Source organism: Eulemur rufifrons, chromosome 8, assembly GCF_041146395.1.
Source record: "Eulemur rufifrons isolate Redbay chromosome 8, OSU_ERuf_1, whole genome shotgun sequence".
Taxonomy (NCBI): Eukaryota; Metazoa; Chordata; class Mammalia; order Primates; family Lemuridae; genus Eulemur; species Eulemur rufifrons.
Genome location: NC_090990.1, coordinates 66,436,558 through 66,508,646, shown reverse-complemented (window position 1 = coordinate 66,508,646; position 72,089 = coordinate 66,436,558). Strand labels below are relative to the sequence as shown.

Below are 72,089 nucleotides of genomic sequence, written 5' to 3'. Positions count from 1 at the left end.
GCCCTTTGCACTGAGATCTGAACTTCCTTTTCCAGTTACTGTAAGGGCAGGAAGTAGGTCTTTCTCCTTAGTTCTCTTTGATGCTCTGTTTAACTATAGGGTATCCCCAGGCAAATCGCTTCTCCTCACTGGGCTTCATTTTCTTAATCCTTAAGATTTCTTTTACTTCTTAAATGCTCCGATGCTTTATTAGAACTTGAACTTTAAAGCATAATGAAAATAATAGCTCCCGTTTCTTAAGCACTATTTGGAATTAAGTACTACACTGAAACCGTTACATGAATTCTTGCTAACTGGATGCCACCTTGCAATACTAACTTAATTTTAAGCAGCTCTCCCAAAGTCTAGGCCTTCCTTTGTCTCTCTTGAATTAGCCTCCTAATCAGTCTCCTTGGTTCCCCTTTGGCATCATGACTTCTACTAGCCATACAACATTCAGAGTAATCTTGTTAAAAATTTTATCAGATACCTGCCCTCATGGTTTCCCATCCCACTTAGCTGACTAAAGCTCAAACTCCCCACTACCTTCCTCCTTCATACTCTGTGGTGGTCAGAGCAATAGCCCCCTGTCCCCTGCAAATGCCCACGTTCTAATCCCTGGAACTTGAAAAATTGTTACTCACATGGAAAAAGGGATGGATTTGATTAAGTTAAGGAACTTGAGGTGGGAAAATGATCCTGGATTATCTGGGTGGTCCCAATGTAGTCACAGGGGTCCTTATAAGGAAAAGAAGGAGGCAGAGGAGAGGGGTCATAGAGACTTGAAGATGCTACTCTGCTGGCTTTGAAGATGGAAGGGGCCAAAGCCAAGGAATGTAGGTGGCTTCTAGAAACTGGAAAAGGACAGGAAACTGATTCTCCCTAGAGCCTCTGGAGGAAGCATGGCCCTGCTAACACCCTGAAGTCAGCCCAGTAAAACCCATTTTGGACTTCTGACTTCCAGAACTGTGAGATAAGAATGTGTGGTATCAGTGGGCACTAAGTTTATGATAATTTGTTACAACAGCAATGGGAAACTCACACATACTGCCTCACTGATCTTCTCATGCTGCAAACATACCAAGTTTGTTCTGGCCCCTGGGCCTTTGCACTTAATGATCCCTCTGCCTGCAGTGCTTTGCCCAGAGCTTTTAGAGTGACCCTGCTCCGGAGGTATCCCACATGCCCATCACTCTTTGTCACACACCTTATTTTATTTTCTTCATATGATTATCACCATCTGAAGTTACTCTGTTGATTGATTTGTTTGTTTTCTCTTTGTCTCACCCAACAGGAAGTATAAACTTCATGAGAGAAGGACTTTATCTGTTTGTTGTTGTTGTTGTTGTTGTTGTTGTTGCTGCTATATCCCCAATGTCTAGGGTACTATCTGTCACACAATGTCCTCTATGTCAATGTAGGTGGATAGTAAGTGATTTGGGAGGAAGGTAGGAGTGGCAGTAGCAAAACACATACACGAACTCATGTCAGTCTACTCCTAAGCATGTATAAGATGGGCCTATCACTAAGCCACTTCCCCTCAGATGTAGATGGTTTCTTCTGGAACCATGCCAGATTTGGAAATGAAGGAGAAGTGAAATACATTCAGAGGCATCACCATGCTTTTCTCCTCACTGTTGGCTTCATCAGTCAGCATGGAAGACTTCCAGGAACAGAGGAAAATGGATTCATTTCAAAGGTCCAAAGGTGGTAGTTGTTGACTACAACACTCTGAGATAATATATGGGACTTCTTTACTGTATACAGTATATATATTTATATTCTATTTTTGTAATGGGAAAACTTGAATGTCCATTTAGCTCCTTTTCAAGAGGATAAAGAAAATTCGAGTGATTCCTTACAAATGGGTATCTCTTTTTCCCCCTTGTGTGAGTATTAGCAGTAACATTAATGTCATGAATTTACATATAGTAATATGGTTTTGCTGTGACATGTCTTCTGGGATTTGCCTGGAAAACATGGAATTGAGTGCTTTGTAGGTTTCATTGAATCATCCTGGTGTGTCTCAGTGAGCTAGAAAATGTCAACGGGGAGCTGTGTTGGTTGGCTCTGCAGGCCGAGGCAGGAGCCTACACAGGAGTTCCCCAGTCCCAGGACCACAGTTTTTGGTCTAAGTGAGTGGGTGGGGAAAACAGGGAATGGCCTCAGGCAAACCAGGCTCATATCAATTTCACTGCTAGCTTTCCAGGGGAAGGAGTTGTCTCTTTTTCAGTCCCTCCATCGATAATCCCACAACTGGATTGCATTGGGTTATATGTCTGTCCATTAACCAACTAGAGAGGCCAGGAGGATACAGTACTCTGATTGGTCAAGACTGGGTCTTGTGCCCACTTCAAAATTTAGGGTCAGAATCAACTATACTTAATTGCTTCAAGAAGCGCTAGGAACAGGTTTTTTCTTAAGGAAAATCAAGGCCTATTACTAGGAAAAGGAATAGATGCTGGGCAGGCAAAAGCAGCATATGTCCTCTGCCTTCTCTAGTTGCTTAAGGTGGAGTTTCAGGCACCAAGACTCTTGAATAAGAGAGATATTTTTAAAGGTTTTTTTTTTTTTTTTTTTGCATCCTTAGATAACATCATGTTATCACCAGCCTACTTCCCTTGCATTAAAGAGCCATCTGGTTTGGTTTGACTATTCATGTTGCTTGCAGTTCTAGCTTAAATCTCTTGGCTTGTAAAGTCAGGTAGCAGCATTTAAATATGCTGAATTTGGAAAATGTTGGAATTATAAATAGTTCATCATATTTTAGAAATGCAAACAGCAATTCTGAAAACCTTGGCCTCTCAAAACCTCCAGCAGGGTTTGTGGGGTTTTCTGTTTATTCATTTTGTTTGTTTTGCTTTGTTTTTTTGTGTGTAGTTAAAAAAGAAGACATTTTATTATCAACAATTAGTTTTGCACTAAATAAATGATACAGCAAAACTTTCTGTACAGATAAAAACTTCAAATACTTATTTTTGTTTCTTAAGGCCGTGTTTGTTTGAATAATTTTGAATGTATTTGTGTGTTTAATTTCCAGTATTAGGTTTGAAGGAAAGCGTGAAAGTGAATTTAAAGGTTTATTTCTTATGAAAATGAAAAGTGAAGGGTACTACTCATATTGTTCTGATTTGAGTATGTATCTCATGTGCAGCCAGTTTGGAACACAAAAATTAGACTCCTTTTACCTTTTCCTAAGTTTTACTTTATAGGGCATTTATTTAGTATTATTTTATGAACTCTATAGATGACAACAAAGCATTTAAATTTATTTCACCAATTCCACCTTGGTTAAGAAATAAATTATAGGCTAAATATAGTATAATCATGTCTTCTGGAATTTGTCTGCCACCCACTTTTCCAGATTCCTATTCCACCTTAGGAACTTTGGCAGGTGCATCCGTTGTCTTCATTTATCCTGCCTCTTTTTTCCTTTGGCAACAGCACAGGTCCCTCAACTGCTTCTCCTTGACTCCATGTGGCCCTGATGGGACCACCAATCATGTTAACACTGCCTCTGACAAAGGATTTTAGTAGGTAATTCACACTAGGGTGGTCATTGATGACACAGTGATGGATTCAAGGAGTGGGCACATCACCCACACTGAAACAATCAGAGTGTCTTCCCAGAATTTTCTGGAATAGATGTAATTTTCATCTCTCTTTGGTGACAAGCAATAAGATGTAACCCAAGAGCTATGTGCATCCATGTTTCCTACCTCATGGAGAAATCTCATCTGCAATAGGACAGAAGGAGGCCAAATGTACCAAAGGAGGCAAAGGTACGAGATGGAGACAGAGAGTGCAGGCAAATAATTTCTGCAGGTCCCCTGTCTATATAAACAATTTGATCCAAAAATACAAAATTTATTGCTGAAGATTTAGAATTCTGGATAGAGAAGAGGTATTTTCATAGTTGTTTATTGTCCAATCAGTTTACATAAAGAGTCTTTATAATGTCCAGACACCATCTTTTCATCTTCTTCACTGTCAAATGCACTGTTCCTCATTAATATCTTTTCTTCTTTCATGAGAAAAAAAGTAGCAATGCTCTTGCTACTTACACTGCCATAGCTCTTTAGTACCTCATTTATATTGAAAGAATATAGACCTTCTGCAAGTTCCTAATACCATTTACTTAATACTGGTTATACCATTACTCACAAGTCTGCATCGTCCATGGTGCCACTCATAAATACTGGCTTCCAGTGACTCTCAGAAGTGGTTTCTGTGCTTCATTGATGAAGAACACAAAAACAAGCCTTATCTATAGTATGCAGCCACCATAACTTCCTCTTGACAACTGAAAAGTGGTGCTCAGACATTGGAAAGCTGAGTTCAGTCAATTACACCACAGCAACTACTTCACAATATCCACCAACCAGAGACTCAGCACTGTGATCTTCAAGCCATGTTTGCTTGTAGAAAACAGTGACAGCAGCAAGAGCATTACCTGTGCCACTTTTTTCCTTCCAGATCTCATATAGTGTATTTAATTGATAGATCCTAGTTTGCATCCAGGTTTTATCTGCAAGAGAAGATTCTTAAGCTCTCTAGCTGCTGCAGTAAGGAACCTCCCTAGAATAAGGTAGGAATAAAAGATGGGAGTCATTTGACAATCTCACATTCAAAAGAAAAACTCCTGGGGACTAAACACTGTATTTGTTTTCTACAGCTGCAATAATAAATTACCACAAACTTAGAGGCTTAAAACAACACACTTCATGACCTCACATTTTCCATGGGACAGGAGTCCAGGCGTGGCTTAGTTGAGTCATCAGGTTGCAATCTGGGTGCAGCAGGCTGCATTCTCAGCAGGAGCTCACCTGGGGAAAAATCTGCTTCCAAACTTCCTTGGCTTATTGGCATAATTTATTTCTGTGAAAGGCATGATGGTTTGCTTGTTTAAGGTCAGCAGGAAAGAGAGTCTCTGACCTGAGGGAGGGCCACAGGCCCTCTACTAACAGCTTTCATCTGATTAAGTCAGGCCCCAGTCAGGATAATCTCCCTTTTAATCAACTCAAACTCAACTGATTTGGGACCTTAATTATATCTGCGAAGTGCCTTCGTTGTTGCCATATTGTATTGGCTAGAAACAAGACGTAGGTTTCGCCCATGCTCAAGAAGAGTGCATTATACAAGGCATGACTTGCTGAGGGTCACCTTACAGTGCATCTACCACATATTCCAAAATTGAGAGGTCAAAATAAGAAGGATGAGCAAGTGAAACTGAGAAGAATGGTTAGTGAGGAAAGGGGGAAAGCAAGAGATTGCTGGAGTATGGAAATCAAGTGAAGAAATTGTTCCAACTGTGTCATATGCTGTCCAGAGGTGAAGATGAGAAGATGAGAACCAACAAATGACCATTGGCTTGGCAAAATGACCTTGACAAAAGAGTCTTCCATGGTGGAATGTAAGCCCAGTGAGTAAAAAAGCAAAGACACTGAGTATAGGCAATTCTTTTAAGGAGTTTTTCTGTAAAGAGAAGCAGAAAAAGCAGGTGGTAGTTGGAGGAGATATGGAGCCAAGGGAGGATTTTTTAAAAAAATGATGTTTGTTTGCTAGTAAGAAAGATTCAATGGAGAGAGAAAAATTGAACATACAAAAAAGCAACAGGTAACTGTGGGAGTGGGAGACACAGGTGGAGTCCAGTGCACAGGTAAGGAGAAGCCAAGTATTTAACCAGGAAGGGATGCAGGAGGGGGTAGATATGATGGTGAGAATCTCCTCTGTTGCTTATATTTTTCCAAGAGAAATAGGAATCCTGATCAATGAAGTTGGTGGAGGATGATGGAGTTTTGAGGAGGAGCAAAATAGTCTGGGAAAGTCAAAGAACAAATTGAGTAGGAAAATGCAGAAGGATTGTGGAGCAGCACTGAGGGCTCACTTAATGTTGGAGGGCAGCGTAACCATGTTGTTCTTGAGACACATTTAGATTCTCAAGGACAGGAACAGAGGTGAACAGGGGACTATTACCAGAGTTGGGATGTTTTTCAGGATTATATAATGGAGAGGCCAGGAAAGGTAAGAGCTTATGTGAAGGAGTAATTATAAGGAAGGACCATGGAATCTAAGCCAGGCGAGGAAGGAATGGAACCTGAAGGATGGAGATAAACAGTGAAGAGGCAGTGGCCTCAAATGAACAAAGAACCTAATGGAGTAGAAGGATTTTTGAGTACTAGGGTGAGTGAGATGCTTGAAACTAAAATAACTGAGGGGATGCGGTTGCTGTAAATGACAAGGTCTTCAGATAACCACGGAGAATAGTGGCTGAAAAGGAATAGTAGGAGACCAGATCTCTGGGAACAAAGAGGTTGTGAAACGGAGAGGTGGGATTGATATTGAAATGCATGTAGATATTGAACTCACTAGGAATAATGACAAAGGAACACAGGAGAGAAAAACAGTAAACCTTGTGTTGACATCTCCAAGAAACATGTGGTAGTGACCAGGAGGACGGATAAGGACCACAGCGAAGAGGCCTGGAGGAGGATGTGCAGTCTGATGGCATGAGCTTCCAAGCAACCAGTGCGGACAGCAAGGAAGGGAGGGTGGTTTGGAAGTGACGGCAAGGGGCAAGGAGGACATCTGCATCTGGCCCAGTGGGACATGGTATGTGAGGGAAAACTGGCTACCACTCATGAGAGCCGCAGGGAATTCAGCATGCACAGGGGAAAGCCAGCTTGCCCCTAGAGCTGGGGGGTGAAGGGATTGTTCAGAGAGGAGTGGGGCTGGAGGGAATCTTTCTAATGACAGAGGGGCATGAGGATTGAGAGTAAGAAAATTTAACCTGGGAGGCTTGGATGTCTTCAGGTCAGTGAGATAAATATTTAAGACAAGATGAGGTACCCTGGTGGCTGCTTAATGGGAAGGGGTACTTAATTCTGATTATCCTTGGAACTTGATTGTTAGGCAATTCTTAGGTAAGGAGAGAACAGGAATTAAATTCATTGGAATCCAATTAATCCAATGATGCTGCTCATCCTTCTTCCTTAACAACTGAAATCCCCTCTTCCAATCGACACCGATTCTATCTTGATTGAGGTCCTCCCTAGTTCTTCCTGGGACTATTACAACTGCCTCCTAACTGGTCTCTTGCTGACCTCACCTTTCTCCAATCCATCCTCCACATTTCTGCCAGAGTGTTCTTTGTAAATTATTAATTAAATACAGCACTTCTCTGCTCTCCCTCCACTGATGGCTTTCCTAATGCTTCAAGATGAGACCCAAACTCCGTAGCAGGGGAAGGGCCCTCTGGGAGAGGACCCTTGTCCTGCTTGTGGCCTCATGGGCCTGGCTTCCCCCACAAGCTCATGCTGTTCTCTTTGTCTGCAAGGTTCAACTCCTTCTTTCTCAATTATCTTGTATTTATTCTTTTAAGATATAATTCACATCTCTGAAGGAGTATACAAGAAACTGGTGGTCCTGATGGTTCCTGAGAAGGGAAACTGGGCAGCTTGGTGGGGGCAGAAGGGAAACTTCTCACAGTGTGCGCTTTTGTACACTTGGAATTTTATGTTATATTAATGTATCCCTCATTTTCAAAAATAATGGAATTTAAAAAAATTTAGAGCATCAGATGGACCAAAAAAAAAAGATAGAGGCAAACATTTCCTTCTCTTTGCCTCCCCTGAGCCCTCACTGTGCCTCCCACATTCCTCTGCCAGTTTGATCTATCACCTTATATTGTAATAATCTGTAAATGAGCAAACAGTCTCAGCATCCTCACAGCCTAGAAGCTCCTTGAGGGAAGGGGCTTTGTCTCATTCACTTTTGAATCTCCAGCACCTTGTCCAGCCCTGGTATACAGGAGGTGCTTGTAAATATTTGTTGGATTCACAGATGAATAGAACTTCTGTGCAGAAGGGAAGCAAAAGATATGGAAGCATTCCCTTTTATGTCACAGATAAAGAAAATGAGGACCAGGGAAGTTATGTATTAAGGCTTTCATGACTAGTAGCAGTGTCAAATGAGAACCTAAACTTTCCAGAGTCCATTTTTGACATAGTGTAAGTTACAAGACTTTCACTGTAAGATAGCAGACATTCTATCCATAAGTGGATTATATCTACTTATTTTGACCTGAGGTCTTGAATTTTTCAAGAAATTTCTGATTCCAGTAAACTGCTGGTTTAACCTCCAAAGAACACTTTCAGGTATCAGGTCACAGGTTCTAAATTTGGGTTTGGAAAACATATATTCTCAGTAGCTTGTAGGCCAGGCTTATACTGACCGAGAACTCACAGGGAAATCTTGTGGCAGTTTTCTTCATCTTAAAAGCTGTGTTTGTGTTATTGTTTTCCTGAAACACATACAATGTGGTAGACGTAGCTACACATGGTGCCTTTAGAGATAAAAGGATAGCAGAGGATAAAGTGCTTACCACGACTCCCAAGCTCAGTTCTCATTTGTAAGCATTTGCTGAATGCCTGAGGTATTCAACACAGTGACCAATGGCATTTTATTTTACATAGGACCTGTGTTTCTCTATGCAAAATATTTGTGTTAATGATTATCTGCACCAGATTTTAAGCACCCTGGGGAGATCTTCTGTAGTCTTCAAGATCAGTGGTCTTCAAACATTTTTACCTACATACCCCTCTGAAAAAACTTAGAAAACCTTGTATCCATTCCACATTTTTATGTTGCCACCTACAGTATAATTTTTCATCACAAGTTTGCAAAGGGTGTAATTTCCAGTGCATGGCAATTCATGGTATTTTAAAATAAAGCTGTTAACTCACTCTTTTAAATTTATCCCAAAGAATCTAAATCCCACAGTGATTTGTTACCTAACATTATTCATTTTAAATACACATGAACCAGCTCTTCTCTAACAGTCAGGAAATTTGCACTGTTCCTTTTTCTTCCTGAAAATGCATATTTTCACTGCATTTTCCTGTAGAATGTTATCGTCTTACATATTTTCATGCTTGAAAAATCTTTATTGATCATTATATCACTTTTTACAACAGATACTGTAACTACATATTTATATAATTTCACTTGCCTGTGACTCTAGAGTTTGAGATGTTAAAAATGTCTCTGGGTGGGGGTATCACTATAATTATTAGTAGCACACAATTGATCAAACAGTAGCAATATTACAAATTGATAAATGTTTTTAAACATAAAAAAATTTATTGAAAATGTATCTGTTAATTATATGGAAGGGTCTTTTTCTTTTCCAGCGTATTGGTGGATGAATATTATTTCTAGCTAGAAGGAGACAGAGTTCGCCCCGATTGTCTTCATGCGTTTGATACTGTCTTTATAGACAGAAATGCTGAAGTACTTTATTCACAGAAATGAGTAGGTGGGAACAGGAGGAATTTGCTGCAGCAGTGTTTTGCAATTCCGTGAACTCCTTTCAATTATATGCCAAATATCATGCAATGATCTATGATTTAAATTATTTTTAATGCTCTGTTAGGTGACAATTTTGTTCCCCAGTCATTACCGTCATTCCCTTTCTCAACACCAGCAGGGGCTTCCAATTTTCCTGTGTTTTGTGCACCTGGGACAATGCGCCATAGCAAGATGTGGGGTCTGGGAGAAGGATGACTTTTTGTCAAGTGAGGAAACGGCAGTTGTGAAAGGGAGATGGAAAAGAGGCCACAAGCACATTCTCAGGCAGATGGATTTTAGGAAAGTGTAGAAAGGAAAGTCGAGCATGTGGAATTGATTCCCTTAAAACTATCCATGCTCTGCACCACTCAGAGGAGAGCCTTCGTGTACCTTGGGGTGGGGTGGAGGGGTTAGGGAAGGGTTGGGGAGGTTAAGGAAGAGTTAGGGGGTCTAGGGAAGGGTTGGAGGAGTGGACAATGGGGGGAGCATTTTACCCAGTTTGAAGATTTCCATTTCTTAATCATCAGTCTTTTGAACAGAAACGCCTGGAGAGCAACAGAGATTAAAGCAGTCCTACCCAGATTGGTAACGACGTGGTGGCTAAGAGGAAAGCTCTGTGAGCCCCATCTCTGACATTGACTCACTGTGTATATAATCTTGTGCAGATTATTTAACCACTTTATGTTGAATTCCTCATCTAGAAATAAAGGTAATAATGATACCTACTTCATAGGGTTGTTGATATGTAAAGCACTTAGAACAGTGCTTAACAAGTGGTAATTACTCACTGAAACACTAATATTACTACTAGGAAATGATTGTAAATGACATAAAAATTGGTAAAATAACCCCCCAAATAATTTAATGTTTGATCTGTACTTTTCCAGTACCTAAGCTAACTAGTTTAATTTATAAACTAGACAAGGAAAGTGTAAGTTTCCACAGCAAGCATGTGGCAGAGCCAAGATTCTTAGCCAGATTTTCTACTCTCAACAACTGTGCTATGCTGCCTCTTGAAAAACACATGAAACAAAAATAAATGAAATAGGAGGTATATGAGCTGTAAAATTATTCTTTCTAGATCAAAGTAGCATATGTTAAGCAAAGTTTATAATATGCTTATTTCCAGAGTGGCAAGAAGTGCTCAATGTGTTCTTTCCTCACCTTCTGTAACCAGAGCAATTCCCCCATTTCCATTTAGGATACTTTCCCCCACCCCCGCCCTCACACACACTTATTACTAAATATATCATCCAAATTTGGTGCTAGAGGTTCAGGGGCTTTGCCTTGCTACAGTCACTGGGGCTTCAGGCAGATCATGTTCAACAGCTTTATCTATGTTAAATGAAAATCAGAGTTTTCTTCCCCAATATTATTTTATTTCTCCAGCATTTCTAATGGTCCCCACCCCCACCTCATTCTAAATTTGGGCCTTATGTTTGATAGCATATACAATAAGCTGAAAAACACAACAAAGAGCTTGAAAACCCTCATCTGAATATCATCGACTTCAGGAACAGCTGCTAAGATAAAATAAATCCAAGAGAGTCCGCAACCAGAAGGCAATTGCTTTTCTTCTTAAAGGGACAGGCAAGCAGATTCACATATGATTTTGTCTTAAGCTGTTACTTTAAATCAGTATGATATTTTAATTGATATTAAAGTTTTTCAAACCTGAAATTTTATGTGAGTGTTTTAGAGAATTTTATTTCACCATACTTCAATTCGAGCAATTATTTGGTGACATCATTGATAGAGATTTACAAAGGAGAAAATAAAATCCACCAGGAACTAAGCCTCCAGATTTCTTCTTCACCAAGAATGCACTTTGACCAGTGAAATATAGATAATAAAATCAAATGGAAACTTATAAACAAGATAAAATTGAATTGTCAATTGCAGTATAAAAAGATACGAACTGTTTGATTGCGCCATCTTAGCCTTCTGTAGTGCGATTCACTCTACAGAAAACTCTTCATTAAAATCATGCAGTGCATGCTAACTGGGGGATGGGCACACTTGTCCGGTGGTGCAAAGGCAATTTATGTAACCATAGTGTTTGTACCCCCATAGTACTCTGAAATTAAAAAAAATTTTTTTTAATTGTTGCAAAAAAGTTTGGTTTTAAATGATGATAGGTATAACTCTTTTACAGAAATCTAGCATATTAAAATATGATCTTATAGAATAGATAAATGATAAAGAGATTATTTGTTCTATAAGGGCATCATCATACAAAAAGATTTATCATAATTTCCTTTTAAACATCTAGTTTCACTAGTACCTTTAGAATATGATTTGACTTATAAATACATTATTTACACATTACATTTTCTGGAACATATCTATTACATAAAGCAAGTACTGGTAAGAAAACATAGGGCTGTGGCTTGAAAATTTCAGAACAGCAATAAGTCATTTTGTGAAAAATTATTTTTACCAATATGCTTTAAGTTTTTCCTGGCCTAATTAAATTAGTAAAGAAAGAAAATATTATTTAGAAAAATGTTCATGTCTTATACATATATATATATATATATGTATAACACAAAGCATGAACAGTTCCACATTTTTCCTAGTTCTTATTTATTCCATTCAATCAGTGCTCTGTAAATACATTCTATACTTCATTTCTCACTGACTATTTTTGTTCACTGGACTGTTTCCACTTGTGATACTTAAGCATATTTGTACCAATAAAATGAAATATCATACTTTCAGGTCACTTCATGAGAGTCCTTTTCTTGGTGTACTATTAGACAGGATGCTTTAGGCTGCAAGTAACAGATGACCTAACTAATAGTGGCTTAGAACATAAAGCATTTATTGTTTACTAAACAGACTACCCAGAAGAAGGTGGTCTCAGGTTGGTTTGGGAGCTCAGAGATGTCAACATGGACCCAGGTGGCTGAGCCAAGATTTCAGGCCAGGTAATCTGACTCAAGTACCTATGATACACTCTACTTCTCTCCTATAGTACTTACACTGTCACTATTCATTCTGTCTTCCTAGGAGACTCTGAGTTCCTGTTGTGGGAAAAGAGCTTCTCTTATCTTATATTCCTCAATGTTTGGCACACAGTAATCATTCAGTAAATATTCATTAAATCATTGAGGTCAGTTTCAAACAGGAGGAGGGAAACTGGGACTAAATGAAATAGAAGAGTACTTAGGTACAGAATTAAATCAATTCAAACTATTCAAGTTAACACTGGATCTTTGTGCTCTCTGGTTTTTAAACAGATTTTAGTATGATTGGAAAACACTTTGGGTCAATTATAGTCCCCCACTTCATTGGAGCATCCTTTGTTGGCTGAGCAAGGCTCTGGGTTTAAATTTGCAAGTTTAGAAGAGTAGACTGAGCTAAATAGCTCTGTATGAGAAAGGTTTAGAGGCTGACTTTGGAGTCAGCAAGGTTAGCTTTGTGTCTGTGTGTGTGTCTGTGTGTGTGTGTATGTGTATGTGTACTAGAAGGGAAGAGGGGATTGAGCAAAAACAAGGTGGCTGGAGGAGAGACCTGAGAGGAAATATGTTTGGTGGTAATTTTTTTAAATGTTATAGGCTGTTTGATGCGACGTCCCACAAATTTTTAATAAAACTGTAATAGTTATATTAAACTTGGTATGGTTGGATACTGGAGAAGACGAGTTTGTGTCAAGAACTTGTATTAACATGGTTGAAGTGTTATATCAGAATTTAGGATAGTCCTCCTGAATGTTCAAAATGATTATCTATCGTGCGTGTGTGTGTGTGTGTGTGTGTGTGTGTGTATGCATACACAAAAACCCATATTTTCCACGTGGGCACACTGCATTTACTAAAGTTGGTATTCTTCTCTCTTGGAAACACAGTTTGAAAACTACTCTGGTTGGTACCTAACCACGTTTCTATGATAGTACCTTATCAACTGCTTTAGTGATTTATGAATAATCAAGTTTTGCATGGTATATTTTAAAATTAATAAATCATGTTTAGTACAAATGAAGAGTTGGGAACCAAAGTGTTAGTGCTTGATAAATTCATCAGGTGTTCTTACTCAGAGTCTTTTCAAAAGAACTCGTAGGGCAAAACACTCAGCAGATCAGACAAAAATCTAAAGCACTAAGAATGAAACACCAGGAGAACAGAACACCCAGTCATTTGTCCACTGATCTGTGTGTTTGTGAGTGACAGGGTGGGGTGGGGTAGGGTACAGGGAAATGGCAGGAGGGAGGAGAGACAATTTGCTTTTCTGAGGATTTTCACCTGGGTGGAGGTGGGAGGAACAGTGAACAGCAGTGGTCTGTTTTTCCTGCAGACTTAGCCAGCACTTTGTAAGTGACATGCACTATCATTTCAACTACTACTACTGGCCTAAATCCACAGGGATTGGCTAGAAATGAATCATCTTTGGAAATACAGCATGATGCAGAGATTCACTCAGATGGCCAGAGGAGCTAAGCCCAGCTAAGTTTAAGGCCATGTTTTCGAAGTCAGAAAGCAGAGCCGGTGGTCTGGACTCTGTGCTTTTTTAACTTGTAGGACTACTTCCAGGTTTGCAGAGTAAATATTGCCCCAAGGCCCTAGTCCACTTTCTTTTCTTCCATGAAGTTCTCCCTGATAATTCTAGCCCACTGGGAGGACTCTGAAGTCTCCTGGTCCCTGGACTCTGTCCCATACTGTTTGGCAGTTAATTACAAACAGCCTTAAATTGATCTTGCAAATAAAATGAGGCCGCGGATATGAAATGCCTCACGCGGTATCCAGCAAGACTGCGATTATCCATCCTGTCATCTCTGGAAAGGTAGTCCTGGCCAGAACACAGGATTAATGAAAGCTGGGGTGACTCAGCCCATATTCTCGTCTGTTACAGCACACAGGCCCTAACAAGAAATGTTCTCTCCCAGATCCAGAAATTGTTGGTGTTGTTGAAATAACCCAGATGGTATGCATTACAGAAGAAAGCCATTATAAATTGGTCCTTTATTATCCAAATTTGAATTTGCACGTGAATATAGCTGTGTGGCCTGAGTGCTTGCTGGGGTTTTTGAAACACTTGTTTCTGAGGAACACATATGAGTAGAATAAGGGGTAGGTTATTAACTTAATACATACTAAAATCAGAACCTATTTATTTCAGCAGAATTAAAATATTTTAAAGTCACAATAATACATATTCGTAAAAATTCATATATAACAGAAGTTAATAAAATGTAAAGCAAATGTTCCTTTCCTCCTGTCTGCCTCCCTCCCAGTCTCACTAACCACAGTTTGGTTATCAATCCTCCAATGCAGGCACAGAGGGGCTGGGGCTGCAGAAGTGAACGTAACTAACAGGGTCCCTGCCTTCACAGGGCTTATGTTTTAATGGGAGGAGAAAGCCAACGAGCAAGGAAACAAGTAAAAGAAATAAAACCAATCCTGGGAAGGTTGCTTTATGTATGGAGGTGGGATCTGAATGATGAAAAAGAATCAGAGTCTTGTGCCTTTAAGGGAAGAGCCTTCCAGGCAGACTGACTGACAAGTACAAAGGGCCAAGGAACCAGAAAGGGGGCCTCCATGGCTGGCACTTTGTGTGCCATAAGTGAGAGTTCTGGGAGGGGCCAGATCACACCAGGCAGGACTGAGTGGAAAGTTCAATTTCATACTAAATACAATGAGAGGCCATCGGAGGTTCTTAAAATTGGCGGTGGGAGTGGGGTGTCAGAATCTGATTTTCATTTTTGAAAGACGACTCTGTGTAGTGGAAGTCTTTAGAGAGGTTGGAAGAAATTCATTCACACATATACACAGATATAGAAATAAATAAATATATATATATTTTTAACATAAAATAGTGATATATAGTGCTTATCCTGCAACTTGTTATTGGTGTACATTTTTAGAACTCCTCTTTGAAATTGTGTTCAGAATCAAGTCTGTTGTCTATCTTAGAAAATCAAACACATCTTTTGGACGTTTCCCTACCTACCCAAATGCAGTTAACTCAGTAGGAAAATACAGGTTTGGCATTTTAACATATTTCTTTAGAATGTGTTCATCAGATTAGGCTCTGAATGACTTTTGGATTTACCCCAAAATCATATTTATTCTCAAAGAAAAAATTATTTTCAACAAATTCAGTGCCTACCTTTTGATGTGATACCTTTTGAGCAACATCATTGGAATATGTGTACAGCCTGCTAAAGTGCTTACTTTGAAATGGAAAACACTTACTGGAATTTAGAAATTTATTTAGTCACCAAATACTTATTGATCACCAACCACAAAGTACCAGGCACTGCCTCAGGCACTGGGGATACCTTAAAGAACAAAGCAGACAAAATCTCTTTTCTTGTTGAGCTTACATTCTAGTGGAGGGAGACAGACCAAACAAGCAATCAAAATAGGTAAATTATATATTACGGTTGAAGACTGTGTAAGAGCAAGATAAGAGAGATTTGGAAAGCTGGAAGGGGATTCCAATTTTAAGTAATGTTGTCATACTAGGCCTCACAAAGATGGTGACATTTGAGCAGAATTGAAAGGGGAGATGTAAGTAATATAGACACTAAGGGGAAGAACATTCAAACAGAGGGAACAGCCAGTGCAAAGGTCCTGAGGCACAAGAATGTGCCTGGCAAGGTAGAAGAATAGGGAGGTGGCCAGTGGTTAACTGAGTGGTTAGTTTACAGGATTGCAGGACGCGAGGTCAGAGAGGAAAGGAGGTGGAGGGCAGGTCATAAGAACCTTGTAGCCATGGTAAGAATTTTGGCTTGAACACTGAGTGAGGGGAGCCAAAGCAGAGGAATGACATGATCTGACTTATGTTTTAAAAGAATTTGTCTGACCACTATGATATAAATAGACTATAGAGGAGCAGAGGTGGAAGTTTTGATGTGTTTTAGGAAACTACAGCAGCAGCATCAGCAGCAGCACTTTGTAGTCACCTCCCCTTAATTTTGAACAAGAAGGAAGAGCAGCCAAAGAGTAAAGCATTTTTTTAAAAAAGACATTCCAAATCACATCTTTCCTCTTTATCTTTCCTTACCATGCAAAGTTCTATTAAATCCAATTTCTTTTCATTCTGGGATAAAAAATGTCCTGAGACTATTTCAGGCTGAAGCCAAATTGTTTATTTGTCCTGTATATCAGTCAGGATCTTCTTGGTTGCAAGTAACTGAATACTTGGCCCAAAATGGCTTAAGCAATAGGCTATTTTCTCTCTCATGTGATGAGCAGTCTAGAGAGATACAGGGCCAGGGGAGGTTAATTTAGCCACTCAGTGACATCTGGGTTCTGGGTGGCCTTTTCTCTATAGCCATACCTTGGAGAAATTGCAGGTTTGGTTCCAGATCACTCCAATAAAGCAAATATTGCAATAAAGTGAGTCACATAAAATTTTTTCCCAGTACGTATCAAAGTTATGTTTACACTATACTGTAGTCTATTAGTGTGCAATAACATTATGTCTAAAAACTGTACATACTTTAATTAAAAAATACCTTATTACTAAAAAATGCTAATGATCATGGTATCCTTCAGTGAGTTATATTATTTTTCCCGGTAGAGAGTCTTGTCCTGATGTTGATGGCTGCTAACTGGTCAGGCTGCTGAAAGTTGGGGTGACTGTGACAACTTCTTAAAATAAAACAACAATGAAGTTTGTTGCATTGATTGACTCTTCCTTTCACAAAAGATACTTCTGCTGATGTGATAGTTTGATAGCCTTTTATCCACAGAACTTTTTTCAAAATTGGAGTCAATCCTCTCGAACACTTGCTGCTGCTTTATCAACTAAGTTTATGGAATATCCTAAATCCTTTGTTGAACAATGTTCACAGGACCTTCACCAGGAGTAGATTCTATCTCAAGACACCCACTTTCTTTGCTCATCCATAAGAAGCAACTCCTCATCTGTTCAACGTTTATCATGAGATTGCTGTAATTCACTCACAGCTTCAGACTTTACCTCTAATTCTAGTTCTCTTGCTATTTCTACCACCTCTGCAGAGACTTCCTCCATAGAAGGCTTGAACCCCTCAAAGTCATCCATGAGGTATGGAATCAATCTCTTCTAAACTCCTGTTAATGTTGATATTTTAACCTCTCCCAAATCATGCATGTTCTTAATGGCATCTAGAATAGTGAATTATCTTCAGAAGGTTCTCAATTTACTTTGCTCAGATCTATCAGAGGAATCAATCTATGGAAGATACAGCCTTCTGAAATGTATTTCTCTACCTTCTGAACCTGTTTCAAAAAAAAAAAAAATTGGGGGGGAAAGGCGGTACATGGGCAACATATGTAACCTGCAATTGTGTATCCCCCATAACAATAAGATGAAATAAAAAAAAAAAAAAGACATCACTAAAAAAAAAAAAAAAGAAAATACTGGAAGCTAAATATGAATAAAAAATACAAAGTTTGCCAAAAAAAAAGAAAGAAAGAAAAGAAATGCATTTTTCAAATATTAAGACTTGAAACTCAAAATTACTCCCTGACCCATTAGCTGCAGAATGGATGTTGTGGTAGCAGGCATGGAAACAACATTAATTTCCTTGTACACCTCCATCAGTAAGAACCCTTGGGTGACCAGGTACATTGTCAGTAGGCAGTAACATTTTTAAAGGAATCTCTTTTTCTGAGCAGCAGGTCTCAACAGTGGGCTTAAAATATTCAGTAAACCGTGATGTAAACAGATACGCTGTCATCTAGGCTTTGTTGTTCCATTTACAGAGCAAAGGCAGAGTCAATCTGGCATAATTTTTAGAGGCCCTAGTTTTTTTTGAATGGTAAATGAGCATTGTCTCTAACTTAAAGTCACCAGCAGCATTATCCCCTAACAGGAGAGTCAGCCTGTCCTTTGAAGCATTGAAGCCTGACATTGACTTCTCTCTAGCTACAAAAGTCCTAGATGGCATCTTCTTCCAACAGAAGAAGACAATGCCATTGTCTACATTGAAACTGTTTTGTGTAGCCAGCTTCATTAATCATCTTCGCAAGATTTTCTGAATAACTTGCTGCAGCTTCTACGTTGGCACTTGGTGCTTCACCTGACACTTTTATGTTATGCAGATGACTTCTTTCCTTAAACCTCTTAAACCAACCTCTGCTAGCTTCCAGCTTTTCTTCTGCAGCTTCCTCACCTCTCTTAGCCTTCACAGAACTGCAGAGTTAGGGCCATGCTCTGGATAGGCTTTGGTTTTAGGGAATGTTTTGGCTTGTTTGATCGTGTATCCAGACCAGTGAAACCTTCTCCGTATCAGCAATAAGACTGTTTTGCTTTTTTGTCACTCATCTGTTCAAGGGAGTAGCATTTTTAATTTCCTTCAGAAACTTTTCCTTTGCATTCATAACTTGGCTAACTGTTTGGCATCAGAAGCTTACCTTTTGACCTATCTTGGGTTTGGATGTGCCTTCCTCACTAAGCTTAATCATTTCTAGTTTTTGATTTAGAGTGAGAGATATGTGACTCTTTCCTTCCCTTAAACCATTAAGGGCCACTGTAGGCCTATTAATTGACCTGATTTCAATATAATTGTGTCTTAGAGAATAGGGAGGCCTGAGAAGAGGGAGACAGAGGACTGGCCAGTCAGTGGAGTAGTCAGGACACACACAACATTTATTAAGATCTCTGTCTTATCAGGGTACGGTTTGTGGTATCCCAAAACAATTACAATAGTAACATCAAAGATCACTGATTACAGGACACTATAACAGATATAACAAAAATGAAAAAGTTTAAAATATTGCAAGAATTACCAAAATGTGACACAGAGACACAAAGTGGGCACGTGCTGTCGGAAAAATGGTTTGGATAGACTTACTTGATGCAAGGTTGCCACAAACCTTGAATTTGTAAAAAATCCAGTATCAGTGAAGTGCAATAAAGCAAACCATAATAAAACAGGTAGGCCTGTATTTTTCTTGCTTTCCTCTCATGGTTTTAGGATATGACACCATAGCTCCAAACATGTCTGGCTCACTGGAAGATGGACAAGGCAAGAAGGAAAAGACTTCTCACTATGGACTCTCACGGTAAAACCCTTTCTCTGAAGCTCCCCACTCCCCACTTCACATTATGTACTGACCAGAATTAGGTCACATGGTCAGCCTCTCAACGAGCCACTGACAAAGAGGGACAGAGTACCAAGGCAGATTTAGACCAGTGTTTCTCAAAATATAATCTGCAGAACCTGGGGGGTGGTGGGTGGTGTCCCCAAGACCCTTTCAGGGACTCTGCAAGATCAAAACTATTTTTTATTATACTACTGGGATGTCATTTGCCTTTTTCACTCTGTCTCTCATGAGTGTACAGTGTAGTTTTGCAGAGGCTACTGAAATAGTGCAACAGATTGAATGCAGAAGCAGATATGAAAGTCTGAATTCCTTCTATGAAGCTAGACATTAAAGATATGTGCAAAATTTTACAGTAATACCATTCTTTCTACTAATTTCTTGTTAATATAAAATGTTATTTGTGATACGTAATTTTTATTTATGATTATATTTTTAAAAATAATATTTTAAAATTTCTCAGTATTAATTTCTAGCCTAATAAATATCAATAGATATAACCCATATAAACATAAGCTCTTCAGGGCCCTCAATAATTTTATGAGCAGAAAGAGATCCTGAGACCAAAAGATTGAGAACCACTGGTTTTTTCAGACAGATCTGATTCATCCCTGAGGCTGCTGGGGATGGGACTAAACTTTCCAGAGCTCTCCTCAGCTTGACCCAAACCTAAAAATATGATAGTGGTAAGGTCACAACAGGATGGGCCAGATGTTGCTATTGAATTAATTGATCTTAACTCTTCCAGCTAATCAAAGACTGAGCTCTCCCTTTTTGACTCTTGGGAGGTGAAATGGTCAAAATGAAGCCTTAAGTGGTATTTCAAAGAAACATTGTCATATTATTTATTTTCGAGATAGGAAGAGGTGTGATATTTTGGCGGGTGGACAATTGAAATTTCAAAACTCCTCTTGGGAGCAGGGACAACCCCCGATTCCCCCGATAGTAGTCTGAGTTAGGGAGCAAGCTAAGCATCGGCAGTAACCAGTTTCTCCCTAGCCACTAACCCGGCGCCAAAAGCTAAAAGCGTCCTTACGATGATGGGCCCTAACTGGGCTGTTTGGCTGTTAGTCACCCATGCTCAGCAGCATTCAATCAGGTCTCTGATCACTTAGGTCCAAGTCAAAGAGGAGGATTTCCTTGGGCCTGGAAGTTGTCACCAAGGCGTGCCCATTTTCCAGGATTGGGGATACGTGCGCGTAAATCAACAGAAGTGCATTCCTCCCTCTTTTCTTGTTAACATTTCTTGTTCTCCTCTCATACTGTTTTGGTTTCAAAGTGCTCCCAGGAATCTCCTAAAAATGCCAGATCTGTTTTTCTCCTTTAGAAAATCCCTCGGGGAGAAACCTTCAAAGTACACCTTTGTGTTTATAACCCAACTCATATGCCTGTGATCTCTCCATCTGATCTCTTTCCTTTCTCTGGCCTCTTTCTTTCCCTGGAGAATTTTAGGCTGACAGGGAACGGGGGAGGAGCCGGCCTGACCCTGGCCACAGTGCAGCAGGCATACATTTTCTTTGCACATATTTTGCTGAGTGGGTGTGGGACATTTTTGCATAAACTTCTAGTTCACGAGTGCCATTTCTAACCATTTTTCCTTTGCCTGCTGTCTTCTGCCAAGTCCATTTCTTTGCCCTAATTCTACATGTAACTTTCTCTGGCATGGGTCCTTTGCATCCCCGATTTCTGACGCTAGAACCTCCCTTCCGTTGGGCCTGACCTAATTCTGGGTGCTGGCTGTTTGGCTTATTCCTCTACTTTGGCAAACGCACGTAGCTCCTCTGGGAGCTTCAGTTTTGCTCCCAGAATAGGTGTTGGGGTTCAGGGGGGCTCAGAGAACGTACTTTAAAACAGCAACGCCCCCACCCCGCCCCCGCAGAGTCCTGGGCCCCGAACACTGCAGGCGTCAGGAGGGGGCGGGCAGCAGGCACGGCCGGGTGAATCACAGGGCGTAACAGGTGCTGCAGCCGCAGCTGCGCCCGCAGCGCACTCGGACTCCAGGGATAAGGTTTTCCTTTTCTCCGGGTTTTTTTGGAGGTGAGGAGGAGACTCCGCAGGCCCCCACCCGACCAATGCAGGCCGCGGTTGTTCATCGCCTAGCAACTAGCGGAGCCAATGGGAGGCGGCTGGGCCTGCGGCGCCTGCGCGCGGGGGCGGGGTGGGAACCTGCCGAGGCCGGGAGGCGGCCGGGAGGGGCGGGGCGGAGCCGGGCCGGGGGCGGGGAAGGCGGGAGCCCGCGGCGGAGGAGGGGCCGCCGGCGCGAGGCGCTGCGTCCCGCCGCGCCTGTGCGGGCCCTCGGGGCTGCGGGAGCCGGACTAGGACGCCCAGCGGTGACTCCCCGCCGCTCCCGGGGGCCGTGACGGTGAGCAGTTTCGCTCCGCGGCGGGGATTGTGACGCGCCCGGCCGGGAAGGGGCGAGCGGGGCCGGCGGGCGGGGGGTGGGCGCCGGCGGGGGGCGGGCGCTGAGGTGAGCGCCGGCACCTGGCTCGGCGCCCCGCTTCTCGGCGGGAGGCTCTGCACGCCGTTGGGGCCGTTGGCGCTGCGGGCGTGCGTTGACCCGGGCCGCGCCTGCAGCAGGAGGTGGGAGGTAGGTGCCAGCTCGCGGAGGGCTCCCGCTGGTGTTCGTGGCGCTGCGCCCACGGGAGGGCTCCGGCCCAGGGAGCCCCAGACCCTCTCCGGGATAGAGCGAGGGTGACGCCTGGCGTGGGATGACGAGGGACGCGGAGACATGGGGGAGGCGGGCATGGCCAGTGTGGGTCTGCAGTGCCTCTTTAGCAAAGGCTGTTGGGGCATGCGGTGTTGGGCGATTTGTTAGTGCCAGTGGCAAGAGGCAGTCGTTAGAATGAGTTACTGAGCGGCCCTTGACCGCTGCAGGGGAAGAGGACCCCGATGGTGGTCTAGTTAAAAGTCTAGGAGAAGAATTTACATCATCCAAGAGGCAGGCATGTGTGAAAATACTTTGGATTAGAATTGTGTAGTCAACTACAGTAAGCCAGATTGTGAGCTCCCTGCACCCCTTTTGAGCCTGTGCTAAACGCCCAATTAGGCAGATCACTTGGGCCTAAAGAAATCTGCTAAATAATTTGCTTTCAGCACGTACAATACGGGAATCTTTAGATTATGGGCCATTTCAGGTCCATAGTTGCGAATGCCAAACTGTCATCACCAGGAACGCTGATAAAGTTCTTGTTGAATCTGAGAGAATTGAGATTTCCTTTTTCTGGACCCTGTAATAAGTTAAGGATTAGAAGAGGCACTTCTGAGAGGATGGTTCAGAGTGTAAGGGTGGGGGCTTCTTGAACTTTGAAATTGCTGGACTCCCCTAGCGATTCAAATTAGAGTCCGGGTCTAGAGTTGGCTGTGAATGATGGATGCCATGGAACCCTTCATGGCTCGGGAGGGATTGGCTGACTGACTGTGGGGTAGAAGAAAATTCTGGCAGCCTTATAATTTGATCTGGAACTGGAAAAGTCTGTATGACTTGACACATTTAGGAGACTGAATAAAATTTGCAAAGAATTAGAGATCTGGAAAGAAAAGACATGCCTTTAAAGTTTAGGTCAAGCTATCTTGAAATTTAGAAGTTAGAGGTAGAGTTATGAACTTGGATCCAGTTGGCACAACTTACTCTAGTAAATCTTTTATCCGACCCTATCCTATAGGTGTAGGAAATTTAGGCTATTTATGCAAACTAAACAAGAAAGAAAAGCTAATAGCTAATTTGACATTCTGTTCTGCCTGCTGTCAATGAAAGTTTCTCAAACAAAATGGTTCCTTGAGAAGAGTAGTAGGCACTGATAGTTAAAATGAAGGCTCTTTTAGTGCCTGGCTGGGCCTTTTCAGCCAAGTCATTTTATACCCTTTCTTCCCTTCTCTTTCCCCATCTGTACAGTGAAGATAAAAAGCCTTTAGATTAAGTAACATGGGTGAAGAAGCTTGAAGATAATTGCAAAGACTTAGTTATTCTAGGATGAAATGTGAAGATCTCCTCATAACACATTGTGCCTTGTGACAAGACTTGTTAAAGCACATTATGTTCTAAGCAGGCTGAGGCAGATATATGAGAAAACTGAAATGTTACTATTCACATTGTTTGCCAAAGGCTTTAAGTTCATCACAACATGAAGTTCTATACTTGGGATCTATCTCCTAAAACCTGACATAGTCTACTCTTTTGCCAAAGCTAGCTATGGTACAGGTTTTATAAAAGTAGACATTTGAGTGCCTTGTGTGTAGTATGCACCTAGAGATAAGATGAAAAGACACTGCCCCAGAATTGTGTTTTTAATTCATTTCACATGTTTAAATTGGAACAATTTCAAAGCTTTTAAAGTTTTTTCATATCTTTCACAGTAACTATGAACATGCCTGATTGATTTCATGATTTTCTCATGACACAAAGAGGTTTTGATAGTATGTGGGTTTGTTTTGTGTCTTTGGCAATGATATGATCAGCTGGTAATGAAGGTACAAGTTATCTTGAATTCTTGAGTTCATGGGATGAGCTAGAGAAGTGCACCATTCATTATTGGTAATGGGAAACAACCTAGAATTGTGCCTTTTGATGGTGGGTCAATGTTATTTTATATAGTACCAACAGATTTACTGAATTATGCTTTAATAATTTATTCTTTTAATAAACGTTTATTAAACACTTAGTAAGCTGCTGCTTGCTAGACCTGAGGATAAAAGGATGAGTATTGGCTTGAGAAATTTGTATTTAGGAAATTTACAGTGTAGTAAGGGAGAGAGCCAAAAAAAAAAAAAAGGAAAATAAGGGAAGGCTTTAGAAAAGAGGATTTCAGCTGTGTCTTGACAGAGGAGCAGTTCACCAGGCAGCTGGTGCATTCTGCAGAACATTCAGTTGAGAGGAATTAGGAATTACAGGTGGTTTCATAGAGTTGGACCTGGGTGGGTTACATTAGTGATAAAATTGGAGGGTGGTGCTATGAACGTTGACCAGCAGATGGTAGGAACTTTTAAAAGGTTTTATTTAGGGGAAATATATAGGATATCCACCGAAATCAGTAATTTGAGTGATCCAAAAGTGCCCTGAACGTAAACAACCCAAGTAATATCTGAAAGACAGCAGCCCTACACAGCAGTTAGACTTGAAAAATATTTGAATGAAGCCCCCAGAAACTTTAGAAAAGCTGAAATAATTATTCATACAACAAACCCTGGTTGAATATCTTCTACTTTAAAGACTAGAGGACTAGAGATGCAAAGATAAATAAGGTACAGCCCCATTTTCAAGCAATCCGCAATTCAGTAGGAGAAATAACACAATTATAATGCAGTGTAGAATCTGAGTGTCATAATAGGTATAAAAATGTCAGGTTCTAACAATGTAGGATTCTGAGATGAGAGAAGACAAATTGTCTTTCAAATTAAGAAAAATAAATTCTTAAATAGAAATTAAACTGCAACCAGTTAAACAATCAGAACAATCTTAACTATCCACAGTTCTCAACTGTTAACTTCTGTCACACACGTTTCCTTCCTTCCCTCATATTTCCTTGAGTCAGATTTTCAGTTTGACCTACCACACTACTAACTATGTGACCTTGTACCTTAGTTCTCTCACTTGTGAGGGATGGTAATAATACCTGCTTCACAGTGTGATGTTTAGATAAATATTAATGTTTTAGTATCCAGGACAATTCTGGACAAATAGCTTGTACTTGAGTACTTAATATTTCTATTTGGTATAAAAATGCTGTAATTGAGTAAGAACAGACTTAAAGACCAGACTTTTTTTTGAGTCAGTGGTGGATCTATCCCTGAGCATCCAATAAAGCTTCTTCTATATCCAGAGAAGCAAACACATTCTGTTAAATTAGGCTTCTTGAACAAATAATCTTTGTTATTTCCTTTTCTTATTTGTTGATCACCTTTCTGGAATCTGATTTCCATTTTTACCCCTCAGCTTTGTCCTAAAGTCACTAATTGCCAATTTCAACACATTTTTGTATTCAAAACCTATCCATTCTGTGGCATTTGCTGCTGTTTGTCACCCTCTCTTACTCAAAACTCTCTTTTCCCTTGGCTTTCCTGAAGCCCATTTCCCCGTTCTGTTTTTATCCCCTCTGTCTCAGTCTCTTCCACTCACTAATGTTGATCTTCGGGGTTCTTTCTGCTGCCCTTTTTTCTTTATGGATTCAACTACCACATAGATGCTGATGACTCCTAAATCTACTCTGGTGCCTTTTTGTCTCCAGGCCCTGTTTGAATGTCTCATGAGGGCACCTCTAAACCCAGTAAGTTCTACACTGAACTCATCACCTCCACACGTTTACTCAAACCCAGTTTTGTTAACCTTACTTCTCTGTTCTGTTTGTCTAAATGACACTATTATCTGTCTAGTACTAAAGGCAGGTTATTACATGAGAGAATAAATGCCTCTTTTATATACTTGTCACCCTGTTCTGTCGGTCCATCTTCTGAAGTATATATCTCTTCTTCACCATCCTCCTTGTCACGCTGAATTGGCTAGCCAACCCCAGTCCAGTAATTGACCAGTTTGCAATAATATCTCTTTAAATATTTTTTCATATTATAAAAGTAGTGGATGCTTTTGGTAAAAAAGAAATTAGGGATGAAAAGCAAAAAGGTGTTTTAAAAATTACTTATCATATAGTTCTTGGCATACAGTGAGTGCTGAAAAAATATTTTTATGCCAGGGTGCTACAAATGGAATTTATTTTGGAAACATCAAGTTTGAAGGAGTTTGGTAGAAAAAGAATTGTAGAACTTGTTCTAAAAGATTGCTCTAAATTGTTCTAAAAGAATTGTAGAACTATATATGATTTTGAAATCATATACAGAGTCTAATGAGTGACCAGTAGATACTTATAATTCAAGATGGGTACTAGCCATTGCATATACTTTTTGTCTGTCTTGAGTTTGTCTTTTGCTAGTTAATTGTAATCTGGTTATGCTTTCCTGTCTAAAAAATGGCACTTTCAATATTATTCTTTCTATTCTATATCCAAATTTTAGGAATATTCCTCTACATATGATCTAAAGTATAAAAGCAAGACAGTATCTTAGAAATCATCTGTAACTACAGGCCGTCTTCAGCCATGCTACTTTTTTTTTTTTTTTTTTTTTTTTGAGGTGGAGTCTCATTCTGTTGCCTTGGCTAGAGTGCCATGGCATCAGCCTAGCTCACAGCAACCTCAAACTCCTGGGCTCAAGTGATCCTCCTGCCTCAGCCTCCCGTGTAGCTGAGACTACAGGCATGTGCCACCATGCCTGGCTAATTTTTTTTTCTATATGTGTTTTTAGTTGTCCAGCTAATTTCTTTCTATTTTTAGTAGAGATGGGGTCCTATTCTTGCTCAGGCTGGTCTCGAACTCCTGACCTTGAGGGACCCTCCCGCCTCGGCCTTCCAGAGTGCTAGGATTACAGGCGTGAGCCACCACGCCCGGCCAGCCATGCTATTTTATAATCAGATAAGCTTAGAGAGTTTATATCATTTGTTCAGGATAGTTATTGAGGAAGCCAGGGTCTGTGAAGTGTTGGAATCATAAATAGCTAGTTTTTAGTCTTACCTTCCAAGTTAAATAGCTGCGTTTTTACTCCTACCTTCCAGGTTTGTAACTGTGAGTAAGTTACCTAATCTCTCACCTGAGTTTCTTCCACCAGTGAAATAGTGTTGTGTCTTCTCCTTCCTAGGGCCATTGTAAGGATTAAATGACATAGCTGATGCGCCACATGTGGCATGCAGCAGGGCCTCAGAGTTCATCGTCTTCTTTCCTACAGTTTCACACAATGAGCTAGTATATGAATTCTTAACTCCGAGTCCATGGATCCTTTGCAAATGGATGACTTCATAGATCCTCTGAAATTATAGCCCAAACTGCCTGTGTTGGTACTTCTAAGGGGAGAGGGTAATTGGCTTTGGTTTTGTGACCCAAAACATTTTAACCCCTGAGATGAAAGTAAGGCTGAGGACCCAGGGCTCCTGGTGCCTCAACAGCCAAACTGGGTAGAATTTAGAATTGTTTGAAATATTAGAAGAATGGTATATATTTTTAAAATTTTTTTTAAAGGAACTTAAAATGCAAAGAATTAAATTAGTTTATATTTCTTGGCTCATAAAACTTTTAATTGGTTAACCATTTATTTAGTTTTAGTAATGTAACATGCACCATCAAACATAAAGCTAGGACCTTGTCGACCTCTTTGGAACCATATGGGCTCCTTCATCCCTTTTTCCTACTTTCCTCCCTGAGGCAACTGTTTACTGAATCCTATATTCATCATTCCCTCGGTATCTTTTAAAATATAGTTTTATTGCATCTATAAGTTTTCAACATGCACAATTAAAACTATTTGTGTTACATGCCCTATCTTCTGAAACTTTTTTCTCTTTATAATACTGAAATTCATCTATATTATGTGTCACTGAAGTTTTCTGATTGTTGCATAATATGTCATTTTGTGAATATGCCACACTTTATCCATTATCCCGTTGGTGAGCATTTATTTGAGTTGTTTCCAGGGTTATGCTCTGGTGCTACTCTGCTACTGTGAAGAATGCTGCAGTTTATATACACTCCTCCTGACATACATATGCAAAAATTTCTCTTGGGTTTTACCTAGGCGTGGACTTGCTGGGTTGTAGAGTAGATGAACAGGGTATTTCAATGTTCAAGTGATACACTGTTTTTCAAAAGTTCCCCCAGCCCTCTGAGGTTTAATAAGCTTGCTTAGCCAGGCGTTCCCTTGGACTTTTATTAATGTTTTCAACCTTCATTTAGTACTTTAGAACACTTTTACATTATCCCTGGAATCCATTTTGTAGGACTCTTAGGTAAGAATTCCTTTTTGGTATTCTGTAATCTAAACTGCATAAATAGAATACTAATTTATACTGAGCCACATTCTATAGAATACAGTAGTGATTCTCAAACTTTGTGTCAGAATCACATGGAGGTTCTGTCAAAACACTGATGTTTCCATCCTCAGAGTTTCTGAATCTGTAGGTCTAGAGTAGAATTTAAGAATTTGCATTTTTAACAAGTTCCCAGGTGATGTTGATGCTGCCAGTCCAGGGACCACATGTTGAGAACTATACCCAATGATTGAATTTGGGCTAAATCATTGAAAAAACTATTAGCAGATTCATGAATTATGTTTGGTTTGTTATTTACAGTGTCTTCAGTAAATATTGTTACCACTTCATTATTTGAGGAAGGAAATATCAATAAATAGGAATTTTGAAGTTGATTTGGCCTTCTTAGCTGACTTTTAACCTTAAAAGGTAAGATAGACTTTTAAATAGTGCTTCTTTTTTTTTCTTTTTTTAATTTAATAACTCTCATAAGAATATGATTGCTGCTATTCCTACGTGTGCACTGGAAATCACGGAGTAGTGGCTTGGCTCCTGAAATAATTAATGAAGTGCTAACAATGTTTACTGAAGGCACTGGAAATAACACAGTTCACAACAGTTGGGGGAAAGTCCGGCTTCTGTGTTTCTGTTCCCTGTCTCCCCGATGGGCCAGATTCCCCCAGATGTCCCTGTAGACATTCCCTGATGTAGCAGGGCATCACTGTGAAGATGGCATTACCCTTGTTCAAGAGTATGCATGCGTATGTGGAGTGAAGTGTGGAGTTTGTCATTTGTCTGAGCTGAGATTTCCACTCAAGGGCACGGGTGCGATTCTCTAGGATTAAACTAAATTATCTCATTTAACTGCTTAAATGCCCTGCCTCTAAAAATTTTTACAGACTAATACATGCTCCTAAAACATTCAGGTTATATAAAGGTGTCCTATGGAAGAAGTAAAAGTCTTGGTCTTCCACCCCTCCCTACACCCAATCATCCCATCCCCAGGAATGTCATTTGTAACGATGTATAACTTTTCTAGACCTTTCTCCTAAATGTATAGAGATAATTTGATTTAACAGAAAATGGTGGTCATACTATTCTTATTAACCTGTAGCTTCTTTTTTCATGCTATATGTGCATGGAATCTTTCATAATCCCAGAGAAGCCCTTCTTCTGGCAGTACTATATGTATTGATTTTTATCTGTTTGTGATGGATAGTAAGATTATCTCTAGTTTCTTGTCTTTACAAATAATGCTACAGTCAACAATGTTGTATGTTATGCTTGCTTTCTTGTATTCCTAGAAGTATAATTGATTAGTGGAAAGATTTACATTTCAAATTTTTGTACACTGCTCTAATTGCCCTGTAAAACTGTTAACTTCTGACCTCTGGTAAAGTTCTTGTTCCCCTTACATAATTGATCATCTGAATAACTCTAGGACATTTGTGTAATTTTCTAACCAGGTTTTGCCTAGCAGGGCTGCTTGCCTTTTGTGTTAAGATACTGTGGATTAATTGATTAATCGAGAAATATTTAAATATTTTTTTATCACTCATGCCATTCTACCATTAGTTTTTGGTGGGAAAAGAGGGCACTGTTCATCTCCATTGTCTCTGCCTGTCATCACTGTGGTTGCTTTTTGTTTTCTTTTAGTATATTATGGGAGTACAAATGTTTAGGTTATGTATATTGCCCTTGCCCCATCCGAGTCAGAGCTTCAAGCGTGTCCATCCCCCAGACGGTGCGCACTGCACTCGTGTGTGTATATACCCATCCCCTCCCCGCTCCCATCTGCCCAACACCCGATTAATGTTATTACTATATGTGCACTTAAGTGTTGATCAGTTAAAACCAATTTGATGGTGAGTACATGGGGTGCTTGTTTTTCCATTCTTTGGATACTGTGATTGCTTTTTAAAACATGATTTTTTTCCCCTCTATATGAAAACACATTCACTTATAGAAAATTTGGAAGACACAAAAAAGTAAAAATTACTCATAATACCCCTTTTGTGTGCAAAAGTACAAAAGAAGGGAAGGGAAGTCCTGCCCTTGCATTTCCCCTTTCTACTTCTAGGTTGGTCTTTCCTTCCAGTTTTCTCTATTCTTACACAAACTTATCTTTATAGAGCAGGATTTATATCTATACATATATCCTCACATTTAGTTTTTTTAAAAGACCAAATAATATCATGTTAGATACTGTTTTGCAACTTTATTATTTAACAAAATATGGAAACCTTTTCAAGAGTAAAATAGTTAATAATTACCATTTGTCAAGCACTTACCGTGTGCCCAAGACCTTATTTTAGCCCTTTACATGCATAAGCTCATTTAATAAAATTATTAAATAAATGTAATAACTAAGCTTGCTGTTTAACTACATAATAGGTTTTTGAGGTAAAGACTTTTTACTCTCCTTTTACAGATGAGGAAAATGAGGCCCAGAGATTTATGTTCAAGATCACTTAGTGTGTACGTGGGGGAACCGGGGTTTGAAACCAGATGGTCTGACTTTAGATCCTGTGCTTTTACCTATTATACCATACTGTTTCTCGTACTGCAGCAATACTAGGTTCAAGGGTATATAATGAATTTAAAGTACAGCATATAGCTCCCTAAGCTGAGAGAGTAGCTTTCTAATGGCAAGTTTTGACTAAGAGCTTCATTAAGATTATATCCCTCAAAGCAAAGCATTACATATGAAATATTTTACCATAATTTGTATGGTCACACTATTTTATACAATCTTTGCCCAATAGGGAGACATGATTTAGAGTCCCAGCTTTTCCTGTCTTTAAAGGAGGATTAGGAGGAGGTACTGCTTCCTGAGCCCCTCACCCACTGAAGCAGCAATGCATTAGTCCTGTCTGGGTCAGGGTGGTGGTGGGGCGTTGGAATCCTGGCTCTGCCACTGGCTAGCTCTCTGACCTTGGGCAAATTACCTAACCTCTCTACCTCAATTTCCTTATCTGTAAAAGAAAAAAAAAAAACCTAATATGATAACACATAGGGTTGTTATAAGGACTGACTTTGTGATATATGTAAAGCATTTAGAACAGTGCCTAGCATATGTGTTTAAATACCCACAACAACCCCAAGGAGTAGATCTCATTTTACAGGTGAGGAAACCAACTCTAAGAGATGGTCTTGCAATAGGTGACTTAGGCTATGACCCCATAGCCTCTGTGTTATTTGCACCATCTCCCCAGCTATAAATCCTTCTACTGGCTACACATTCCACAAGAAGGCACATTGTTACTACCAAGCTTTGAGTTTCAGCCATTCATATATAAAAATTTAATTTATGAGGAACAGTTTATTTCTGTGGAAAACATATTATTAAATTACACCACTCAGATGAAATAATTTAAATTTTAAATTTGTGAAAAGTAGATCTTCTAAGAGGTTGAATTTAGTGTATTTCTGTACTGATATGCACACCTGAATGATTTTGTTTAAGGTAGCAAAGGTATTTGTAATGGAATTAAAAGCCGTAGTTTCCCTTGGAAAAAAATTATAGTAGAAGGTGGTATTACTGTTTTAATAAGTCATAATATATTTAGTTTTTGAGAGTAATATTATAACATCTGTTTAAAGTAGAATGGTTTTATGACTGAATTTATAAAATAGGACTAATGTTTAAAGACTTTTATTTAATAACAATTTTCTCAACTCAACAATTTGGTAACTCTAACTTTGTGAGATTTTAGCAAAGAATTTAGTTAGCTATTTGTGAAAAATTCTGTGCCACATTTAGAAGCCCAGATGGTATAAAGTTACTATGTTGCTGTATAATGGAAAGCTATTATTTTCTAACACTTGACTGAAATTTGTTTTGGAATTCTGATTAGTAGACAGTTGCACCTTCACAAGTTGGGAATTTCAAGTGGACTTGAAAAGAACAATTAAAATAGTGTACTGCGTGAAGGAAATCTTGCAAACAAAATACTGTGTTTCTGCTAAGCACTCTTTCAGTCTGTGGATGTACAGAGACTTGGCGGTGAAGAGGACAAGAGAAATAGCAATCAAGACTAATAGTTTTCTCTGAAGTATTGACTCATCTTTTGCACCTTTTTTCCATTGCTGTTTTCCGTTATCCACTTTCACCTGCTAAAATGAACATGCTAATTTGTTTTCAATTATTGACTTCAATATTCATTGATTATTCCATCTGTTAAGATTAGTGGGAGGGGATACAGAAATGTAAAAGGCGCGGTACTTAAAGAGTGTTGCTGGAGGAGATGAAACAGACCAGTTAAGTGTCTGGAGGGCTTAGAGAATAGAATTTTTGTGGGTTGGAGTAGTTGGAGAAGGCTCCGTGGAGAGGATGGTGGGGGCAGAGCTCTGCTAGTGGCATAGGTGCAGGAAGAAAGCACAGGTGCAGGCACAGAGGCTGAAGTGAGCGTGCCATATGTGGGACTCAGTTCATTTTATAAACATTTACTGAGCACCTGCTATATTTCAGGAACTGTTGGCTACAGTGATGAATATATTCCCTGCCCCTCTAGAAATGCATAAACTAGTGGAGGAGGCATCTAACCATAATAATATGGAATGATTGATTGTAATACTGGATAATATCATTGTAAGAAACCTGATCAATTGCGTTTCTAGTGTGTATGGTATCGTTTTTAGTTACGTTTCAGTAAATTATGAAGTCATTAAGTTTTAGAAAGGACTCAATTTTTTATATATATATGTTTTAAACTTGTATTATCTATTGTTGCTTAACAAAGTACTCCAAAATCTAGCAGCTTAAAACAACTAGCATTTATTATCTTATAATATCTGTGAGTCAGGAATCTGGGCACAGCTTATCTGGGTGCCTCTGGCTCAAGGTCTGTCACTAGGCTGCCATCGGGGTGTGGGCCAGGGCTGCAGTCGTCTCAAGGTTTGACTAAGGTAAGATCTACTTCCAAACTCACTTATATTGCTCTTGGCAGGCCTCAGGTCCTGTTGGCCACAGATGGACATCCTTGCCACATTGGCCTCTCTTGGGTCTACTTACCACATGATAGTTTGCCTTCCCCCAGGAAGAGGTAGCTGAGAGACAGCAAGTGAAGGATGTCCCTAAATGGAAGCCACTGCTGTTAGAAGCTAGTCACTAAACCTAGCCCATACTCAAGGAACAGAATGACCCAAGGGTGTGTGTACCAGGAGACAGGAATAACTAGGAGCCATCTTAGAGGTTGCCTAACCCAAGGGTCTGCAAGTTACTGGTGTGTGCTGAATACGTCTGAGTCTTTGGGGTAGAAGCCAAGGAACTTTTCTGATGGAAAAAAACAGGTATAATTAACCAGAACCAAAAATGTTTTTGGTAAAGGTCTATACACTTAGTTTCAATGTTGAATTAATATTTACTCTAGGGTAGAAAATTATTTATAAATGAGAACAAAGCTATTGTTTGTGCCAAGCAGAGATAAATTTTACAGTTTTGCTTCCATTTAATTAGTACGTAAGTTCCAGTAAGAATTGTATGCTGTAAATTGAATCATTTAAACTGGATTACGGAAACTCAATCTTTTAAAGAAACTTGATAGAAATCTTTTTGATTATATTCTACTTTCAATTGCAATCTCTCTCTCTGTCTATAGATAGATAGATAGATAGATATATGGAGAGAGATTGATCTATTTACATGTACGGTGTTGAAAGGTTGAGTGGTGATAGAATGAAAAGAACACAGAGTTTTGAAAACTGAGATTTGTGTTCTGGCTTCACAGCCAATTAGAAATGTGACCTTGGGTAATCCTGTTGACCTTTCAGATCTCTAGTTTCCTGTCTGTAATACAGAAAAACCTTGACGTGAGAAATGATAGATTTATGAAATTTAATATCTTCATTTTCTTTCAGAAAGGATATAATTCTATTAAGGTCAAATGTCTCAGTACTTAACAGTATTCTGTCTGGATTCTAACCTTGAAAATGCTACTAGATAATCTTGAACTCTATATTATCATTTTACCCAGAAAAGACTAGAGTACCCTTGCTTATTTTATACTTGACGTATATGGCATTGGTACTTTGGAAGCCGTAGCAACATACAGGGAAGACAAAGCAGTTCAAAAGTACTTACTACTTCCAAAGTGGTAAGATAACATTTTTACTGAAATTATTGCAATTTTACTGCAATTAGTGAGATTTTCTATTACAACATGAAGACTTCTTGACTGGAATCTATATTGAGAAATACTTAGAGCAAGGAAGTTTATTAGATGGCTATGTACATGTTCACCTAGTAGTAGTGAACAAAACTATCTGTGATGTTGAGAATGGGAGAAGGAATTCTTATTTGCAAATTACTTTATAGATTTTTTCCCCTTGTTTTGATGTATTTCAAGGCTGTTTCCCAACAATCCTAGATGAATGAAATGGCTTTTACAAGATATTTAAATTCTTTAATCTTCAAGTTTTGCTCATAAAATTCACTTGTGAATTTGATCTATCTTGAAATATGGCAGCTACCCTAACCAATGGTATATATAGAGAATTTTAGGTTACAGATTACTTGAACCAAAGCATGATTCATTGTTAACTTTTTTCCTCCTAATGAAACTATAGTAACAATTTGAGTATAACTAAGTTTATTCTTATATGACTTATCATGGATAGTCATGTCCACTATATATAATGGTTTGCTATGACTTGATTAATATGAACCTATGTTCTGGAACCAGGTTTGTAATAGAGTCCTTCTTGGCTGCATTTGAACCTTTCAAGTTGAAATGAGCTTGTGATAGTATTTTAATAGATTTACGCAAAGCAGAGATGCTTCTGTTAACGTTTTTCTTCTGCTTTTAATTTAACATTGATTTATTAACATCTTCATTAAAAAAAAAAAAACCACTTTGCAACCTTCCACAATGGAATTTTAGCTATGATTCAGCTAGAATATAATACTTTGCTTAAGTTAGTCTCTTGGTTTTAGGAAATGTATTGATGAGAGAGTCTTAAGTCTCCTTTCTTAGAAAAACTGGTTGGGTAACTCTTTTATCACAAGTTTCATAGTGTGTAATTTGGTGCATCATTAAACAGAAGAGGATTCATGGAAACTTTTAGATTGTGTGAGATCATATACTGTTGGTAAGTTCTTTGTTTCATAGGACTTCAAAATGGAGTTTTGGTTTTCATTGTGAACATTCAACTAGTCCTTAATATTTTACAGATTTTGTTTGTTTTTGTCATTACTAGGACAGGAAACAATTCACTGTCTAAGCCAGTGGACTTTGAAGTGCTAAATTCACAGAGAAAGAATAACTGACTTAAATTACAGTTTTAAAGAATGGGTATGTAATGGGCACATTTTGGTGTTTGATCTTTCTGTATGAGGAGAAAGGACACTTGGTGCACTATTGTGTCTTATTTACAAATATTTTAACAAAAGAACTAAAAGGACTTGGAAAATGCCTATTACTGTGTTCTTCTGATCTTGTTCCTCCCCACAACCTATTGATTACAAAACATTAGCCCACTGCCTAATGTGTTTTTATAAGGATGTCTGTCTCTAAGGATCTGTGTTCAACTTTTATTAAGAGCAATGGTGCGTTTTGTTACAGGTTTTAGAATCCTGTCATTTATACCAAACAGCTCTGTGTCTAGATGATGATGATGACGACTAACATTAATTATGTGTGTCCCCTATGTGAAGCTAAGTACTTTATGCATTATCTCACTTAATGCTCAGGGGATATTTAGAAGTATTGTTATTATGGTAATTTATCAGTGAGGCAACTAGGGCTCAGAGAGGTTAAGAATTTACCCAAAGCAGAGCTGCTTTAGGTGGGTTTATTGTCCTTGGATCCTGTTTTACTAACAGCAACGATCTCTGAAAGCCAAAAGGAAGGTCAGTTTCTTACTTGGTGCAGACTCAACCTTTATCCTCCTTGTCCTGTTGCTGAAGGCACCCATTTAAGGACAACGGGAAGCGCAAAATACTTAGGGTGTCCTCCCTTACCAAAACACATGGATAGAAAAATGGCAAAAAATCAGTGCCAGACTGGATAACCGTGTGTGTGTGTGTGTGTGTGTGTGTGTGTGTATGAGAGAGAGAGAGAGAGACAGCATAACACATAACATCATCTATATTAGTATATATTACATGCTGCTCTATGACCTAGAAATCATCCTTGATTTCTCTTGTGCCCCCATTTCAATCCATCTTGGAGTCCTGAAGGCTCTGTCTCCAGAACACATCCCTAATTCACCCACCTGTTTCTGCTTCCACTTTTAGAACTGTAGTGTAACACTGGTCGTCTTGCCTGGACCATTGCGGTGGCCTCCAGATTTCCGTCCAGCCTTTATTATCATCCACCTGCAATCTACTCAGAAAGTAGCCAAAGTGGTCTTTCTTAAAGCATGAAGGAAATCATCTTACTCTCCTGCCTATAGGCAGGAAACCTTTCAATAACTTTTCATTGCAGAGGATATCCAACATCTTGCCCTCAAGCCTTGCTTACTGTACTTCAGATACAGCGGCCTTCTTTTATGTTTTTCATACTTTACAAGTTCTTGTCCATCTTAGGTCTTCGTACCTGCTGTTTCCTCTACCGTAGTGGCTCAGGTCATTGATTATCTTGTGTCTGTCTGTCATTTAGGTCTCCATTCAAATCTCAGTGTAGCTGTCCCTAACTAATCAAGAGACCCACAACCATAAGGCTTTCTCATATTATCATGTTATTTTCTTTACAGCTCTTTTCTCTCTTGAGTGTCATGTTAATTTAATTTATTGCTTGCTTGTTTGTTATCTATTTCTACCCCCATCAGAATGTGAACTTCTTGAGAGCACGGCCTCCCCTGTGCCTGGAAGAATGTGTTTGGCACATCATAGGAGCTCAATTAATATTTTTGAAATGAATAAATGAAATTTTCATATAACTTTAGCATTATATTGTGAATATTTTCCCACAATCTTAAATATTCAGAACAAGGGGTGTGAACTGTTGATCCACAGTCCAGATCTGGCCCAAAGATACATTTTATTTGGCTTAGTACATAATGTTGTCTGAGCTATAACTTACAGTCAAGTGCACATATCTTAAGCATACAACTTGAATTGAGTTAATGTGAATACCAATGTAACTGTCTCCCAGATCAACATGTAGGACATTTCTGGTACCCAAGAAGGTGCTCTCATATCTCTCTCCAGCCATTCTCCCTCCCACAGGATAACTTGCTTAATTTTTTAAAGTTAGCTTCTAACATTTAAAACTTGGGAGATTTCACATAAAATCCAGAATTCCAACATCTTTTACAAAATTCAAAGATCTGTCAACATAGGACCTGCTTTCTCTTTGGCCATAGTTTGTGGTACCTGTGTGAACAGTTGGCATGTGTTCCCCAGTGTGCCTGTAGTCTTCACCCCTCTTCCTTCTGTCCATGACCTTGAAATTAATTGCCAGTTGTCATAATTTCATTTGAATTGTTTTTCTTATGATGGAGAAATACTTCTCTTCCAATATCTCTATAAAAAAGTAAAAATATGAATGGTAGACAGAAAAGGTGTCTTATACATGGTCCACTTCATTCATTTGTATTTCTGGCCTTTTAGGTGTGTGTTAGGCACCCTAATTCTACATAATTGTGTTTAAAGTATGCGCAGTGTTCTGTTGTATGTATCATTTATCCACCCAGTCTTCTACTGTAGAACATATAAGTTATTTCTGGTTTTTTTATATCATAAAGAATAATTTATAGATTAATCTTTATACATATGATTTTATTAGGATAACATTTTAGAAGTGGAATTTCTGGATCAAAACACATTTATATTTTTAAGATTTTTGATGCATATTGCCAAATTGCCTGGTTGTAGTATAAATTGATATAATCTGGAGATCATTGTGTAATCTGGAGTATTCATTTCCCTACATCTGTGCCAACACTGGGAATTATAATTTAAAAGAAAACATTTGCTAATATAGTTGATAAAAACTAACAAAAAAGTGGGTATGCTGGCCAAGAAGAAGTTTTTCATCTTCTTATCTACATAAGAATTATACTTTATTTGAAAGATATAATATAGAAATATTACTTAGTATAGTGCTATACCTTAGATTGTGCATCTAGTAATGAAGTAATGCAGATGCTTCAGTAGAACTTGGGAAACCTTTAACCTTGATCCTTACGTACTTTATTTTATATGTAATTATTAAACTCTGCCATGTCCTGTATCTGTGCATGGGATTTGCATATTGCAAAATCCTTCTGTTTTGAAACACATACAACTGATTCTTACACATTGGTTTTATATTGGCTTTCATATTTTAAATTAGTGCTTTTATTCTATAATTTGCTTTTTAAGGAGATGCCTACATAGAAGAGTGACAGCAGCTGGACTGAATGTTTCGCTGCTGAACTGGTTCCTCAGGTATCCTGGCTCTAGAGATTGCTATGGGAGATTGGATGACTGTTACAGATCCAGGTCTGTCTTCAGGTAACTAAGTCTAAATAATTGTAAACTAAAGCAGTAATTATAAAGGTGAACTTTTCAAAGGAAATATAAAATAAGTACTGCAAATATTGAAGATGTGACTAGAGGCATAAATGGTTATAAAATACATAATTTTCATCTTTAGTAAGATTTTCAGGGAGAGATGAGAATGTGCCATAATCAGTGGGGTCAAATGCTTTGGATGGATAGTAGGTTACTTGATTGGTTTTATTTTTGAGGGAAATTTTTATGCATTTGAAATATATTCAGTGGCTACTTCAATATGTTTCTCTAATTTATTCCTTTAATTATATAAATTTTCAGTGGCACTGACAAGTGGATTTTGTGTGTTATTTTTTAATAAACCTAAAGTACTGTAAGTTAAGGTATATTGTCACTTATGCGTGCTGAAAACACTTTAGTTGTATCTTTTTGGCAAAAAGTGTATAGTTTTCATATAAAAATGGCTTTGTCCTGATTTGAAAGTATTTAAAAATATATATATATAATTCAAAATCTTCTGTAATGGAGATTATTTTACATGCATTTTTATAAATTATATAAATGCCTTTTATTGATTGTTTCAGAAAGCAAAACTCTCTCTCAATATACCTCAGAAACAAAGATGTCTCCATCAAGTTTATACTCACAGCAAGTGCTATGTTCTTCAATACCTTTATCTAAAAATGTGCACAGTTTTTTCAGTGCCTTCTGCACAGAAGAGAATATTGAACAAAGTATTTCATATCTTGATCAGGTAATGTGTTTTTGTAAAAAGCAATAGCATGAATCATGTTATATAGTAGAATGTGTCAAAGTTACAAGAAAAGCATTTGTCAAATACAAGAGTTTTGTTATGTGGTGTCCTGAGACTTATACTGGATTTGCAGGGAACCTTGCCGACCATCTGGTGTAGATACACAAGGTTGCCTTTTTCATTTGGAGGACCTTGGCCTCTCCATTGTCCCAGGGGCTCCTCCACAAGGAGTCCAACCCTCATTTTATTGACATAGAAACTTACGTCCCTTGCACCAGGTCACAGGAGATGGCAGAGCCAAGACTAAAAGAGCCCACTTCTCTTAATTCTTTGTCCTTTGGGATATTTACTATTAACTGTCTCAGAATAGTTTTCTCTTTTTCTCACCAAAAGTCTCTGTCTTGTGTTTGTTTCTCTGTTAAGTTGTCCAGTAACCAACTTTTTAAAAAAAAATTAACTTATTTATTTATATTTAATTTTTAATTGATAAGTTATATAATTTATCATGTATGTGATATTTTTGACATATGTATACATTGTATTACCTCACATACTTATTTTTTATGGGGAGAACACAAAGTCTACTCTTAGCAAATTTTTTTTTATTTCAGCATATTATGGGGGTACAAAAGTTTAGGTTATGTGTATTGCCCTTGCCTCTCCCCTTCTCCCCCCACCAGTCAGAGCTTCAAGTGTGTCCATCCCCTAGATGGTGCACATCGCACTCATTATGTATGTGTACACCCATCCCCTCCCACCCCCTACATCTGCCCGACAGGGATTAATGTTAGCAATTTTAAGAACACAATACATTGTTATTAGCTGTAGTCAGCATGTTGTACAATAGATCTATTGAACTTATTCCTCCTATCTGAAATTTTGTATCCTTTGACCAACATCTTTCCAACAGTAACCAACATTTAAAACACATTTTCTCCTACCAGGAATTGACTACTTTTGGTTTTCCTTCATTATATGAGGAATCCAAAGGTAAAGAGACAAAGAGAGAATTAAATATAGTAGCTGTTTTAAATTGTATGAACGAGCTACTTGTACTTCAGCGGAAGAACCTTCTAGCTCAGGAAAATGTGGAAACACAGAATCTGAAATTGGGAAGTGATATGGACCATCTACAGAACTGCTACACAAAACTTAAGGTACAAATTGCTTATCTGTATTTCAGTGCCATTATTATATAATTGAATACTGTAAATATTCATTGAGTTTATCAAACAAATTTTAGGGTTTTTTTTTTTAAAGCTTTACGGCTTTTTTAAAAACTGGTCAGTTAAAATGAACTTTTAGTGTGATTTGAGCAAATCACTAATGCTGCTTCCTAATATCTACAGTATATTGAAGGCATCGGTGTTATGAACTGTTCAGTGACTTGCTGAATCTGTAGAAGGTTAGATTAGGAAATATTTATGCTCTGAGGGAAATAAAATAAGGATTTCCTCACCCCATCCAATCTTGGTTAATAAAGTAGATACTTCGTTTAAAAGTCTTATTGTGAGAAGCTGCACCAGTTAATTCCAAGAACAATTTCTTGAGGCATCCAGGCCAGAGGAGCTAAAACTCAATAATGAAAGCAGGCCAGATAATGTCTAATTCTTACAAGTCCCTGCGACTCTAGAAAAGACCAGAGAAAAAATGGTTTGGTAAACTTGCTTTTCTCTGATAAAAGGAAGTATTTTTCACAAGGCCATTGACCTGATGCCTTAAAATATAGAATATTGCTGGTTTCTAGTTTGTTTGCTTTATTTTTCTTTCTTATTAGTTTTCCTTTTTTAAAAAAAAATATTTGAGCAGAGGGAACAAAGTGTTCAAAGTCATGGTATGGCAGGGACTTATGATAGTTATGTATTATTAAGGATGTAATATAAATCCAATATACAAAGAGCCAACAAACATGAAAAAAATGTTCAACATCACTAATGATCAGAGAAATGCAAGTTAAAAATCACAATGAGATACTATCTTACTCTGATTAGTATGGCCATTATTAAAAAATCAAAAAACAATAGATGTTGATGCAGATGCAGTGAAAATAGAAAGCTTATGCACTATTGGTGGGAATGTAAATTAGTACAGCTCTATAGAAATTAGTATGGAGATTTCCCAACTAAAAGTAGATCTACCATTTAATCTTATAATCACACTACTACTGGGTATCTACTCAAAGGAAATGAAATCATTATATCAAAGATACCTGTACTCATATGTTTATTGCAGAATAGTTCAGAATCACAAAGATATGGAATCAACCTAAGTGCCCATCAACTAATGCGTGCATAAAGAAAATATGGTATATGTACACCATGGAGTACTACTCAGCCATAAGAAAGAATGAAATAGTGTGTAGTGTCTTGTACAGCAACTTGGATGAAAGGAACTCTGGAGGCCATTATCCTAAGTGAAGTAACTCAGGAACAGAAAAATAAATGCAGCATGTTCTCACAAGTGGGAGCTAAGCTATGGCTACATAAGTACACACAAGTACAATAATCGACACTGGAGGCTTAAAAGGTGGGGAGCATAAGAAGGGGTGAAGGATGAAAAATTACCTATTGGGTATAATGTACACCATACACTGTGATAGGTACAATTAAAGCCTAGATTTCACCACTATACAATATGTACTTGTAACGGAATTCAACTTGTACCTCTTAAGTCTTTTGAAATAAAAAATATATATGTAGGCTGGGTGTGGTGGCTCATGCCTGTAATCCTAGCACTCTGAGAGGCCGAGGCGGGTGGATCGTTTGAGCTCAGGAGTTCGAGACCAGCCTGAGCAAGAGCGAGACCCCGTCTCTACTAAAAATAGAAAGAACTTATATGGACAACTAAAAATATATACAGAAAAAACTAGCCAGGCATGGTGGCGCATGCCTGTAGTCCCAGCTACTCAGGAGGCTGAGGCAAAAGGATTGCTTGAGCCCAGGAGTTTGAGGTTGCTGTGAGCTAGACTGACGCCATGGCGCTCTAGCCTGGCCAACAGAGTGAGACTTTGTCTCAAAAAAAAGAAAAAAATATATATATGTAATTCAAGTCAAAGTTTTTCCTGAATGTACTATTCTATATTGGGTTTCCTTATTTGTGAAGGTCAAAACCTGTGCATTTGCATAGTCTCAGAAAATCAGCTTCCTTTTAGTTTTTCACCTACTGGTTCATACCCCTCTACTTTCTCTTATTTTTCTTTGTGTATATCCTCTCCCCACCCTTCGCCTTCCAAGAGCAGATAACACACAAGAAAACCCACTCAGAATCTTGAATCTCTGAGCATTAGAAGAGAATAGGCTCCCCCTCTGTAAAATATTTCCAATAGTAGGAAGTGTTCTGTAAAAACGTGGCACAGGATTGGCCTACGTACAAACACTAGAAACATTTGGGGGTTGATTTAGAGACCATCTTAGCTCTTTGATAGCATCTGTCACTACCAGCCTGTCACTGCCTAATGCTATCTTACATCATCATCTTAGCTCGTATGCAGTGGTAACAGTATTTTTTCTCTTTAATGTCTTTAGGTTTTTTTGTATCTTATATGCCTAAGGGGTAGAGATTATCCAAGTGTGTGTCTTGGCTGACTGGGGAACGGTGGTGGGCTGGAGGGGATAGTTGGTAACCTCCAGGCTTACAAAAAGGTTAAGTTGTGGCTAGTACTTTAATCCAGGTCAGAGAGACCTGTGGAAGGTCTTATTGATTGGGGTGATCCAGAGTATAAACCTAGAGGACAGTATTTTTATATCTGGGCACCCTTGGCCAGGTGTCTTATAAGTTACTAGTGACTACTTATATAATGATGTTCGTAATCTGGGGCTATTGAGCCTTTCCTTCAAGGAATGGTCATTTATTAGGACTACCCAGAGCATAGACTAATTTCCCAAAATGTTTTATAATTTGGGATTTGACCTGGGCCAGAATCTGGTATTTTGGGTCAACTGTGGACTGAAATGTGTATTCAATGGGGTAAGTTGCTAATCTATCCTGAAAAGTTTCTAGATATGGCATATGATTCGTTCAATTTGTTGAACAAAACGTGTTTATATGCTGGGCACTGGGTTTCACAGATGAGTGGAACCCACCAGTCTGAGCTCATAAGGAGATTGTAGTCCAGTGGAGGGTGACACATTGAACTAAAATTATTTCCTTCATTAATTGTTCTTAGTGTAGGAGGTAAGGGAAGGCTTTACAGGGAGGTAACACTTGATGTGGGATTTGAAGAATAAACAGAAATTTGCTAGTTTTGGCAAAGGCATTTTAGGCAGATCATATAACTTGTATAAATGCATGGAGGCATGAGAGAGCATTGTACGTTCAGGGTACCACAGATAGGGGCTGGAGTTAGTGGTGGATGATGAAGAATGGCATGGAGTGAGGCTGGAGCCTAGGCCCCAGATGGCGTGAAAGGCACTGTACAGAAGCAAGGAAGCACCCGGGAAGATACGCAAATACTGTTCTGGCAGTAGGGTGGAGAAATTATAGGGGGAGTGCGGATTTGTATTTGGGATGGAGTTGGGGGGGCTCAGAAAGCCTGGTGACAAGGACGCCTGTTAGCAGGCCTTTGCGAGGTTTTGAATTGAGCTATGGTAGTACCAATGGGGATAGTAAGTGAGATATGAGGAATATTTAGGGGGCAGAATGGGTAGGATTTTATGAAAAATAGAATTTGGGGACTGAGAGCCGTGAATTTAAGCTAGTGTCCAGATCTCTATCTTAAGCTACTGTGATGGTGGTGTGATTCACTGACATAAGAAAGGAAAGAGGGGGGTGTGAGATTTTCAGGGGTGATGTTGAGTTCAGGCAAAGTGTTGATAATTACCGAGTCTCTGATTATGGCACTTATCAACTGGCCAGTGCCTTTACATTAAACCATGCCAGCTGGTGAGGCATGGTAGGAAGTTTTCCACACTCCAAGGAAGGTGCCAAAAATTCTGACATAAAACTAAATTTTCTGTGCCTTCTTGAGACCTATTGTTACAGAAATTGTTCACGTTATTATTTATGGTGAGTTATGACATAACTTGATTGGCTTTTATATTTTATAATGTTACGAGAACTATTTTTAAAAATATTCCAAATGAGTGGCATCATGCAGAACGTGGCAGAGTTCCTCAGAAAATGTGTGGAATGAGTTGAAAGTCAGCATCTTATCGTATGCCAATTCTGGTGTTGCTGTCGTTGCTCTGTGGGAGATACCTTCACAGTGTTTGCCACCCGCAAGGGAGAAATGGGGTCGTGCAGTAGTCCGCACGCTGACTTGAAGTGTTGCCACTTTGCCTGGTTACCCGTCTTCTTCAGACTTAGCCCTGAATCACGTCTGGCTCTTTCTCAAAGCCAAATTAACTCTCAAAGGATAACGATGTTGCTGTACCTGAGGAGATACTCAAAAGTGTGCTGTAGAAGTGTTTAAAAGTATTGAAAAGAAGAATCCTTATTCAATAAATGGTGCTGGGAGAATTGGTTAGCCACTTGTAGAAGACTGAAACAGGACCCACAGCTTTCACCTCTCACAAAAATCAAATCACGGTGGATAACAGACTTAAACCTTAGGCGTGATAGATACAATCAGAATTCTAGAAGAAAATGTAGGAAAGACTCTTACAGACATTGGCCTAGGCAAAGAATTTATGAAGAAGACCCCTAAGGCCATCACAGCAGCAACAAAAATAAATGAATGGGACATGATTAAATTAAAAAGCTTCTGCACAGCCAAAGAAACAGTCCAGAGAATAAACAGACCACCTACAGAATGGGAAAAAATTTTTGCATTCTACACATCAGATAAAGGACTGATAACAAGAATCTATTTAGAACTCAGGAAAATCAGCAAGAAAAAATCAAGCAACCCTATCAAAAAGTGGGCAAATGACATGAATAGAAACTTCTCGAAAGAAGATATAAGAATGGCTAACAAACATATGAAAAAATGCTCAACATCCCTAATCATCAGAGAAATGCAAATCAAAACCACAATGAGATATCACTTAACCCCAATGAGAATGGCCTTTATCAAAAAAACCCAAAACAACACATGTTGGCGTGGGTGTGGAGAGACAGTAACACTAAGACACTGCTGGTGGGACTGCAAACTAGTGCAACCCCTGTGGAAAGCATTATGGAGGTATCTTAAACAGATTCAAGTAGACCTGCCATTTGACCCAGCAATCCCATTACTGGGCATATACCCAAAGGAAAAAAGGTCATTCTGTAACAAAGACACATGTACCCAAATGTTTATAGCAGCACAATTCACAATCGCAAAGATGTGGAAACAACCCAAATGCCCATCAATACATGATTGGATTAGTAAGCTGTGGTATATGTGTGCCATGGAATATTACTCAGCTATAAGGAATAATGAAGATACGACATCTCTATGGTTCTCCTGGAGAGAGTTGGAACCCATTATATTAAGTGAAGTATCCCAAGAATGGAAAAACAAGCATCACATGTACTCACCAGAAAATTGGTTTCCCTGAACATCACCTAAATACACATCTAGGAACGACACCAATCGGATATCAGACTGAGGTGGGGGGTGGGGGGAGGGGATGGGTGTATGCCTACACAATGAGTGCATTGCGTACCGTTTGGGGAATAGTAACACTTGAAGGTGCTGACTTGGGAAGTGGGGGTGGGGGGGGAGGGACGTATACCTACATGATGGGTGCAATGCGCACTACCTGGGGAACGGACACGCCTGGAGCTCTGACTTGGGGGGAAAGGCGGTACATGGGCAACGTATGTAACCTGCAATTCTGTATCCCCCATAACAATAAGATGAATTAAAAAAAAAAAATATTCAGTGGCAGCATTATGGAATAAGTGAAGAGTCTTTCAGGGGAACTGAAGTTCTTTTGCATGTACATACAAAATTTGGTATTTATATTAACATTTGACACGTCAATTTAAATTTTATAATTTTATGGTATCAAGCTTTTATAATAATTGCTTTAAATATTTCACATGCCAATAACCCTCAGTTTTATCTAACAAACACTAGTATGTATGACCTCTTGTTATTGATCTTTTAAGAAATCAGTTATTCTGAATCCTACGTTAATTTTAATCAGAATTGTATATGAATGTTTTAGGAACAACTGGAAGCCTCCAGGAGGGAAATGATTGGGCTTCAGGAAAGAGACAGACAGTTACAATGCAAAAACAGGAATTTGCATCAGCTACTGAAAAATGAGAAAGATGAGGTGAGTTGTCAGTTCTTGCAGATGAAGTTTAAGTGAATTTTTGTAGTATGAGATGACTGTAAGAGCTACTTTACTTTAAAAAAGAAAGAACCATTCATCTTGCCTCAAATTGCTGCAGTGGACTTCTGTATACAGTGTTGTGTCCTATGTAACTGAGAGGTCAGGAACCACAGTCCTCCACCTCTTTCCCCCCTGCATCTGGCTTAGTATATTAGTTCAGAGCTGGTAACAATCGGTGTCCTGTACTGCTCTTCCCGGACTCAGTTCACTGTCACTTTTTCTCAGGCACAAGGGTGCTTTAAATGCAGATCTTTTATTCTGTGCCATACCTGTACTTAAGACCTGACTCGCCTTCTGGCATGCACTGTCTTAAATATTGACATTGTTCACCTAGTAAAGCAATTATTTGACTAAATCGGCACAGAAGCAATTCACGTTAAAAATCTCATTTCTGAGACAAAAAATATCATAATTCTAATTTCTGCTTTCATGTTTACTTAGTAGAATTCTAAGTTGTACTTTAGTGGTTATTTGGACCTATAGAGTTAATGCATTTGAAAATACTATTTTTTAATTTATGTATGAGGAAGTCATATTTTTATTGCTCTACAATATGACCCCTGACCATGTAATAACTCTAAAAATATAATATTTATTTTCAGTGTTTATATGTTTTAACTATAATTAAAGACTTTTAGAGGAATGTATTTCTTTAAAGACCCTTGGAGTGATTTAAATAGATTTGTCTGACCATATTTGATTATTTAGTAGTACATGTATTAAGTGGGTAATTCATATCTTAACCATAAGGTTACTGATACATATTTCCTTGAGTTATTTCACAGAAAATTTTGACTTGATCTATTGATTACATTTAAATGGTTTGAATATAGTTAATCACATTAATCTCTAGCTGGGATTGAGAATGGCTGTGTAGACTAGACTATACTCGCTATCAAGAGCTGCCTGAGAAGCCAAAGCAGATATAAATTTTGAACAGGAGTACCTGGCACATAGTAAGTACTCAGCAGATGTTTGAACTGGATTCTGTCTACAGTTTGGACTTATTCTTATTTGAGAACTGTTTTTGATCAGAGAAAAATGAGCCCGTTTACCTGCTGCTGTGTGCTACTACTGGCTAATTCATCTTGTCACAGACGGATAAGAAGTAAAGTAATCTCAAGTTAGTATGAGGAGGTCACTAAAAATGATCGGATGAATTCTGTTTATTTCAAATGAAGCTTTAATCATTTTAATACTAACATAAGAGGTTCTGGGTTTTAAATTATCAGAATCTATATGTAAGGTAAAAGATATGGGGAGATAATTTAGAAGTTAACACTTCTGGAATTTTCAGAATTTTTTAAAAAATAAAAACTTTGTGATTCAGTGGTTACAGAGAAGAAAGAGTCAGTCTAGAATTTTAAAACTGGTATATGGGGAGATGAATGCTAGGACTTCTTTTCTCTTGAATTTGTGAATTTTAACTGGGTTTATAATCCTCATAGAAAATGGTTTTTTCCAGGTACAAAAACTACAAAATATCATTGCAAGTCGAGCTACTCAGTATAATCACGATATGAAGAGAAAAGAGCGTGAATATAATAAACTGAAGGAACGTCTACATCAACTTGTTATGAACAAGAAGGATAAAAAGATAGGTAAGCAGCTGGCAAAGATGCAGCTAAGGGAATAAATAAGCTAATATTGTGCTAAGAAATGTAAAAGGATTGAGCACAGTAACTCATGAAGGGTTATTTTCATGCTTAATACAATTGATTTTTAGATGGTGCATGAATGTTCATATAAACTAGAAATTTAGACAACTAGTTAGTGAAAAATAAGTCATTTTGCTTCACTTCATTAGTTGCAGGTATGTTTTAACATGACAGGTGTAGGATTAATCCCTAGAGAAAAACTAAGCCAGAGGTCACTCTAATCTTCCATAGCAAAGAACTGATAATATTAAAAATCAGGATTGGTTTCTCAGTATCAAAAGAAGTGATTTTGGAATCAACATCATAAAATTGTTCATCAGACCAAGTCATTCATGTCAGTTTGAGTTCCTTTAAAGAAGTTTAACTGTGTGTTTTTGAAGCAGCTGGTCAGAAGGATAGACTGTAAAAGTTATGCATATGTGCGTGTTTAAGGTGTAGTTTTTTCTAGTAGTATTCTTTTGAAAACTTTAAAATTTACCACTATTTCACACAAATGTGCAAAATTTCAAGAAAATAGTATAGATTAAAATGTAAAGCTACATATACAATAAAGTAGAGCTATACAGGACAGTTTTGATGGTCTGGTTTAATTCAAGGAACAAAGTCTGTGTTTATTGAAGAGTGGTTTCCAAGTGGTTTATAGGCAATCCTCTAACCTACATCATACAGTGATACCCTTGAACTGTCACTTCCAAACTGAACCGGGACTTCAACAGTAGCTGATGAGCATATGTTTCAAGCTGTCACATGGTGGGCTCTGCCTGCTGTCGGTAAGCAGTTCAGTGTTGACTACATCACTGTCATTCTGTACAGCAGAGCTGTTGCAGGTTTTTGAAATTTTTAAAAATTATTAGAAAATAGAAAATGTGCAATAATAGGCAGTTAAGACAAGGTTGGAAATCTTAATATTCTAAGTTAATAAATCTTACTCATTTGGACAATCATTGGTTTTTACAGTTCGTTAGCCTCATGTTCATGAAGGAGAGAAAAATTAAAAAGCAGATGAAATGCTGAAAGTATAAATGTAGCCTTTAGTTAGAGAAGTTTATTAAGGAGTTAACTCTAGAAACAGATTTCCGCTGTTTTCTGGTCCAAATCCAATTGGAAGTGACAGTTTCATAATGATGTTATTAACTCTAAAAATTACAGTAACTTAACTCTCATCTTATTTTCTTCTTATACCAAATGCTTGCATCTCCACCTGAGTCAGAAGGGACATTACTACTGCCAAGGGTTTTGACTCCTTTGATGATGATGATGATGATGATGATGGTGATGTTAAATGTTAACAGGGTGTGACAAACTTTTTTTTGTGAAGGTGCATATACTAAATATTTTTGACTTTGTGGGATCTACAAGTCTTGTGGCACCTACTTCTCTCTGTCATGGTATGGAAAAAGTAGCCACAGACAATATGTAAACAAATGAGTGTGGCTGTGTTTCCAGTAAAGCTTTATTTACAAAATCAGGCGGCTGGCCTGCATGCCATAGTTTGCCAACCACTGATAATGAAATTAATGATGATAAAGGAATATTTAAGTACTTACTGTGCGCCAGATACAAGGTTCATCTCTACTGTGTTAAGTGCTTTAACATTTCCTTCAGTCTTCACGACAACTCTTTCATTTCTTTATTCCTACTGTATCAATGAATAAATAGGCTTAGCAGCAGTTAGATAACTTGCCAAGATCTCAGTGCTTACAAGTGGTGGAACCAGAACTTGAAATCCTAACCTGTGTACCAGGCTCACCAATGTCCCTCATGTGTATAGAGTGTATTAGAATTTTAAGCACTTAAACATGTATGGTAAAAATGGTTTTGTTTTGTGTATTTGTGTGTTTGCAGCTATGGACGTTTTAAATTATGTGGGAAGAGCTGATGGAAAAAGAGGCTCCTGGAGGACTGGTAAAACTGAAGCCAGGTAAAGACCAGTTTAAATTGATAAATTTGATCAGACTTTTCTTTCCATTCTGCATTTTCTTACTGACGGTCTCTTTCTAGAAATGAAGATGAAATGTATAAAATTCTCTTGAATGATTATGAACATCGTCAGAAACAAATCCTAATGGAAAATGCTGAACTTAAGAAGGTTCTTCAGCAAATGAAAAAGGAAATGATTTCTCTTCTTTCCCCCCAAAAGAAGAAACCTAGAGAAAGAGCAGATGATAGTGCAGGAACTGTAAGTAGCTCTTTCCTCTTTAGTACAGTCTTCAGATTGCTAATTAGAACAGTTACAACACTGGATAGATATTCTCAATGGGGACACTATTGGTATTTGAACAGGAGGATCAACTCCTGTGCTACACCCAGTCACTTTGACAACCAGAAATATGTCCCTCAGACATGCTCTGGGAAATGATGGGGATGATTTTCCAGGGACTTACTCTGTGCCAAGTATTGTGATAAATGCTTTGTAAGCATTATCTCATTTCATAATATTGTTTATAATATATGAGAAGTTATTTCAAATATTATAATTTGATGATTTAGATATTATCATTACCCCATTTTATAGATGGGGAAGCTGAGGCAGAATAGTTAGTATCCCAGTACCACACATGACAGAAGTGGGATTTGAACCCAGTCTGTCTCACTCCAGAGCTCATGGTTGTAACCACTGTGGCAGACATCCTTTCAAAAGTATTGTGTGCTCTACTTTTTAGAGAGTGAAACTTTGTTAACTTTGGGAACCAAATAATCATTCAGTCCGTAAATTTTTTATGTTCATTATGTTCTAGTCCCTGGAAAGAAAAAGCTAAAAAGATTTTGACTTTTTCCCTCAAGAAGCTCTTTTTTGGAGAGACAGGCATGTGAAGAAGTGATTATTACACATGTTAGGTGCTGTAATAGGGTGGTACAATGTGTAAATTATACTAGAACAGTTATGGCAATCAAGGAAGGCATCAGAGAGAGTGACATTTGGGCTAGTTCTTTAAAAACAGCTGTTTTTGAGGTAGAAAACATGGGAAAACCATTTGATGTAGGGAAAGTAATACATGTAGAAGTCTGAAAAAAAGTTACATAATGATGAAAAGTTCGTTTTACTTAATTGCTTTACATGTAAGTTTAAAATCTGGGTTTCAGCAAGTTCATGTTAGTGATTAGAATCTGAAAATAATATAACAATGTTGATAGAAAATGCTAGTTACCAGCAGTGCTGCATCTGCATGTGAAAGCGGTCTAATCAGTCCTTCTTGCTGTTCATCTTCTATCTTTTCTTCCTTTTTTTCCCCAGCAAGACTTTTATTGTTCAAATTAGGAAAGTATCTCTCTCTACCTTCCTGGATGTTGATAACAAATTAGGAATATTTTATATTGATGCAGGCTTTTATGACACATATACATTTTAGTATTGTTTCCCTGTGTTCCTTATCCTGCTTTGATTCTATATGATAATGTAGCGATAAAGTTTGCTGCATTTTTCTGTGACTTCATGTCAGTAGAATATAAAGACAAATATTTCTGGTTATATAAAAATTTATATGAGGAAAATAGGCTTAGCAGTTGCTTTTACTTTGGAGATTATTTCACAGGTTTATTTCTTTAAACAGCCTAGTATTAAAACAAGTTGATCTAACTTAAGATCTCAGTTCTACGTTTTGGCTGTATCATACTTACTGTACTTCTCTAAGCCTCAGTTTTCCCACATTGTAACATGATTTTAGGATTAAATAACACGTGAAAGCATCTAATACAACATTAGACAGGTAGTGAATATCTTCTTCAAACAGCTCCATGGCTGTTGTCGCTAAATATAATTGGATTCAAATTCAGGTTTGGAAAGACCTGAATTGGAGAGTTTCTATTTTCAATATTAATTACTTTTTCTCAAGTTATTTATGTTAAGTACTGGGCCATATATGTGTAAGATGTAGCACAGAAATGCTTTTGGTAAGGCTCCGTCTGGCAAACAATCTGATGACTACTGCCTGAGTATATAAAGCTATTTTAAGATACTGGTCTTTCCTTTTCAACTCTCACGATTTGTAGGTTATCTCTGATGTTGAAGAAGATGCCGGGGAACTGAGCAGAGAGAGTATGTGGGACCTTTCCTGTGAAACTGTGAGAGAGCAGCTTACAAATAGCATCAGAAAACAGTGGAGAATTTTGAAAAGTCATGTTGAAAAACTTGATAACCAAGGTAACTACTGCTTCAATGCATAGGAAGTGAGTTGTGACATTTAGGCTGTTCGTTTTCAGTCACTTGGAAAGCCACATGTGGGCTCAGACCTGAGTGCTCTAGCTTAGTTTGGTGGTTTGAAAACAAGATTTTGCCTGTGTTTAAACATGAGGTTTGAACCTCACTATGAAAAATACACTTTGCTCTCCGAGTAAAGTGTATTTTCTTTGAAAGGAGGACATCATATATCTATCTGCTCTGAATGCTGGACATGATTAAATAAAGATAACTGAGTCTTTTTTACTAAATCTTGAAAATCAAGAAATATTCATCACAATATTAATATGGATATTACTAGGTTCCTAATAATTCATTTAAAATTATTTTCAAAATAATAGATGTTCAATATAAAATATCAATTAGTATATAAAGTAGAATATCCAGGTCGCTAGTCCCTGTACATAACATTTAACAGTTTGGTACATATCTTTCTAGATTTTTTTCTCTATGGATTTGCAAAATGTTTATTTAAAAATAAAAAAACAAAAGTTAAATATCACATATTTTTCTTCAGTGTGCTGTTTCACTTAACAGTGTATTATTTTAGACATTATTTTCTGTCCTTATAGGTCTACAATGATGAATATATTCTTTATATTTGTTAAATAAAGTTTTCATGCTTTTAAGGTTTCTGCTAGTAAATTAAAGTTTCTGCTAGTAAATGAAGTCTATTTAAAGAAAATTTATTTTAATTGTCAAAATTACCAACTCAGTCCATTGTCTTAAATAGTAAAGAGCAACCAGCAAAATTACCGTAGTAGTATTATAGTAAAATACAATAGTATTATAGTATAAATTAATGTAGATGGGATTTTGAGGCATCATTGTTATTAGTAAATAGCAAGTATATTTTTACTTCATATTTGCTGAATTTAATATGAGAGCAAGATTTGTAGCACTTCATCTTTGAAGCAGTGTCAACAAGAACATAGTTTATGAATTTATTTTTCTATTATGTGAATATAGCTACATTGTTTTTAATTAGAGCATAGTCTTGAATCAATATGTATTACCAAAAAAAGTTGGCAACAGAGCTCTATTTGTAAGCATAGCATTTAGCCCTAAAATCATACAAATTTATAGTTGTCATGAACCTTTGCAGTTGCTTTGCTTTTAAAAAATTTTTCATAGTGTTAAAATAATATAAATTTAATTTTATTATAGCTTATGAAATTTTAAAAGGCCAAAGGAAATAACTACCTTTTTGAAAACCTATGAGATTCCAGAAAGAGAAGTTCTGAGGGCCTTGATTTTTAAATTTATGTCTCAAAACACCATAAACTAAATAGTGGCTGTAAAACCTACGTCAACTTACTGGATTTCTGTTAGTTTCAAAGGTACAATTAGAAGGCTTTAATGATGAGGATGTAATCTCACGACAAGACCATGAACAAGAAACTGAAAAACTTGAGTTAGAAATTCAGCAATGTAAAGAAATGATTAAAACTCAGCAGCAACTTTTACAGGTAAAGGGGAATTACCTTTTAAAGCTGTTCTCTGTGAAAGGCCAGAATTTTACTGAATCTGACTAGATTTGTATTCCTTTATTTCATTAAGTCCATAGTCTCTGACATTTTTCCAGTCCAAACTAAGTTCCCTACTGACAGATACATTGCATACTATTCCTTAAATAGTCCATGCTTTGCTCATTGGAGTAGTAGCATTTGGGAAATGAGAATCCTCATTTGACTTTCTGATTCTTCATAATTTCTGTTCTTGCCCTAAAGTTTGACCTGCCTTCCTTTGCTGTCATTTCAACTTGTTGAGGTGTTGCAGGGACCCTCTGGAACTTACTGTGTTTTAAAATTTAATAGCAGCAGCTTGCTACTGCCTGTGATGATGATACCACGTCACTGTTACGAGACTGTTATTTGTTGGAAGAAAAGGAACGCCTCAAAGAAGAATGGTCCCTTTTTAAAGAGCAAAAAAAGAATTTTGAGAGAGAAAGACGAAGCTTTACAGAAGCTGCTATTCGCCTAGGATTGGAGGTATTTTTAACAATTGTAGTGCTTTGAAAATGCTAGGGGTTTGGTAGGCCTCAGTTAAATGCTTCTAAGTTCTGCTTTTAACTCTTTCTTTCTCTTTAATTTTTTTCTAAAGTATTTTACTGTTGGTGAGCTTATAAATAACTTGAAAGGGAGGCTGTGCATATAGAATGATATCATTTTCCTCTTACCAGATTTGGGAATTGAATTTTTTTAAGAAAAACATCTGTAAGCATTTATTATTCCTTTCAAATTGGCTTTCTACTGTTAAGTGTTTCACACAAGATATCTCCTTTGGGCATCTGTCATTTATCCACTGTCAGTAGGCGTGGTGTCACAAGACAGTGCAACCAAGAGCATGTTTGCTTTTTTTAAGAAAAAAAGGAAATACAGTAAAAAATAAAGTTCTTCCATCTCCAGCCCCTCACCCAGGAATGTAGGCATTAACAGTTAACAGTTTGGATTGTCGTATATACACTTTTACAGCTTTCTTGTTTTACTTAGCAATGTATTGTCTACATATTTTCCTTTCAAAAATTATGGAAGTGATGTCTGAATATGGTTTTTTAAAAAAAAAAAAAACCATACAAAAAGCTACAAAGTGAGAAAATATCCTCCCACTTTGGTCTGCACATTCATTCCTTAGTGGTAACCAATGTTAAAAGTTTCTGTTAGTTCTTCTGGGAAGTACTATGTTAACTTTAATATGTTCCAACATTTTTTCTTTGATGTCAGTTTATCGATTTCCTGCTAGGAAAGATAGGGAATTTAGTTTCTTTATAGTACATCCTACCTAGCTTTTCCTTGTTCACATCTTATTTCTTCATAATATTGTTACTTTTGTTTTTCTGATTGCCTTTTTTTACTTTAAATAAATAATATATTTAATGCTTCCATTTCATGTTTGTTTAACTTCAGACAATATCAGTTCATTCCTGCAGTGAAAGATGAAGAAATTCTTGTAGTTATCCTTGTTCTACCTCTCTTGCTCCTCTACTTTGCAATGTTCATGATACTATTATTTTTCTTAAGTGTTATCACATTTAACTTATCCCATCATATAATCCAGGAATAAGTACTTTGTCTAAAAAACCAGGAAAGAACATGGATAACATTATAATTATTTAAATATTATTTGTTCTATTTATAACCAAACAATATGTTTTTACATGTAGAAAATATTCTTTACTTTTAAAGATTTTGCCACCAGAAGAGATGTATCACTGTCTAGTGAATTCTTTGACTTTCTCTGTAGCTTCCTTTGTGATTTCCTGAATCAGAATCAGCTGCCATGTTTCTTATATCTCACGTTTTCCTCTTTCTTAGGTTTCTTTTCACTTTACTGTATTACCTTCTTGAGTAATTTTTTCATAAATAGTGCATAAGTGATAGACATTCTGAATCCTGGAACATCCGAAAATATATTCATACTTGATTTGTTTGGCTGGGTATGGAATTTAGATTCTAACTTTTCCCCTCCAATCTTTGAATTATTCCATTTCTTCTAGTGTTTGGTTTTGCTAATGAGAAGCCTGCTTATAATATAATCTGCATTACTTTGTAGCTAACCCTGTATTTTGTTTTTTGTCCTCTTTGGAAGCTTTTGGTACTTTCTATTCTTAAAGTTTTGAAATTTTACACAGGATATATCTAGATCATTCCTTTCAGCCTGAAGATTCTATATTTCTTCAGTTTAGCACATTGACTGCCACACTAGAAAAAAAATTTTCCCTGAGGCCACCGTGTTTTATTAAAACAAAACTGATCCTTTCTAATTTGTTATTTTTTTGCTTTCTGTGCATGAGTTATTTGCAATACAACCCACATTTTTAGAATTAAATTGTCAGTGTTAATCATAATAATAAGAACATTAACAAATAAGATTTTCACGAACCAACTGCAGGGTTTTGCTTCATGAGGTCCCGGACTCAAAACTATAGTGAGTTAAATATAACTCGCATGATATTTAATGTGTTAAGGATATTTTCTTCTTTATTGTTTCCTCCATTAACTTCTATTAGACAAATGTTTGGCCTTCTGAATACATCTGTAGGTTGATTTTATGTTCTAAATTCTGGGATAGTCTCTTACCTTTATTTTATGGATCACCAAACTGGTCTTCAGGGTCAGTTTTATTATTCACTTTAGCCACTGAGTTTTTATTTCAGAATTTATCTTTTAAATTTTCTTTATATAGCATTATACTATTTTACAAATGTTTATTAATCTGGTAATGTGTGTTACAATTTTTTAAAAAGCTTTCTTCCATCTCTTGAATTATCTGTTATTCATAGTCTGTTTATCTTGGCCTTTTTTTCCTCTTATACCATTAGTTTTCTTCCAGTGTCTGGTGATGCATGAGTCTATATTAATATTTATGAATGGAAGAGTATGTGTTAGTTATTTTAAGTAGCTGGCATAGATTTCCTCCACAGTTGTGAAAGTCTGTTTCATCAATCGCTGTCTTCTTCAGGAAACAGTTTGCTCCAGCATTTTCTCCTGTCTGTGGAATCACCAGGGGATACCTGAGCCCATATCCCCCACACTACTCCAAGAGATGCTCTTGCTGCTTCCTGCATGTCACTCCCAGTTGCCTGGTGCCTTTCCCTGCATGAAAACCCCTTTGCCTGTGGTTGCTGGGAACAGTGGGAGCAGTGAGGGATGGGGAAGGAAAGATGAGAGGCCTGAGCAGTGAGTGAGAATTTAGTTTGGGCTTCCTCAGCTGTTCAGAAGCGGGGGAGGTTTGACATAACCCACATATGCCCTCTTGTGGTTTAGTGGTGGTGGCTACAAATACTGGTAGGTAGCTAGAGGACGAGAGAAATGCTTGATGAAGTCATATGTCTTTTTGTTTAAGTGATTAATTTGCAATATAGGGTATTTTTCTATTGTCTATAGTTTTATATTTATAATGTTATGTATGTTCAAAAGTTATGCTAATGTTCTGTTCCTTTTTTTGCATTGTCCGTTTGAATTCAAAATTATGAAAATAGTGATTGTTGGTTTATTAGGTGAAACAGACGAATTTTGATTTTTTTAAACAATTTTCTTAAATTTTTCTTAGTTTTTTAGGTTAATTCATTTGACATAAGAAATATGTATAGATAGCCAGAGAGCAAACACAGATAAGATAGCTGGAGAAATCGGGTGAAATGGCAACTGTGTGGATATTGAAATATTGATCATTATTTCTTTGGTTGGTTTGTTACGGTAGAGAAAGGCATTTGAAGAAGAAAGAGCCAGTTGGTTAAAGCAACAGTTTTTAAATATGACTACCTTTGACCACCAGAACTCAGAAAATGTGAAACTTTTCAGTGCCTTCTCAGGAAGTGAGTACTTCATAAACTCTCTAATCTGAACATGCATGTAAATAAAATACTACAAATTATTAATATAAAGCTTTGGATATCACCAATAAGAGCTGTCTAATTAGAACTAAAAATCAACTTTAATATTTTATTTAGTCAAAGTGGGGATACTTTTGTATACCAAAAGTAACTTTTGTTGTAAGTGTGTAATGTGAAGTTTTTGAAAATTCACAATCTGAAAATATTTTAAAAACTAGATCCTTTTAAATTTTTGTGGAATATGCAACAAATATGTCAAAATAACAATATTCAAATTAATTTATTCTTTTACCTCACTCAGAGCTGCAAATGAATCATCCTGGTTAATTACCTTCACTATTTTAGACTCACCATACATACTGTCTTTTCTCCTCCCTTTTTTTAAAACAGGTTCTGATCAGGACAATCTTGGCATGCACTCGAGGCAACGGCAAAAGAAGTCTCATAGTGTGTCTAATGGGTCTCCAGTTTGCACATCTAAACTTACTAAATCTCTTCCTGCTTCACCTTCTACTTCAGACTTTTGCCAGATGCGTTCCTGTGTGTCCGAACATAGGTATTTGTCTATAGGTTATCTTTTCACATGTTTCTAAAAATTGCTCAAGTTGCACTACTAAGGAAAAGTTGGCAAGTCTGTAGTATTAGCAACAGTAGAGGCTTTGGAGAGGAATTTAATTGATTGATTTATTTATTCTACAAATACTTGCTGGATGTCTAGTATATACAGGCATTGTGCTAGGGGCTGGGATTACAGTAGTGAGTGAGATAGATCTGACCCCTGTCTTCTTGGAGCTAAATCATATAATGTGTGTCTTTTTATTTCGCATTTAAAATACAATTTAAAATGTCTTATTTACAGGTGTTACTTAATATTTTAAGTAATTTGTCTTAAGTAGAAGTATATTGTTTTTACAGTTTTTGAGAGTACATATTTTAAAGTTTCTTCCAGTATGCCCATTTTTTTGGTACTGAAAGGCAAAAAACTGAAAAAAGACTGTTTATCTTGAGTGATAATCTGTGCGCAAGGATGTCGATGTAAAAAAAGGTTGCTCCCCACCTCCAGGAAACCTGTATATCTCTCAATTGCTGCATTTTGGTATTTTCCTGTCTCATGTTGTTAAATCATTTTTCTAAGATATTAATACTCAGAGCCTTTTCCAAGATTAATTGTGGATTATCAGAGGAGGTAGGTGGAGCATTCCTAGTGAGATAGAGGGGCAGAAAAGATCAAAGGGTAAGTTGGAAAGTGGGGTGGTAATCTCTTTGCTTTCAGTTAAGTCAGAGACAGTGGCCTTAGACAGCAGGAGTCAGAGCTGCAGCAGACTTGGCCAGTGATAAGAGACTGGTGTGGAACTAAGTGTTAAAAAAGCCAGCTGGCCCTTGGGCCAAGAATTGTTAAACAGATGGATTTTAGCACAAGAAATGAAGTTTTTAAAAGGAAGAGGACAAGACACTATGATTTATAGTTGACTTTTAGAATACGGAGGGATTAGGACTCCAATCTAACATTACAGGACAAAAGAGCTAGGTAAGGGCACTCCAGGCACATGCTGGGACACTGAGGTGGGACACACGTGGTATGTTTGCAGTGGCCGGCGTAGTTGGTGAGCAAGACCTTGAGGTGTGAGATGAGGTTGGAGAGAGAGAGAAGTTAAAATATGTACACTTGTGGAGAGAGTGAGATCACAAACCCCTGTGTACCCATCACTCGGTTTAGCAGCTGTTCACTCATGATCAACATTGTTCGAATGTAACTCCACTCTGCTTACCTCCTACCCCAGCACACATTTGGGATTTCATTTGTAAAATATTTTAGTCTGTTAGGTCAAGTAATGTTCTAAGGGCAATGGAAAAGCCTCTCAGGGTTTTAAGCAGGAAAGTGAAAAAAATCTAAATTTTAAAAAGAATACTCTGTTTTATAACGTGGAAAACAGATTGTAGGACTCAATCATATAAACCAGGAGAGCAGGTTATTGGAGTTGAAGTGAGGGATGACAGTAATTGGACGAGGGTCATAATGTGAAGACAGAAATGCTTGGATTTGGGATACATTCTGAAGGTAGAGCCAATGGATTGATGGGTTGAATAATGGGAAGTGAAAGGTTTTTTAATTTAGAGTCAAAAGATAATGTGTAAGCTCAGACTATTTTCTTACATAGAATGTTACTAAAACTTCCAAATTTGACCAATCAGAACTAACTATATAGACACAGACACAAAATCTGTCACCACCTAATACATTTTATTAATACATCTAAGAGAAAGCATAATGTGGTTGTCTCAGTTATTTTTATATATTTTAAATTTTTACCTTTTTGGATAATTGTTTTTTGTTATGAAATATTTGACATGAATATTCCTTGAAGGCATTTTTGTGTTCAACAAAGTCCAACATTTAGTACCTACGTAAATATATGTCAAGGCATTTAAAACAGTACCTGGTCTATTGTAAACATTTAGTGATGGGCTATAAAAATAAAAATATATGTATGGCCAGGTGCGGTGGCTCACACCTGTAGTACTAGCATTGTGGGAGGCCAAGGTGGGAGGATCACTTGGAACCAGGAGTCCGAGATCAGCCTGGGCAACATGCCAGACCCCATCCCTACAAGAAAATTTTTAAAAATTAGATGAGCATAGTGGCATGTGCCTACATGTAGTACCAGCTACTTGGAAAGCTGAGCCAGGCAGATCACTTGAGCCCAAGAGTTTGAGGTTGCAGTGAGCTATGATCAACTACTGTGCTCTAGCCTGGGTAACAGAGCAAGACGTTGACTCAAAAAAAAAAAAAAAAAAAAAAAGATATATAAACAAATGTATTATAAAAATGCTTTTCTGTTTCTTATATTCTGAGAGCTTCATGAAACACCATCAGGAGCATAGAAACAGAATTTTGGAGCTTAAATAAGCACCACTGTTATGCTATTGTTACTAGCCTCTGAGAATAAAACAAACAGAAGAAAGTTATGTAACTAATTGAGAAGCTTGATGTGGTTCTTGAAATTTTAAATTATTTGGTAAATTTGGATCTCTTGTTCCTAAAGAACTTGTAATAAGATTATAGCAAAATAATTAGGAATATTTGTAGCTAATTTCTATAACATCCTCATGGCTCCTTCACTGTAGAATGGAATTTTACATAAAGGCTGTGCCTTGGATTCCATGCAAAGAAACTTGTGTACTAAGTTACTTACAAAACTTAGTTTTAATCATTGATCTCATCTGATATGGCTCTGAGGTACAGGGATCTGAGGACTGAACTATTTAAAGCAAATTCCTTTTTTTTTTTTTTTTTAAGTATTGGTGAATAAGTTAAGTAAAGTTTTTAATTAGTTTTTTGGTTTAGATTTTTAGAGTTAAAAGCAATGTAATATTTTTTAAGATTGCTACATTATGAGGTCATGTTAGTAAACAAAAGTCATAAGAAATATACATTTTGAAAAGTTTTCCTGAAAAAATTATGTAAGATTCAATTGATAAATTATTCATCTATTCAACTCCATAGATTTTAAAGTTATATGATAACATTAGAGTTATCATCATATCTCTTAACCACTTTTATAGGCACTCATTAGATATCTGGATGGATGGATGGATGAAAGCATGCATGAACAAATGGACAAGTAAAGAAAGAAACCATAGAGATTAGAAAGTAGTAGCAGAAAGATGGGACATGGGGGAGCATTAGCTTTCAAAACCCACATGTCCTCTGTCTACCATAAGCTTCAGTTGGGCAGCATGCTTCAAAGTCGACTAAAGGGATAAATAAGATAAACAGATGAACAGATAAGATAAAGGTGATGAATTAGGCCATGTTGAAGCACTTCTCTTTAATGTTTGATCATTGTGTCCTCAAAATTTACCTAGCATGGGACATGGAAGCAGTGAGACTTAAGATATTCAGGCATATCTAACATACAAAAGAAAGGACGGGATAATTATTAGGATCTATCCTTATTTTCCCGACAGTTCAATCAATGTGCTGAATATGACTCCTGAAGAGACTAAACCAAATCAGGCTGGAAGAGAATGTACAAATCAGAAATGGAGCGTGGCATCAAGACCCGGGTCACAGGAGGGTTGCTATAGTGGATGCTCTTTGACCTACACAAATTCTCATGTAGAAAAAGATGACTTACCTTAGACATGTGGACTGCAGTTTCTTTCATCAACATGTTCATGAAATTTCACATCTAAGTTGAAACAGGGTGTGTCATAAAGTCAATTATCTCTAATAATTTAAGATGGTCTGAGTTGTTTGTTTGGACTTAGCTGTCTTCCCCCAAAGAGCTGAAATGTTAAATCTATCTAAAGGGATATGAAAGCTTTGGATATGTATTTTTAGTAACAGAAGCATCTGGTTCTGTGAATAAAGGAATGTATAGATGTCTGGATGGAAACAAAAGCACTAGAATGAGTTTCCTCTTATTGGTATTAAAATAGCACTTTTAGGAAACTGATTATTGTAAATGTTTAATTTTTGTCTCAAATATAGTTGGCATTGGAAGTGTAGCCTTTACTTGAATGTATACTGTAGATTTTTAACAAAGCAAGTTCTATATTTATTATGTTTAGTGTGATTTGAAATTACCTCTTTCATATGTTTTAAATAAAGTGAAATTTATGTATGTTTTGTACATAGATATACATGATTATGTTGAGGCTTTAAGATTTAAAAGTTTCACACAACTGTAAGTATAGTATTTCATGCCAATAAAATTTTTTTAGGTGGTATTCTGTTTACAGATGTATTAGGACCATTGCCACATTACATTTAAGAATTTTTTAAATCCATCTGGGCAATAAATATTCAAAGTTATTCCATGAAGCCTAGTTCTTTAGATAGTCAATATTACTAACATACAGTTTTGAGATTTTTACAGCATTAGATTTTTATTTTATATATGTAGGATATTATAATTTTTGAAAGGACTATTGATAGAGTAATAGGGCAGGACAACAAAAAACCTTTAAATAAAATAATTTAAGAATATTGGTTTAAGATATTTGGATGATAGAAGATATTTAAGATATCTAGATGGTGATATTTTCCTTACCAGATGGGTACTAGTACAGTAATATCTGTACCAGCCAGGGCTTTGTATCATTGCCAATAATTTTTAAATAATTTTTTAATGAGGTATTTACCACTAATGATAAATATGACAATGTAAAGGCATTGAATTTTATAAGTCAGATATTATGATACTCTGGACAAACTTGTGTCATTTCATTTTCAGAACAATCTTAGGCTCTTTTCTGTCTCTATAGGAATGTTTCTGATTGCATGTTTCTTCATGAAAAGTATATTGTTGTTGTTGATAATAATACTAAATATAGGCCCAGGCTCTTTCCAGGATTTTCATCACAAAGCTTTAAGTGCCTAGCCCTGCTCGTCTCTGTATATAGACACCTACACAGATCCAGTCCTGGCTAGGAAGGTATTGTAATTTAGGTCCATCTGCCTTCCCCTTTTCTAGCAGTTCAGCCACTTACATACACTCCCCCTCTTTGTGGCTATTCCATTTAAATTTGTCGTTATTACAAAAAACAAAAAGCCTATTTGTGTCATCCATTCACTATATGTGACTCTTCGGAGTTGTGTAGCAGCAGCCATTTTTCAGGACTGCTAGGATGTCATTAAGAGTATCTGATGAGAATTGATGAATATACTCATAACACAGGAACCATATTTATAGTTTCCAAGAGCTAGCTCTTGAGTATTAGTCACTACCTTCAGCTTGACGCATGGTCACTTCTGTACTGCTTAAAATATTACAAATGGTACAAAATTTCAGAAATACTACCATATTCCAAAAGAAGAAACCTAGCTGGGATATAGTTACTCTTTTGCTATTGAGCAATAACATGGTCAAAGAAAGGCAATCAGAAATTTTAAATGTAATCAATGATACATTTGTCAAGAATTTTTTTACCTCCAGGGTTTTTCCATGATGTACTTTGCCAGAAATATGCATTCTGATTTTTAAAGTAAATCTCTTACTTTAGGGAATACGGTATTCCATGACAATGGATTTCTAGAAAGTAGCATCTTTTTTGTTATTGTGTGTTTCCATTTTAAAGTGGGTTGAGTTCTCATATTGGAAAGAAAATTCGTTAAGACTTTAAGGTGTGAAAGAAACAGTCAAATGAAAGCCAGTTTCCTTGTACTTTTGATATCTGCTGGAAGCTGTATGTTTCCTTCCCTAACCTCATCACTTTTGTTTTGTGGGATATTCCAAGACCAAAATGATCCCAAGTCGCCCTAGCCTTCCCGGAATGTTGGAATGGTTTCCATGTTGGAAAACCCCTGGCTCCAAATATAAAGCTCCCAGGATTTTGTTTCCCTTCTTTTCCTAGGCATTTGCAATGTGCTAATAATACAGCTGTGTTACAGTCTCACGTTTAGCCATGATTAGATGTACTGTAGTGCACTTCAGTTTGAAAGTCCTCCTGATAATCTTAAGCATTTTGTTTATCAGTATGTAAATCTGAGATAATTTGTACCTCGTTTATTTTCACATGGCATATGTCCATTTTGAATTTTCAAAGCATAAGAGTGGCAAAGAGAATTTGAAATAAAAATTTTATTTACTACCCTTAAATGTTTGCATCAGCAATTTATGATGATGAAGCACTTAATGACACCAGAAAATCATGACTAAAATTTAACTTAAATTGTATTTTATATGGAAGCAATGTATTAAATAATTAGATTCACAGGACAGTCTATAGAAACTATTTACCTCATGATATAATTGAAATACTATTGTTATTTAGAAACAGTTCTGTGTTTCCTGTGTTAGTAACCAGAATTGTTCCTAGCTTGTGATCACATGGTTTTGATGGGAAAATACATTTCACGGTGAGTGATGAGAATAGCACGCTGGAATCTAGTCTTGACCTCCCCTGCTGGAGCATTCGAAAGCTCCTGGGACCCCAGGAGAGGCTTTGCAGTGTGTATGCCTGGAACACTTGTGAGTTAGCGAGACCTTTCTGTGACTGCCTTGTTGTAAAAATCTTCAAAGTATATTGCCCTAATGTAAATCATGTTCTCATTTCTAGATTGTATTTAAAGTGAGTATAGATCACGGAAGTCTAGTAAATATACTTTTCCCTATGCTTGTCTTTTTTTCCAGTCTTTGATAAGCATTTATGAACTATTTGCTATATGTCAAGGCTTATTACTATTAATACTTTCCAATCCCTGGGGATGGGAAGACAAATAAGCACACTCCCTGCTGTTGAGAATCTGAGTTGAGATGCTATTCACACGTTCCATCTGTTCACAATACGTGTGGACGGGTGGTTCTGCGCAAAGGCCACGTCCGTTTCATAGCAGTAACGTGGCGGAGCTTCCAGTTAAGGGCCTCAGCATTATTTCTGTGGGAAGTAACTATGTAATAGATTGTTTGCTTAGTTTTTTGTTTTTATTCTTTTCTATAATCAAAATGTTGACCTGCAAAGTAGTATAGGATTTTCTGCCCACATGGACATGTATTATGTAATAGAAAAAGCATTTGCAAAGATTTAGGCCATGCAGATAAGGATAATGAAATGGGTTATTCTAGTACTTTTTTAAAAATACAGTGGGTTTTTCCCCTGCCAGTTGGATGTAACTTAGAGTGGAATTGATACTGATTATTTAAATTATTTGATCATATAAAAATTTTCACTGGACTTTTTTTTAAAATTTATTTACAAATGCTGGATTTCAGCAGGCTCAGAAAGTACTGTCTGTAATGCTAGTGACACATAAAGATCCTGGTAAAGATCCACTTCAATATTCATGTATTTAAGATTCAGAAATATTTGTACCTAGTATAATGCCTAACACATAAGTACGTAATATTTTTTGATGAGAAATATAAAATGCTGATGAAACTTAAATAGCACATTTCTTGGAATGAATGGACTATAAATTTGAATTAGAATTCTAAAAATTCTCAAGAGGTCAGGAACCTTATTTTGTGATTCTTTTTGTGTATTTCCAACCCTATCTCATTTGATTCCTTGCACAGAGTATCAGGATAGAACAGGTCATGCTACATGTAACAAACAGTAAGTATAGCGTAATACAGAAGTTTTGCTCTTGCAATGTGCAGCTTGGATGGGGCAGTCCTCCCCCATCTTTAGCTGTGCTGTCTGGAACACATGGTCCCCATCACTGCCAAATCAGAGAAAGAACAGACTGGTGGATGGCACAGGATATTTTTAAGGACCAGACCTGAAAAAGACATGCCTTCCACCTACAGCCTAACTGCAAATAAGCCTGGAAGAAATAGAACATGGAACTATTTGGTGAGCAATGATAGTCTCTGCTGCATAATGTAACTGAGGCTAGATAGTTCATCTATACAGTCATTTAATTTTTCCTTTTTTTTTCTTTTTAAGTTACTCAGTGTTTGTTGAACACAGTCATTTAATTTTTAAAAAGCCAGTATGTTTTCATAGTAAAACATATTACTCTGAAAGGGATTATTGCTGATTATTAAAGCTTCAAATATGCTTAATTTTTGAAAGGAATATATTTTAAGGCTTCTCTTACCTTTTCTAACCTTTTAATAATAAGTTTCAAAATGTTGAATTGGTAGTTTTACCCATTTAGCTACACAGAACACTCATATTTTCTTTCAATAACCCTGTGAAAGAGAATATTAACCTTCCTATTTTTAGAGAGTTGATAACAGACTCAAATGATGAACCCAAGGTCACATAACTAGTAAGTGATAAGACCAGACCTTAACCCATATCTTCTGATCCCTAAATTTCTGACTTACTCCACATTGCTGCAGTGCCTGCTGGCAGGACTGTTTAAGTGAAATTGTTCAACTCTTAACCTATTAGCAGCCACCTGTAGTCTTCTACATCAAAAGTAGTGATCATTTGGTCCATGTACAAGACACCCTATAATTTTTTGTGACTGGTTACCATGGCAAATCCATTCAGGTTTGGACCTCTAACTTTTTGAGATTAAGACATTAAGGGGGATCTCATTGAAATAGCTAATTTAGCAGTTTATGATACTCTAGAGGCCATTGCATAATCCAAAGGTACATCTAGATAGCCTGTTTTTCTCTGCCCTGCCTTTTCATGCACTCTTGGCAGTTAGTGTGTGTGCTGTGTCCTGCCATGGCTACAGTCACAGTGACCAGAGACTGTTTTGTCCAACGATCCAGTAACCTTTACAAACATTTCATCATGAAAAATAACTGGAATTAAATAACATGAATTATTTCCTTACTTGGAAGGAGAATAGCTGCTTGTAGGGCAGCTGGAGACGTTCTCATTTCCCTGTTGCATCTGCATTTAAATATTTGATTTTCTTGTTTCTGGTCTGTAAAGACAGTTTTTTTCCTGGTTACAGTGCTCCCCAGCCCAGTTACTGATTAGAAAAAAGTAAACTTTTGCATATTCCCTAGAACCCTAAAACTGATACCCTAGAACCTACCCCCATTCTGGCTCCTTGGATCCTATTCTCTATGATACGTGGTGTCTAAGGTGGTTGATTGTTCATCCCAGCCAGGCATGGGGTCAGACAGCTGGGCTCCCTGGGTTTAGACTCTGCCGGTTCTTGGCCCTGACTACTGCAACTAGTCCTCTATGTGTTAACCTCTAAGTATAGTTGTTACTTGACTATAACCTGTTGAAATTTATTTACTCTGCCTGCCTTGAGTTTTTTTTCTCCTATAGTTCTCAACCTAGAACTATTTCAAAACAAACTTCTGTATTTCTAATTTTTAATTAGTGAAGAGTTTGATCAAACACAATTTTCAAATAGTTACCCAGGGCTATAAAACTTTGTAGAATATCAACTTAATTTCTAACCACTTTTATTTATAGTATCTTTTACCTTGAAAAGTAACTAATTGATAGATTTGATTTTTTTTTGTAATTTTATTCCTTTTAAGTAAAGAGTTATTAAGTGATAATGAAAGATCTCTATAAATTATTTGATCTCAGTGAAATCAAACTTTTCCAAACAGTTTTTCAGATTCTATGTTAATGCCCCCAAATTAAATAGAAATCTAACAACTAGCCACACAAAGCCTTGGCACGTGTTCTAAAAGAAACTATTTTGATCTTAAAGAAACCATGAAATTTTAACAGGAATTTAAAAATTCAGCTTTGATCTTTTATTTCTGAAGCACTATTGTTCATTTTTATCAAGGGCCAAGATCTGAGGAAACAACACATAAATGCTTTTAACTGAAATTCTTTAATAACTTTGGAAACAGACCATGGTAAATCCCAGAGGCAGTGAGGTCCAGAAGGGGGTGTATATCAGAGACACAGCTGCTTGTGGCTTCTTGAGATCTGGAGGTGCACATTCCTGTTGACTTAAGTATCTGTTTCTCTTACTTGGCAACCCTTTGTTTTGCAGACCTCGAGGCCCTGCATAACTGGGATCACTAATTATAGCTTGGGTGACTATAAATTGTTGCTCAAACTGAGAAGCCTCTGCTAGTGAAAGGAGGAGCTACTCATGATCAGGCCTGCACCACAGGTTAAACTGGGATGAATGGTCACCCAGTGCAGGGCAGGAGGCCTTCATATGACCAGAACTCAGACTTGAGTTTTGATTGTCGAACCCTAATGGCCCCACAACCACTTCCTTTAATTCATGCCTCAAGTATAGTTTATAAAAAATGTTATCAAGTTGTGGTTTATCCTAATACACAGTTCTCCTGTAACATTCATTTTATAAACAATGAAAAAAGCACAAATTTGTCCCAGTGCGATTGATGTATTAGGGAACAATTTGGGCATAATGCAAAATTTGCACTTGCTTGTGTGTGATTCTGTCTTGTGAGAAACACTAGCTGAATGCAGAAAACTGCGCCCAGCTGGCCCAGGCTAAATGGGAACACACAAAACACATACACACACATCTCAAATACCTACCAGCTACCTCTATTTACTGTGTGTCATCAGCAACACTCCTCCCTGCCTGATAAGCTTTCCCCTGGGATTTCAGACAACCCTCATTCCACCACTTCACAGCTCACAAGCTGCAACCCTTCCAGTGCCCACTTCCACAAGTAAACTTCCAGTCTCTTTCAAGGTGAAGTGTTTATTGTAGTGTTTATGCATTTCTTAACCATTTATTAATAACATGTATAGAACTGTGTTACTGGTTTTATTAGGATCCTTTTTTTATGTCACTGATGAAAGTATTGAGTGTTGTGCCCCTAACTCCATTTTCCCCGTATGGCCTGTGGTTTTTATTGTGCAATTTTGAATAACATGATTTTGAAGAATGTATACCATGAAAAAGAGCAGCCTTTTGTGTCTCCGTTTATAGTGTGCTGACTGCTGGATTGCCAGCTTTCCTCAGTCTCCACATCTGTCACATAAACTGTCATTTGGGGGACAGAAACTTTAAAAATTTAAAACAAACTATCTAAGATACATTGAGCCCTTTCTGTGCCAGGTGCCATACTAATCTTTAATAAGCAATTTCATTTACTTCTTCCAGCAACTCCCTATGTAGGAGCTGTTGTCTTAGTTACTTTACAGATTTGGAAACTGAAGCAAAGAAAGGTAAAGAAACTTGCCCAGCGGTGGAGCTAGCATTGGATCACCAGGAATCTTATTAGAATTATTTTATAGCACATTTTCTCGTTAATCTGATGAACTTCTATTTTCCTTTAATATTCACTTTAATGTTCTTACCTCTATAAAGTTTTTCTGATTCTGTAGGCAGAATCCGCTCTTAGAATTGAACTTCCTTTCTTCCTTTTATTTGATCAGCAAATGTTCATTGAATACCTATTAGGATTGCTATGGTAGGTGCTGAGACCCTAACATGCAAGGTGACTTGCCCCATGTCCTTAGAAACTAACAGTCTATTGGGGAAACAAGCAAATGGGCCATTTAAGGCAGTTCAGTGAGAGCTCGGATAAAAGTGCTCTGAGAGCAGAGAAGGGGGAGCAGTAGCTTAGACTAAGGGGTTGGTGCTCAGAGAGGATGTCTGAGCTAAGTATTGAAGAGTGAACAGTCCAGGTAGAGGGAACAGAACATTCAAGATCAGAGATACGAAAGCACAAGACCTTTAGGGAAACTGCAAATGGTTCTGTATGGCCAGAGTGAAGGAGTCGGCAGGGGCCAGGCTAAAAGGGTCTTAGATTCAAGACCTTTTGACTTTACCCTGAAGGCTTGGGGATACTATTGAATAATTCAAGCACAAATGTGACGTAAGTAGACTGTTTCCTAGTCCTAGCACTGCAAATACTCCTCTACGAAAGCATTTGTTACAAATGCCTTCACTGTGTATCCTTCTGTCACAGCCTTTATCACAACTCTAATTGCCAGATGGAAGCAATACGGAGAGTTGCCAGAAGGAGAGCAAAGTGGAGATGAGACCAGCTTGCGGGAATCCAAGTGAGAAGTGACTGAGAGGAGAGGGTGGACTTACGGGTGGAATCTGATTGAATGTTGGGGCGAAGTAGTGCCATCCAGGCTGATTTCTGGCTCAGGAAGTGGTGGATGACAGGGTTTAAGGAAGACAGCTTTGGAGGCTCGTACAGGAAAGGGTCACCTCAGCAGACCTGGGTTGCCAGCACATTACTCCCAGCAACGGTCTGCCTTCAGGACTGGCCCTGGCCGGCTCCTGGGAAATAACCTCTGAGCCTTGGCGTATTCTGTCTGCTAAGAGTGTTTTTGTACGCCTGAGGCCTTGGGCCATGCCGTACCAGCGTAACCAGCTAGGTTTATCCTAACAGTGTGGTTTATGGCGAATGCCTGTTTTTGCCTGTGGGGCTGGAGTCTGAGTAGCTGAGGTCAGTCGCGTGGGTGAGTGGTGGATGCCTACGTGACTGAGCACCAAGTGAACTCTGGGAACCTTCACATGTGTTGTCACACATTGTTGTGACTCCACTGGGAGAGGACACCCGGAAGCTTGTGCTTGGTCTCCTAGACTTTTCCCATGGGCCTTTTCTCTTTGCTGATTTTAATCTGTGTCCTTTAGCTGTAATTAATCATGACCACAAGCATCACAGCTTTTCTAAGTCCTGTGGGTTGTCTTTCTAGTGAACCATCAAGCCTGAGGGTGGTCTTGGGGACCCCCTGCCTAGGGACAATGAATTGTTCTGGACATGTTGAATTTAGGGTCTCTGAGACATCCAAGTTCACGTGTCTAGTATGCAAGTGGATTTGGAGCTCAACAGAGAGGTGCACACTAGGCATTGAGATCTGAGAGCCAGCACATAAGTAGCAGTTGAAGCTATGGGCATGCATGAGGTCACAAAGGAGAGCAGCAGAAGGTAGAGACTTGGATATCACTGGCATTTTAAAGGTGAATGTGGAAGCAAAGGCTCTTTATATGTAATGAAGAGCCGGAGAGTTGAGAGTGAATGTCAGAAAGCTGTCAAAAGCCATCTTTAGGAAGAAGAGAATTTCAAGGAGGTTCAAATGTTACAAAGGAAATAAATAAGGGTAGAAAAACACTGGCAATGGCCAGGTGTAGTGGATCACACCTGTAATCCTAGCACTTTGGGAGGCTGAGGCAGGAGGATCAATTGAGGTCAGAAGTTTGAGACCAGCCTGAGCAGGAGCGAGACCCCATCTCTACAAAAAATACAAAAATTAGCTGGACATGGTGGCACACACCTGTAGTCTACTTGGGAGGCTGAGGCAGGAGGATCACTCAAGCCCAGGAGTTTGAGGTTGCAGTGAGCTATGATGACACTACTGCACTCTAGCCAGGGCAACAGAGCAAGACTCTTTCTCAAAAAAAAAAAAAAAGAAAAAGAAAAACACGGGCAGTACTGTGGTCATTAGCAACTTTAAGAAGGATCCCTTTGGATGTCCTAGGTGAATTTAGCCAATATTTTTTGAGCACTGCCTGTGTGTTGAGCCCTTAAGAGCTCAGTATAAAAAAAGACACCCAGGGAATTGGCTCTACCTTACGAAGATAACTCCCAGATAGAGTGCAGGGGAGGGGACTCCTCACTCGTGAGAGTGGAGGGGCAATTGTGTGTCCTGAGCTGTGTCTCAATGGATGAGTAGGACTGAAACTGGAGAGGTATGTCCAGGGCACCACTCACGTTTGGGTGTTGGGTGGCATAAAGGGCAAAGCAGACGTAAGGCTGGCAAGAAAGCCTGGAACCTGAAGCATAGCCTAGAAGCGGGGAGATAGATCTGGAGGCAGGAAGGGCTCTTAGGAGACTGATGCACTAGTCCTGGTGTTTGGATATGTGTTCTTCCATTTGCAATTGCTACATGAGTTTATTTTGTTGCCTTAAATAATATTCC

The 72,089-nt window shown here is 37.8% G+C and overlaps 1 protein-coding gene across 1 annotated transcript; it reads left to right on the top strand.

The window, feature by feature from the left end:
- The first annotated feature begins 21,842 nt into the window (after positions 1-21,842).
- SSX2IP (SSX family member 2 interacting protein) lies at positions 21,843-62,352 on the top strand. The gene is made up of 14 exons (XM_069478142.1): positions 21,843-21,951; positions 38,513-38,644; positions 39,229-39,398; positions 40,343-40,555; positions 46,493-46,603; positions 48,129-48,264; positions 50,167-50,242; positions 50,323-50,500; positions 52,312-52,462; positions 53,831-53,967; positions 54,316-54,489; positions 57,701-57,815; positions 58,224-58,389; positions 61,803-62,352. The coding sequence occupies exons 2-14, from the start codon at positions 38,602-38,604 to the stop codon at positions 61,975-61,977; spliced, it is 1,845 nt and encodes a 614-aa protein (XP_069334243.1). The 5' UTR covers positions 21,843-21,951; positions 38,513-38,601; the 3' UTR covers positions 61,978-62,352.
- The last annotated feature ends 9,737 nt before the right edge of the window (positions 62,353-72,089 follow it).

What these genes read in the sequence shown, in the direction of transcription:
- SSX2IP (XM_069478142.1), top strand. Translation starts at nt 38,602, where the DNA reads ATGGGAGATTGGATGACTGTTACAGATCCAGGTCTGTCTTCAG. An exon ending in GTATTTCATATCTTGATCAG is followed by an intron (nt 39,399 to 40,342) that starts GTAATGTGTTTT and finishes TTCTCCTACCAG; the next exon opens with GAATTGACTACTTTTGGTTT. An exon ending in CTCAGCAGCAACTTTTACAG is followed by an intron (nt 53,968 to 54,315) that starts GTAAAGGGGAAT and finishes AAAATTTAATAG; the next exon opens with CAGCAGCTTGCTACTGCCTG.